The sequence below is a fragment of the Macaca nemestrina genome, chromosome 5 (genome assembly GCF_043159975.1).
Source record: "Macaca nemestrina isolate mMacNem1 chromosome 5, mMacNem.hap1, whole genome shotgun sequence".
Lineage (NCBI taxonomy): Eukaryota > Metazoa > Chordata > Mammalia > Primates > Cercopithecidae > Macaca > Macaca nemestrina.
In genome coordinates this window covers 132944793-133016881 of record NC_092129.1, presented here as the reverse complement: position 1 = coordinate 133016881, position 72089 = coordinate 132944793, and the positions used below count along the sequence as shown (strand labels likewise).

At 36.3% G+C, this 72089-nt stretch overlaps 2 protein-coding genes and 1 long non-coding RNA gene across 5 annotated transcripts in view; 1 reads left to right on the top strand and 2 right to left on the bottom strand.

Annotated features, from left to right (window-relative positions):
* The window catches only part of LOC105490891 (cysteine rich secretory protein 3), a 17381-nt gene extending 14702 nt beyond the window's left edge, over positions 1 to 2679 (bottom strand). Inside the window, exon 1 of the mRNA XM_024795768.2 lies at positions 2605 to 2679. The gene's annotated coding sequence lies outside the window, so the exon portion shown is untranslated. The remainder of the gene's footprint in view (positions 1 to 2604) is intronic.
* Positions 2680 to 43544: 40865 nt separating this feature from the next.
* LOC105490890 (phosphoglycerate kinase 2) lies at positions 43545 to 45208 on the bottom strand. The gene has a single exon (XM_011756860.2). It carries the CDS (start codon positions 45070 to 45072, stop codon positions 43819 to 43821), a length of 1254 nt encoding a protein of 417 aa, XP_011755162.2. The 5' UTR covers positions 45073 to 45208; the 3' UTR covers positions 43545 to 43818.
* A 64-nt stretch (positions 45209 to 45272) lies between these two features.
* Positions 45273 to 70872, top strand: LOC105490889 (uncharacterized). Of its 3 annotated transcripts, none has more exons than XR_011623669.1 (4): positions 45273 to 45331; positions 64629 to 64786; positions 68832 to 68941; positions 70708 to 70872. It is a non-coding gene; the product is annotated as an uncharacterized lncRNA (long non-coding RNA). The 3 variants fall into 3 exon arrangements; XR_011623667.1 differs by having other exon boundaries at positions 68792 to 68941; XR_011623668.1 differs by lacking the exon at positions 45273 to 45331 and adding an exon at positions 55200 to 55544 and having other exon boundaries at positions 68792 to 68941.
* Positions 70873 to 72089: the final 1217 nt, after the last annotated feature.

Below are 72089 nucleotides of genomic sequence, written 5' to 3'. Positions count from 1 at the left end.
TTATATAATATATATTTATATTTGTATAAATATATTATACATTTATATTTATAAATAAATATTTTATTTATTTAAATAATTATATAATATATATTTATTACACATAATATATAAATATTAATATATAAATATTTTTATATATTAATTTTAAAAATAATTAATTTATATATTAATTTTAAAAATAATTAATTTATATATTAATTTTTAAAATAATTAATTTATATATTTATTTATATGTAATATTTGTAACCTTTGTAAGGGAAGAGGTAAAATTGTTATTGTTTTCAAATGATACGATCATCTATCTGGAGAACACACCAAAATAAACAATTTTGCTAGATGCACTATCAACTTACAAAAATGCCATTTCTATTACTGGAAATACTCAACTAGAATATAAGATTTAAGAAACACTCATAACAGTTAAAAAAATTATACAGTATCTGGGAAACAACAAAAAATTAAAAATTCTTTTTGGCGAAAATTTTAAAACTTTAATAAAGAACATAGTAGAAGTTCTGAATAAATTGAGAGTTTTGTAACGCTTTTAAATGGTACATGTTAAGGTTAAGATATCAATCCTAAACTAACCTAATTGTTTATTTTAATTCCAATACAAATTTTAAGTGGCTTATGAATAACTAAGTAAACCTTTAAAAGAAGAATTGGCTGGGCGCAGTGGCTCACGCCTGTAATCCTAGCACATTGGGAGGCCGAGGCGGGTGAGTTGCCTGAGCTCAGGAGTTCGAGACCACCCTGTGCAATATGGTGAAACCCCGTCTCTACTAAAAATACAAAAGTTAGCCGGCATGGTGGTGGTGCATGCCTGTAATCCCAGTTACTGGGGAGGCTGAGGCACGAGAATCGCTTGAAACCGGGAGGTGGAGGTTACAGCGAGCCGAGATTGTGCCACTGCACTCCAGCCTGGGAGACAGAGTGAGACTCCATCTCAAATAAATAAATAAACCAATAAAATAAAGAAGAATTAATTGGATTATCTTTTCATATTAGTTATTAAGATAGACTTCAAACCTTTGTTGACAAAATTAATATTACTGTAGGAACAGATAAATCAATCGATGGAGGTAAATACAAAATTTAAGAGACAGACCAAACATCACAGCATTAAAAAACAAAGGAGGGAGAACAGATTATAGAAATATTTTAAAGGATCATGTGGATTAGAAAAGATGTCAAAAGCATTAATACAAGGGAGTATAATGCGTGCACTATAGGTATAAACACATTTATATACTAGTCACAGCACAGAAAAGTATTTGACGCAATATTTTCTTAAAATTTAATAGTTAATCTTTATTCTGATCACTTTCTTTCATCTTATTATGTATCTGTGATACAGAAAGCAGCCTATGCCAATATGCAAAGTTTGCAAAACTGCTATATTTCATCAAGTAAGAAATTTGTAAAGATATCCAAATAAGAATAGCTGTCTTGCATTTCTTGAGAAGCACTTTTTTTTTCAAGGATGAATTCCCTTCCTTTTACTTGAATTCAATAAGTAACATAACTGAAATTCATAGCAATATCAGATTTACATTACTTGAGAATTCTGACGCTCTTCCTTCCAATTCATCCCTGTCTCTTACAAATCAGAAAGCCCAATTTACCTTACAACTCATCAATGTAGGGTAACTCCCACGCTTGAAACTTGTCATCAATTTAATTACTTTTGATCCGCTTTCAGAAGTCTTAGTCATACAGGCAGACACATTCTAGATTTGGTTTTAACTAGCAAAAGAGGCAACACCGGATCTTCTTTGGCTATTGTAAATACTCCGAGAGTTTCCTGGATAGCATTTAGCCACAGGGAAGAAAAGCATTTTACTTTAAAATCTTCTGTCTAGTGGTAAGTAACCCCTTTCATGTTGTCATTAGGTAGTTCTGTGGTCTCCTAATATCTGATTCGTCATAATCACTTCTAATGTGCTACAGAATATAAAACTGTATGTGGAAATTGCTTCCTTAGATGAAATATGCACGATAGATATTATATTTAAATTACCTACATAAACGTGACTGAGTAGATTGACTTTTGACTGGAAAACGTTTATAAGTCTTTTTTTTTTTTGTACTCTGAGTGCATTTCATGAGGTAAACTGTATTTTATGTTGATGGTCTTTAATAAAATACTTTTTGATCTCGAGATCAGTGCTACAATTTTGTTTTAACCAATTTAAAACTTTTGCTATGGCTTCTCATATAGCTGTATGTTTTAATATTAGTAAAAGTTACTGATGTAAAAGTATGCACACACATATATTCATAGTTTATCATTTTTCTATTAAAAATAGTTCTAGTACAATTGTTTCCAAAAGTCATAGACATGGGAATTAATTATATTACTTTAGAATGAAAGGTAAAAATTTATTTAAAAATTAAACTGGATAAAAGTGCTTTTGGAATAATAAAGCTGTCTATATATTAGCTTCTCAGCTTAAAATGAATATGTTAAGATGATTACTCTCATTAAAAGTTATCAATAAACTTTGGAAAATCGTAGATAAAATATACTGAATATATCACTTTATCATTGAGAAGGCATAAATGTGTTGTTCACCTTGAAATAAAGGAGTTATCACTTACCAGTGGTTTCCAGAGCAGGATGAAGTATTTATTTCATCTGCTGATAGAAGGAAGGTGGAGAGAGAGAAGGTTAGAGCCATATATATGAAACACCTATTTCCTGTTTTGGCAAATTCTGGTTGTGCAAGTAACTCTAGATCAACAAGGCCTGAAACAGGATTTGTCATACCAATAGTCTCAGATTTCATTGCTGATTTTCTAATCATGATTTTGAAATTATTTGGTGATTCCTCAAATGCCTTTTAAAAGTAAATTGCTATATCAAGTTTTGTAATTGTGCATTTATTCTTTGAAGCTCATATATTATAATTTATCCATATTTTTGCTAGTCAATAGTTTGAAAATTCTTAGCCAAATTATTATCATCACAATATTAGAGTTTTTAGAATTACTTCTGTTGGATTGAAATTAAGCTCATAATTTTCATGAACTCTAGAGAACACAATGTTTTTTACAGCTATCTAAGATGCTTATTAATAAACTATTGGACATTACTCTTTTGGATAATAATTTTATCTTTAATGTTTGTAAATACAAGGCCACAGTGACTTTCAGAACTCGATGGCCAAACACACCATAACTCATTGGTATTTCCATGTTCAAAGATGTGCTGTAGTTACTTTTACTTTCTGGTTGTATAAAATTAAACATAATATTGGTCTCCATGTTAAATTATCATTATTTGATTCTGTTCATCTATGGAAAATTTCAATCATTCCAGGCTTGTTTCCATAGCACAATAATGAAGTCGGGGGGGACTAACAATTTCAGATTTCCTCTACCTCTAAAATACAATAATCTTAAATACTGAGTTTATATAAATAAAGAAGTATAAATTAATAAATCACAAGTAGCATATACATAGCACACAGACATTTCTGCATACTCATGTTGGCATATAGATTGCACCATGTGGTGCACAATTCAAAAGTTTCTGTTCATTTTCATTTTTATATTTAGATTTATTGATTTATGTAACAAAATATATAATCACAAATCAATGTCTACTCAATAGGCACATTTTAAAATTATGGTTAATTTTAAGTTCAAGAATTAGATACTTCTAAATGTCTGTTATAAGAGAGTTAAGAACTCAGAAAATCAGGTTGGATTTTACCATTAAAAAAAGGTTAACCATTTGCTGCCATGTCTCCAATTAACTCCTAGAATCTATTTACTTTATGAACATGTGAAGTGGAAGCTCTCAATAAACCAAATCAGCTATGTGGAAAAAATCACCTTGGAACTACCTTCTACACAATCCTCTTTCTGTGGTAAAATGTATTTTGTGGGCAAGACCAGACTCAGAAGCATCCACAGCCCATTCTCTTCTCCACTTACTGGCATAGAATGTTGTTAAAAGCTTCATATTTCTGTTCTAATGGAAATGGGCTAAATTTCTGTAACTATGTGTATTGGGAAATTTCTATATTTTATTTTATATCATATTTTATTTGATTTGAGGCAGGGTCTCACTCTGTCATCCAGGCTACAGTGCAGTGGTTAGATCAGAACTCACTGTAGCCTTGAATTTCTGGGCTCAAGGGATTTCCCATTTCAGCCTCCCAAGGAGACCATGGTGTGCACTACTATACGCAGCTAAATTTTTAATTTTTTTTGTAGAGACAGAATCTTGCTATGTTGCCCAGGCTAGTTTCGAACTTCTGGCCTCAAGCAATCCACCTGTCTTGGCCTCCCAAAGTTCTGGAATTATAGGCATGAGCCACTGTACCCACTTTATTAGGAAATTATTATTCTGATTGTAAATTTTCATATTTATCTGTAAATGGGAGTAATCTTATTTTTATTTAATTGTGATACATAATATATGTAAGCTGCCTGCCATGTAGTAAGAATTTCCAGTGTTAATTCTCTCCCACTTTGTGTACTTTTCTTCTGTATCTAGACAAATCTACCCCTAATATTTGTAAGTTGTGAGATTGCACTTGAGTTTTATGACATGGTTTGACTTACTAAGCTATAGGCAGTTCTGTGAGAAATTGCCATAAGTAGACACAAAACAGCATAAAAAGGAAAAATATTTTTGCCTCATTATTCAAACTTGATAGTTTTTCTCTAACTTTTTACTGAGTTATGACTAAATGACCACTAGATGTAGAAGGCATTTTGCTTGTCAAATGTTGGTACATTTATTATAAAGCTAAATAAGTACATGTGGCCTATTTGGGTCACAAAATACCATACACACGTTGGACTGACAGACTGACTTCAATCTGACCTTAAGGGTCCAAAATGGCTGTTTCTAGTCACATTTGTTCTCTCATTTTCCAAGATTAGTTTGTCTTTTCTGTATTTACATGTCCCCAAGGTCATTGTTGGTCCTTCATGACCCATGTCTCCCAATTTTAGCAGTGAGTGTCTTCCAGCTCTTATTTGGATATCCAAGTTCCATCTTAAAAGAGCAAATGGTTTGTCCTGTATATACATTTTAATCTATTCCCACTACTCTATGGAAACTTATCAATGAGTCTCTTAGTGACTGTTGCTATTAATCATTACATTTTGTTTTAGGAATGCTCCTTTTCTTACTCTTTAAAATTATTCTTCTATTTCTGCCCTTTGACTAGTACAATGTAACCAGATTGGCTATAACATGAATAAATAAAGCACAGCTTCCATCTCTTCCTAGCCAGCCCTTCTCTCATCTTAGATACAACAACATCTGGATGCTGCCTTCCTGCGATTTCTATGCTGACCACCCGAAACTGATTAGTTACTACAAGAGCAACTAGGATCGCTGCCTTACAGCTGAACTCCAGATCCAGCTTTTTATGACTTTTACTTCCCCATTATTACCAACTACCTATAGTTTACTGATTACAGTCTTTGGAAATTGCCAGGTCTGAGAAATCCTGTCTGAGCTTCAGTTTTCCCTTCTCTGAAATGTGAATTTTCATATCATAGGTTGGTTTTAGTGACTGAAAAGCATAATTTGTGTATAAAATGTACCGAATACATAAGTAAACTATTAGTGCGACGCTTGGCATGTGACACTCAATAAATTGAATTATTAACATTTTTATTATTATCCCTTCCAAAGCCTGGTATTTTCTGAGTACATAAAATGCCTCCACGAATGCATTTTGTTTGATTGAACTGCCAATTCAGGAGTCTTTATAAGAAGTCTTTCTTGTTTTATGCATTTTAGGAAACAACCATAGTTTAACCAGAAATTCAACTGTTTAAGGTGCAGTTCTATCAAAGCCTGCCAGGATGACTTTAAAAAAATAATTGAGCATCTCTCATTTTCTGTATCCTCATCAATAAATTAAGGAGAACAGACTCAGGTGCATTTTAGAATTAGAATTAATTTTACTATCCTCTCATTAATAAATAGTAGGTTTATAAATCAGTTGCTGTTTTGTTGAATTATCCTTTAATGTAATGGCTTAATTTAGTGACTTATTAATTTCCAAGAAAGGTATAGTCTGTGTGTCAATTTATCTGCATTGTTCTCTTGCTTCCTCAGTCCCTTTGGTTCATATCCTGATTCCTTTTTGTCAGTCATATGCCTAATTATATGACTGAAATATCAGAATTGTAAATTATTTATGTGTTTACCATTCAGTGTATTATCTATTACACACATGCAAACACACATGCACACACCCATATAAGATCACACGATCTTAGGTCAGGTTTCCAAGAAACACGCTGAGACACAAATTACATTGCCTCTGATTTATTGAGGAAGTACATTGCAGCAGAAAGGAAGACAGTGAAGCAGAACAGGGAAGGACAAAGAGCTAAGGAACAATGTGTTCTCAGGTAAAATCTAGTCTTCCCTGATTAACAGAGGCAGTGCTCCAGACAGCCTTTTAAAACTATGATCAGTCAGTCGTCAGTAGCAGTGGGGAGATGACAAGGTGGTTCTCATCTGCCAAAGGCAATTCTCTTGAGAGGGGGCAGATGTGGGCACAGTAACTAATTCTCACAGCATCTGGGGGACAGAGGCATTTCCTCTGGGATGAGATTTCTGTGCAATACCTAATACCATATGTGTGCATCTACCATAATATGGGATATTTGCATTATTACAATAGTTGCATATTATAAAGATGATGTAAAAAATAGTGAAGGCGCTTATCTTCTACATGATTCAACTATCTCATCTGAAAAATGAAGGGACAGACAAAATAACTTAAAAAGTTGTTCCATATTTAAAATTATGTATGTATCTGTTTAAGGAAAAGAGAAAACAAGGCTCTGTCTTGCTTCTCTCACTAATTGGATGTATTTGTTTGCTAAGTCCTTGACTCTTGCTAGTCTTGGGTTTAATCCAATTCTGTTTTCTTGCCTGTAAAATAGAGACAAAAATAATACCTAGTGTTGTGAGGATCAAAATATTTGTGTGTAGAAAACATTTTTTAACTGTACTAACCTGAGTGCTAAGATAACTGAAAAATTCTGTCCCTGAGTTGCTGAAGCAATAAGACTAGCATGTGAAAAAAAACTGTAGAACAACATATGGATCCACATGATTGGTGATAATATATGTACTGGCCGTCGTAATGGCTGTAAGAATTCAAGTAGAGGAATACACTTTGTGGGTAAATAAAAGATGTATATATACCAAAAATTGGAGATGAGTTGGTATTAATTTGAACAAACTTTGGGCTCTAATGAAGTTAACAAATCCAACTTTGATTTTTTTCAAATGCACTTATTTATTTTTAAAATTGACATACAAAATCGTATGTATTTATTAGGAATAACATGTTTTGTAGTACAGTACTTCCTCATATAACATCATAAATAGGTCCTGGAAAATGATATATAAAAACAGCATTTTTTTCTCCTTTATATTATAATGAAATGATGTTGAACAAAACAAGGTTATTAAAAGATGTGCTGTATGTTGTTTCACTTAAAGTCTTGGTTTCCAAAAATGTATTGACTGTGTTAAAGGAGGGCTTACTGTATAAATACATTGTGGAATGGCTAAATCTAGATAACTGACAAATGTATTACTTTTCTTGGTTTTTATTTTCGTGGTGAGAACACTTACCATCCACTCTTCAAGCATTTTTTCAAGAATATAATATATTGCCATTAACTATAATTGCTATGCTGTAAAATAGATCTCTTGAACTTACTCCTCCAAACTGTAAATGTGTGTTCTTTAACCAACATCTCAACACGCCTTCTTACGTACCACCCATAAGCTCTAGTGCCCACCATTCTACTGTTTTCTTGACTTGAAGTTTTTTAGATTCCACATATGAGTTAGATCATACAGCATTTGTCCTTTTGTGTCTAGCTTATTTCACTTAACATAATGTCCTCCAGATTCACTCATGTTGTCACAAATGGCAGGATTTTCTTATTTTTATGACCAAATAGTATTCCATTGTGTGTGTATGTGTGTGTGTGTATATATATGTGTGTGAGATACATATATCACATATAAAATATGATATATATATCACATAAAAAATGTTATAGATATGTATATCTCCCATTTTCTTTATCCATATCCATAAGGTTGCTTCCTTATCATGGCTATTGTGAATAGTGCTTCAATAAACATGGGAGTGCAGATATCTCTTCAACATACTAATTTCACTTCCTTTGGATATAGATCCAATAGTGGCATTATCAGATAATAGGGTAGTTCTATTTTTAATTTTTATAGGAATCTCTATAATGTTTTTCATAATAGCTGTACTAATTTAAATTCCTACCAACCAACCCAACTTGGTTGGTAGTAATAGATTCCTAGAGAGGAGTCTATTATTTACAGAAAGGTCCCTCTTTGTTTTCAGTTTCCTTACAGTTATACTTGGAAGACAGATGGTCTCTGGTACATGGAGGTTTATATTAGATATTTGCTAATGATAAGTCAGTTAAGATGAAAAAATGTAGCCGGGCGCGGTGGCTCAAGCCTGTAATCCCAGCACTTTGGGAGGCCGAGACGGGTGGATCACGAGGTCAGGAGATCGAGACCATCCTGGCTAACACGGTGAAACCCCGTCTCTACTAAAAAAATGCAAAAAACTAGCCGGGCGAGGTGGCGGGCGCCTGTAGTCCCAGCTACTTGGGAGGCTGAGGCAGGAGAATGGCGTAAACCTGGGAGGCGGAGCTTGCAGTGAGCTGAGATCCGGCCACTGCACTCCAGCCTGGGCGACAGAGCGAGACTCCGTCTCAAAAAAAAAAAAAAAAAAGATGAAAAAATGTGGCATTGCATACATAATTAATTCCAATGTATCTTAAGCTAGTAAAAACATCATATCTCTTGGCTTATACTCTATTTTAAATAATTCTGTTTATATATTTATTTGATATAATCAACCAGTCTGTGACAATTTTCCTCTTCAATAAAATGATTTTTAAAGTTTTATTTTAGGTTCAGAGGTACATGTGCTTTTGGTGTCTTCATCATGAAATCTCTACCAGTTCCTATGTCCAGACTGGTATTGCCTAGGTTGTCTTCCAGGGTTTTTGTAGATTTGCGTTTTCCATTTAAGTCTTTAATCTGTCCTGAATTGATTTGTTATATATGTTGTAAGGAAGGGGTCTGGTTTCAATCATCTGTCTATGGCTAACCAGTTATCCCAGCACCATTTATTAAATGAGGAGTCCTTTCCCCATTGCTTGTTTGGTCAGCTTTGTTGATCATCAGATGGTGGTAGGTGTGGCCTTGCTTTTGGATTCTCTATTCTGTTCCATTGATCTAGGTATCTGTTTTTGTTCCAGTGTCATGGTGTTTTGGTTACTGTAGCCCTGTAGTATGGTTTAAAATCGGGTAGTGTGATGCTTCTAGCTTTGTTCTTTTTGACTAGGATTCCCTTGGCTATTTGGACTCTCTTCTGGTTCCGCATAAATTTTATAATAGTTTTTTTCTAGTTCTGTGAATAATGTCATTGGTAGTTTGATAGGAATAGCACTGAATCTGTAAATTGTTTTATTTTTTTATTTCTTTTTTTTTGCAGTAAGCTATTTTTGCTATATTGATTCTTTCCACCCGTGAGCGTGGAATGTTTATCCATTTGTTTGTATCTCTCTGATTTCTTTGAACAATGTTTTGTAATCATCCTTGTACAGATCTTTCAACTTCCTGGTTAGCTATAATCCTAAATATTTTGTTCTTTCTATGGTGATTTTGAATAGGGTTGTGTTTCTGATTTGGTTCTCAGCTTGACTATTGTTTGTATATAGTAATGCTAGTGATTTTTGTACATTGATTTTTGTATCCTGAAACTTTCCTGAAGTTGCTTATCAGCAGAAAGAGCATTTGGGCCAAGCCTATGGGGTTCTCTAGATATAGAATCACATCATCTGCAAAGAGGGACAGTTTGACTTCCTCTCTTGCTATTTGGATGCACTTTATTTCTTTCTCTTGCTTGATTGCTCTGGCCAAGATTTCCAATACTACCTCGTATAAGAGTGTTGAGAGAGGGTATCCTTGTCTTATTTTGGTTTCCAAGGGAATGCTTCCAGATTTTGCCCATTCAGTATAATTCTGGCTGTGGATTTATTATAGATGAGCTCTTATTATTTTTAGGTATTTTCCTTCAATACCTAGTTTACTGAGAGTTTTTAACATGAAGAGATATTGAATTTTATAAAGAAAAAATCTTTTCTGTGTCTATTGAGATAATCATGTTTTCTGTCTTTAGTTCTGTTGATGTGATGAATCACATTTATTTATTTGCATATGTTGAGCCCATCTTGCATCCCAGTGATAAAGCATACTTGATTGTAATGGATTAGCTTTTTGACGTGCCACTGGATTCAGTTTGGAAGTATTTTATTTATTGTTTTTTAATTTTTTAAAAAATTTTTTGAATGTCTTACTCTGTCACCCAGACTGGAGGGCAGTGGTGTGATCTCAGCTCATTGCAACCTCCACCTTCCAGGTTCAAGCAATTCTCCTGCCTTAGCCTCCTGAGTAGCTGGGATTACAGGTGTGCACCACCACACCTGGCTAATTTTTGTACTTTTAGTAGACATGGGGTTTCACCATGTTGGTCAGACTGGTCTCAAACTCCTGACCTTGTGATCTGCCTGCCTTGGCCTCCCAAAGTGTTGGGATTACAGGTATGAGCCACCGCGCCTGGCCACAAGGATTTCATTGAGGATTTTTGCATCAATATTCATCATAGATTGAATATTATTTTCTTTGCTGGGTCTCTGCCAGGTTTTGATATCAGGATGATGCTGGCCTCATATAATGAGTTGAAGAGGTGTCCCTTCTCTTTACTTTTTTGGAATAGTTTCAGCAGAAATGCTACCAGTTCTTCTTTGTAAATCTGTTTAAGTCAGCTATGAATCTGTCTGGTCCTGGGTTTTTTTCTTATCATTGGTAGGCTATTTTTAACTGATTCAATTTCAGAGCTCATTACTGGTCTGTTCAGGGAATCAGTTTATTCCTGGATCAGTCTTGGGAGGGTGTATTTGTCTAGGAATTTATCCATCCCTTTAAGATTTCCTGGCGTGTGCATAGAGATGTTCATATTAGTCTCTGATGGTTATTTGTATTTCTGTGGGGTCAGTGTTAACATCCATTTTGTCATCTCTAATGGCGCTTATTTGGATCTTCCTTCTTTTTTCTTTATTAGTCTAACTAGAAGCCTATTTACTTTATTAATTTTTTCAAAAACCCAACTTCTGGATTTGTTGATCTTTTGAATGGTTTTCTGTGCCTCAATCTCATTCAGTTCAACTCTGGTTTTGGTTATTTCTTGTCTTCTAGTAGCTGGGTGTTGGTTTGCTCTTGATTCTGTGGTTCTTTTGGTTGTCATGTTAGGTTTTTAAATTGATTTATTTCTAACGTTTTGATATGGACATTTAGTGTTATAAATATCCCTCCTAATACTTCCTTGGGGTGTGTCCCAGAGATTCTAGTATGTTGTATCTTTGTTCTCATTGTTTTCAAGGAACTTCTTGATTTGTGCCTTAATTTCATTATTCATCCAAGAGTAATTCAAGAGCAGGTTATTTAATTTCCATGTAATTGCATCTTGTTCCGTGATTTTTCTTAGTCTTGATTTCTGTTTTTATTGTACTGTGGTCTAAGAGTCTTTGGTATAATTTTGATTGTTTTGTATTTGCTGAGGATTGTTTTATGTATTATTAGGTGGTGAATTTTAGAGTACGTGCATTGTGGTGATGAGAAAAATGTATATTCTGTTGTTTTGGGGTGGAGTGTTCTGTAAAGGTTCAGCAGTTTCATTTGGTCCAATGTTGAGTTCAGGTCCTGAATATTGTCATTAATTTTCTGCCTCAATTATCTATCTAATACTGTCTGTGTGGTGTTAATATCTTCCACCATTACTGTGTGGAAGTCAGTCTCTTTTTAAGTCTTCAGAAACTTGCTTTATGAGTTTGGGTCCTCCTGCGTTGATGCATATACATTTTGGATAGTTAGCTCTTCTTGTTCAATTGAACACTTTACCATGATATAATGCCTTTTTTGTCTTTTTAAATCTTTTTTGGTTTAAAGTATGTATTGCCTGAAATTAGGATTGCAACTCTTGCTTTTTTTCTGATTTTCGTTTGCTTGGTAGATTTTCCTCCATCTCTTTATTTTGAGATGACCGTCATTGCAGGTGAGATGGGTCTCTTGAAAACAGCACATCATTAGGTCCTGCTTTTTTTTTCAATCCAGCTTCCATTCTGTGCCTTTTAAATGGAAAAACTTAGCCTGTTTACGTTCCATGTTAGTATTGATATGTGTACATTTGATCTTGTCATTGTGTTGTTAGTTCATTATTATGCCAGCTTGTTTGTGTGGCTGTTTTATAGTGTCACTGATCTAAGTACTTGAGTGTGTTTTTGTTTTGACTAGTAACCATATTTCTTTTCCATATTTAGTGCTTTTTTCAACATACCTTGTAAGGAAGGTCTGGTGGCAACAAACTCCCTCAGTGTTTGCTTATCTGAAAAGGATCATTTCTCCTTTGTTTAGGAGGCATAATTTGGCTAGATAGAAAATTCTTGGTTAAAAATTTTTTCTTTAAGAATGTTGAGGCTGGGAATGGTGGCTCATGCCTGTAATCCCAGCACTTTGGGAGGCCAAGGTGGGCAGACCACAAGGTCAAGAGATCAAGACCATTCTGGCCAACATGGTGAAACCCTGTCTCTACTAAAAATACAAAAAATAGGTGGGTGTGGTGGTGTGCATCTACTGTAGTCCCAGCTACCTGGGATGGTGAGACAGGAGAGTTGCTTGAACCCAGGAGGTGGAGGTTGTGGTGAGCCGAGATTGCACCACTGCACTCCAGCCTTGCGAGAGATTGAGACGCCATCTAAAAAATCAAAAAATGAAGAATGTTGAATATATGCCCATAATCTCTACTGTCTTATAGGGTTTCTACTGAGAGGTCTGCTGTTAACCTGGTTGGGCTCCCTTTGCTGGTGACCTGCCCTTTCTCTCTAGCTGCCTTTAACATCCCTTCTTTCATTTTGACCTTGGAGACTCTGAGGATTATGTGTCTTGGGGATAATTTTCTTGTGTAGTATCTTGCAGGAGTCCTCTGTTATTTCCTGAATTTGACTGTTGCCTCTATTAAAGTTGGGGAAGTTATCAAGGACAAGGTCCTGAAATACATTTTGCAAGTTGTTTGCTTTCTCCCTGCTCCTTTCAGAGATGCCAGTGATTCATATATTTTGCCTCTTTACATAATATTATACTTCTCAGAGGTTTTGTTTATTGCTTTTCATTTTTTTTTCTTTATTTTTATCTGACTGTCGTATTTCAGAGAGCCTGTCTTCATGTTTCAAGATTCTTTCCTCAGCTTGGTCTATTCAGCTGTTACAATTGTGAGGGCATTGTGAAATTCTTCTAGTGTGTTTTTCACATGCCAGGCTGGTCTCAAACTCCTGACCTCAGGTGATCCGCCTGCTTCAACCTCCCAAAGTGCTGGGATTACAGGCATAAGCCACCACGCTTAGCCCTTAGTTTGCTTTTATTGGATTTTGCAGTTCTCCTGAGTCTTGGTGATCTTCACTTCTATCCATATTCTAAATTTTATTTCTGTCCTTTCAGCCAACTCAGTCTGGTTAAGAACCCTTGATGGAGAACTAGTGTGATAGTTTGGAGGACATAAGATACTCTGGCCTGGCTGGGGGTGGTGGCTCATGCCTGCAATCCCAGCACTTTGGGAGGCAGAGGTGGGTGGATCACCTGGGGTCAGGAGTTCGAGACCAGCCTGACCAACATGGTGAAACCCCTTCTCTACTGAAAATACAAAAATTAGCCAGATGTGCTGGCACATGCCTGTAGTCCTAGCTACTAGGGAGGCTGAGACAGAATTGCTTGAACCCAGAAGGCAGAGGTTGCAGTGAGCCAAGATTGTGCCACTGCACTCCAGCCTGGAGGATGGAGGGAAACTCCATCTCAAAAATAAATAAATAAAAATAACTATTTTGGTATTAAACAACTAAGATTATCCCCAAGACACATAATCATCAGAGTATATATAAACATATATATATAGTATGTATGTATGTGTGTGTATACACATATATATACATATACATATATATACATGTACATATACACATACATATGTGTGTATATATGTATATACATATATATATGTACACACACACACACACACACACACAGAGTCTGGTCTTTTGAGTTGCCAGAGTTCTTGCATTGGTTCTTTCTCATATCTGTGTATGGGTGTTCCTTTAGTTGTGGTGTAGATTGAGTGCAGTCTATAGACTCCTTTGCTGGATGTTTTCACGGGGCTAAGGATTTGTACAGGGTTTTTTTTTATTTGTAGTTGACTTCTTTCTTGTCTTTGGTTTCACAGGGGTTTATGTTAGCAGGTATTTTTGGTATTGAAGCTTTGGATGTGATCCGGTAGGTGGTTCTTAGGCATATTGGTCAGAAGGCAGGCTCTTGCTCAGTCATGTGACTGTCCTATATTTTCTCACAGTTGCAACTCACTCTCAGTACTCAATAGGCTGAAAGTGTGGACTCTTCTTTCACTTGAGTGTTGGTTGTAGATCATGGCTTGGCACTCCCAGACTGCCCACCACAGCTCTGGGGAGATCTCAGGATTTATGTTTCCTCCCTAACTTGAAGGCAGCAGCGCAAGTGACCTTAGCAGTGGTTGTAGACAAAGTCTCTTACTTGTCTTCTAGGAGACTCCCCTGGCTTCTGTCATGTTACTCCTGGGTGGGAGATATCCTGCCATTCTTTTCTCCATTCTTTGTGGGTTGAATTGTTTTTCTGATGAACCCTAATGAGTGTACCTGCATGTTTCCATTGAAGGTGCCGTATTTACTCACCCCTTTATTTCTCTCTATGGGAGTGGACCACACTAGCTGCTTCCAGTCTGCCATCTGTTAAAGACTAACTTGCTGTGGTTTGTTTTGTATAGGGTCATATGTGACACTATCATTTCATAAATTTTCATAATTAGAGTTATGTTTTTGCTCAGCACTTTAGATAAAAGTTTTAAAATCTAAGCACTGAACCATTGCTGGAAATAATAAGGTCTTGGGAATGAAGCATCTGAAGGACAATCCAAAACTGAAGTCCTGATTTCTGACAAATAAGAATCAATTTTCTCTGTTTTTCTGTAAACTTTGACCTGTGTGACAGGACTGTGTCCATAATCTGAGTATGGATATAAGCATCACTAGAATTAATTGTTCAACAAATAGTTAGATACACAGAAATTAATACCATCCACTGTATTATCTTCAAATATCCAGGACAATTGTGTGTGTGTGTGCACGTGCACGCACGTGTGCATGTGTGTGCATAATTGGCAGAGATGATATCTTTATTGTTGCTGAAAAATTAGAAAGAAGGAAGACATATTTTGCTATTTGAGGAGGAAGTGTGAGAATCCTGTGGGCAGTGGCATAATTTATCCTGTGAGTGTATTGATGATATATTTTGCTCCTGGGAAATAAACAGAGCAGTGTCTACACATGAATACAACATAAAAAAAAAAACAGAAATAAATGGTGAATAATTTGCAAATAATATTTTTGGTAGCGTTTTCTTAACTTTGGCAATATTTTTCTATGAAGAGGATTGTAACTGGACAGCCAACTTGTACAGGTATTATATTATTGCTATTCACTTTAAGGCCAGGTTTAGAAGTATGAATGTAGTCTTTGATTAATGTTACCTAACAAGAAGTGCTCAGTATCCTTGACCACAAAAAAGCATTGTATCTTCCAAATGATAACAACTCTCACTTTAATGATGAGAATTAAATAACTTTCGCTTTCTGTTCTAATTCTTCTTTGCTTCCTTATTTAACATGTTAAGGAAAAGACATTTATCATAAAAATAAATTACTATTTTCCATTTTTGTATTTGTAGCATACATTTAACTTCTGTCTAGTTGATTTATATAAATTGAAATTGATGTAATTATCAGTACTATCTTTTATGTATCCAATGAGAGTTATACCTGTAAATTAAACTATTTGACAAAAAGCACTTAGGTATATGCCGTCTGTCATTTCACACATCCTGATCGCTCATGATTAGTTCCTAAAAAATTCAAATGTCAAATTAAAAGGGTCATTATTATACTGAAAATGTTGAGAACTTTTTGAACAATAATATACTATTGCATTTTTAAAAAACCAATCAGATTATAAGTCTTTAAATATTAGTGGTGGCATTACAAATGGGAATAATTTGTTTTAGGCAGTAAACCTTGGTGACATAAGCTTATATTTCTTTATTGAGAGCAATTGTAAAAAGCCAAATTGTTTCCTAACATGAAAGATAAACACATCTCAGGCAAGACTATATTTTCTTTATAGCTCAATTAATTGCTTTAAATTTTTTATCTCCACAATTTCTTTCTGATCCCTAAGCCGCAATTATACTCTAGCTCTTGGTTGCTCAGGTATATTTCTTTTACTTTACCTCCTTAATGCTTTCATCTTAAAGTTTTATTGGGATCAATATGAAGATAATTGATGCTGAAAAAGAACTTTGGTTATATCTCCATGTATGAATGCACAAATATAAGTGCTATCAGAACATTTGTTTCTCCAAATAGTATCATTTTCTTTTATTAATAGTTATGTTCAAAACATATCATCAAAGTAGGCCTCAGTAGAAATGTGGTGATGTAATTATTGTTATTAATTTGCTCACTTGAAGGCACATAATTTCTCCAGCTCTAGCTAGGAAACTGCTCTTGATATCTAGCTCATAAATAAAGACTAGAAACCAGATAAGTTATTTCTTTGTTTTCCGTGTGTTTTAAATAAACACAAATTAGGTATTTTGCTACACATTTTCATTTGGGCTGAGGTCAGCAGTGATGGCTTCTCTTTGCTGTATATGAGTATCCCTTGGCAGCTTGACTAGGGCTGGAGGATCTACTCCCAATATGGTTCACCACATGGCTGACTGGCTAATGCCAGCCTATATCACAAGACCTGGGCCTGGAAATCAGAATAGCATCACTTCTATCATATTCTATTGGTCAAGCAGTCACAGACCCCAGATTCAAGGAAAGAAGACATAGACCTTGCCTCTCAATTGGTAGAGTGTCAAAGAATTCTGAGGTTGTGTTTTAAAAGCTTCATATTAACTGTAAAAGGTTGGTTTCTTTTATTTTTTATCATTTATTTATTTATTTGTTTGTATTTATTATTTTTTTTTACCAACTTGCTTCCTGCCTCTGGTGTCAGTGGCCCATACAATTCACTCCTCTCTGGCTTCTTTCCAGAAACTCTAGAAACAGTCTCACTTTATAATACAGAGCATTTCAGCTCCCTCCAGTATTGTATCCAAATGCTTTGTGCTAACTTAGCCACTCATGATCCCGATAACGGGCCCATGCACAGGCCAGAGAGAAGCTTGGAAGCGTCTGGCTTTCCCTTCCCCTTCCACTACAATGCCTGAGAAGCGAAGAGTAAAACAAAGCATTTTACTTCTCTCCAATATGAACTATCTTATTTTATCTAGAAGCAACTTTGGTCATTTTTGGTCAAATAGACTTTTCACCTTATTTCCTTTGCACAAGTACATTGTTCCCTGTCTTCCGTGGACTCATTGTAGCTGGCCTCCTTCTCCTCCTCCCTGGGATTTGCCTTCCCCTGGGCCTCCATGACTTGACTCTGTAAATCCTTTTCCTCAATCTCCTGCTACCACATTCCCATGACAGTTGAGAGTCATGAGACTGTAAAATTAAAAATAAGTTATTTACTTTCAGAATATAATGGTTGTACAGGCACTGGGTAAACATTCTCACTCTAAAAGGGAGAAATCAGCCAAAAGAAAGGATTTCTTGCAAGTTCAAAACCAAGCAGGGCAGACATTAAGTCTGAAAGCTCCAAAACAATCTCTTTTTACTTTATGTTCTTCATCCTGGGCACACAGGTGAGCTCCCAAAGTCTTGCTCAGTCCCATCTCATGGCTTTTCTGGTGTGCAGCCCATGTGTTGAAGTTGAATTCATGTGGCTTTTTCAGGATGAAGTGCATACTGTCAGTTGCTCCACTCTTTTGGGGTCCAGACAGTGGCTCCACTTCTGCAGCCTTACTAGGCATTGCCCAGAATGGAACACTTTGTGGTGGCTATGGTCCTATGTCATACGTCTGCTTGAGTACCCAGGCTTTCCTATACATCCTCTGAAAACTTTGCTGCTTAGAAATTTCTTCTGCCAGATAGCCTAAGTCATTACTCTTAAGTTTAGCAGTCTACAAAGCCATAGGCAATGGACACAATGCAGTCAAGTTCTTTCCTATGATGTAATAAGGGTGACTTTTGCTCCACTTCCCAGGAAATTCTCATTTACATCTGAGACCTCCTTAGAATGGTCTTTACTGTTTAGGTTTCTGTCATTGTTTTGTTCATAATCATTTAAACAATTTTTAAGATGTTCCAAACTTTCTCTGTTTTTTTGTTTCTCTTTTTCTTTTTCTTTTTTTAAACGGATCTAACTCTTCCAACGTCTGCTCATTGCCCAGTTCCAAAGCTGCTTCCGCATTTTCATTTATCTTTATAGCAACAGCTCACTTCTTGGTACCAATTCCCTTAGTTCATATAATGTGATTATTACAAAATATCAGAAGCTGGGCAATTTATGAAGAATAAAAAGATTATTTGGCTCACAATGGTGATGACTGGAAAGTTTAAGATTAGACATCTATACCAGGTGAGGGTTCCAGGCTGCTTTCACTCATGGCAGAAGGTGAAGGGGAGCTGGCATGTGTAGAGATTACACAGCAAGAGAACAAGGTGGTAGGAAGTGCTGGGCTTTTCTTAACAACAGACTCTCTCGGGAACTAATAGAATGAAAACTCACTCACCTCCAAAGGAGTGATTTAATCTGTTGGTGAGGGATCCACTCTCATAACCCAAACATCTCCCATTAGGCCCCACTTATAATATTGAGGCTCAAATTTCAACATGAAGTTCAGTGGGAACAAACTTCCAAATCATTGCATATGCCCAGCCTATCTAACATGATAGTTTAGCCTGGCCTACGTTAAACATGCTCAGAACACTTACATTAGCCTACAGTTGGGCAAAACCATCTAACACAAAGCCTATTTTATAATAAAATGTTGATTAACTCATGTAGTTTATTGAATACGGTACTGAGAATGAAAAACAGATTGGTTGTTTACCCCTGTGATTGCCTGGCTGACCACGAGCTGTGGCTCACCTCCACTGTCTAGCATCACAAGGGAGTATCCTACCACATATTGCTAGCCTGAGAAAACATCAAAACTCAAAATTTGAAGAATGGTTTCTACTGAATGTCTATCATTTTTTCACCATCCTAGAAAAACCTGAAAAACCCAGGTTGAATCATCATAAGTTGGGGATCATCTGCATAAGCCACATGGCATTTGCTAAGCACTTGGTATGTGTAATTTATTCTGACTTTTGTGTAGAGAAGAGGGAGTTTGCAGCTCATTTGGATAGATTAATGCAGTGCTCCTAAAAGTAAATAAAAAACAGCAAGGTGCTTACCCTTTTTTTTTTTAAGCATGTGGATTTTTGTCTTGCTTTATGTTGTTTTGTTTTGTTTTATACTAAACCTACTGACTCAGAATCTCTGGAAGTGGAGTTTAGACTTTGACATTTTCAGTAACCTTCCCAAATGATTCTTATATTCGGGGAACTCTTTTGAAGGCCAAACATGCGTTGAGCGACTTGAAACTTTTTCAAAGCTGGTTAGAATGACCATCTAATCATGGTACTTTAAAAGTGAAAGAAGACACTATTAAAAAATAGTCGCAGAACTCTCTCTCTCTAAATATATATATATATATGTGTGTGTGTGTATATATACACACATACACACACACCAGGGACTTCTCAGAAAACCAAGAAATACTTTCATTTTAGTGAGAATGGAATACTAGGATACATGTCTTAAATACAAAATCCAGGACAGACAAAACGTTTTGGATGTATACTAGACTGTTAGCTCCAAATTATCCCTATTCCTTTCAAGTTAGAACGCAAATTGTTGATCCAAGTTATTGCTAGTAACAGCTCATCTTTTACAATTGAAGCACCACAGTCCTAGATTGGGCCAGGCCCTCAGTTATTCTCCAGATTATACCCTTATTGTAGTTCTTACTCTTTCCAGTTTTTGTCTTTCTTCCATTCTTTCTTCCTTTTGATGCCAGAGCAATGATGCATAAATGATCATTCTATCATGTTTAAAATTGATTGTTTCCCCTTGATTTCAACTCTAACAAGGAACAGGAAACACCACAAAAATATATAGTATTAATATGAATAATAAAATATATAATGATGAAAATAACAGAGTTCTTATTTAACCAGTGTATACCAGACACCATTTGACAAATTATTGCTCTCCTTACCCCTTCAACTTCTCCTTGCCCTCCTCTGGAACCAGCCTGACTTCTGCTTTCAGAACCCAAATGAACTGTCCCACAATCTAGCAACGACTAAGTCTCAAATTGGCCCAGAAGTGTCCTGCTGGACCCTGCTCCAGCGCTATGACTTGAAGATGTTTTGCTAGATCAGTGTTTATGTTCTACTCATTATGGTTCATTTTTAAATATCCACTCTGAAAATATATAATCTGCTTTTCAGAGTATTACAAAATACTTCATGATTTGGCTCCTTTATATCTCATCTGCTGTGTGATTTGACCCCTCCTACTCTATGCTTCATTGCTGCAGAGAATGATATCTTCCCTTCCTATGTCTCCATGCTTTTGCACCTGCTTTCCAGACCACTCCTTTTTCCTACTTTTCTTTCCCCTAAACTTTGACTTACTGCTTGTAACTCAACTTGATTAACATTTTTTTTTTCATAAAGGTCTTTCCTAGCTCCTCAAGGCATATTTGAATGCTTTTCCTATACTCACATTTTATTCTGTATATATCTCCAACTCAGTTTTTAAAATATGGCTATTTATTTGTACGTTCATCTTCCTTCTCAACAGTGATATTCTTGACTTCTGGGTTCATGTGTTTTCATGTGTATTCATCTCCAGTCCTTTGTACTTTTCCTGCATATATATTGATCGAATGAATAGATAATGCTAACTTGAAAGAACACACAGTTTTAAAAATGTTGGTTAAGATTAGTTAGATAGGGATTCATGAACATGATAAATTTTCAGCTGTACTTTGAAAGAAATAATGAACATGTTGGAATAGAGAGGAAGTTGATTTACACTGTCAACAACAGCAATATCAAAAAGAAAAACGCAGAAAATAAATTAATACAAAGGTATTTGGAGAATGTAATTTGGGTTAGTAATTGAATGAGAGAGAAGAAAGAGAATTGTTCTTGCAGCATTTATTCTTTCATGCCAGGTTGAGGAATTTAGAGCTACACTACTGGAACAAGTACATCCAAAGCTTTACTTCCACACAATAACCTTGGGTTTGTAACAATTGGAAAGTTTGTTCTTTCCTGGGCTTGGGTCCAACTCTGTACAATATCACCATCTGTGTCCCCAGAATGATTCAAATCCATGGTGAGCACTACTATACTCCTGTGCATTTGCCTTCTTTGAGCTCATCTTGTTTTTCTCTCAAAGGTCAACTGATGGTTGCTTTGTCTTGCTCATTCATTGTCCCTTAAGCGTGTAATGTTGTTTGCCAAATGTTAATTCCTTTTAAATTAAGGCTCAAGGAATAAAGAAATCCATTTAGTGATTTATCTGGGTGTTTCTCCAGTTGGCTCCGAGTTTTTGTTCTTTGATATGTGACCTTTTTATGTTTGCTTTAATACTTCACTGGTGTCCAAAGTTTATGATTCAATCCTTGGGGCTGTAAAACTATTTCTTGTCCCTCATTGAAGAAAGACCTCATCCGTCTTTAAAATGAAGCTTGTAGATTAGCTAACGTTGTTTATCACTACCTTTTAAAGGCTATTATTATTATCTAGGATACTCACGAAGTGAGAACAATTCAACCATCAGGTTAAATAACTTCTAGCGTGAGATTTTACTGTTTCTTCCAAGTTACACAAAAATAAAAGTGACCCATATCAATTTCAATGTAATCTTAAGCAAAAGGAAAAGATTTTACAACCTGCCTGGGTTTACAAAACAAATTATAACTATAGATTTTTTTACATGTGAATAACAAGTACTGACGCTTTCATATAGTGTCAGATCATGTTATTTACTCAAGTGATACTGGCCTTGGAAAGTCTCTTTCTTACATGGATTAATTACATTTTTCTTCTGCCTGCTGGAGAATTTTTTGGATTTAATTACCGTGTGCTGTTTTCCAGGTTTCAAAACATTTTTCTATCTTGGGTTGGGTCTCCAGACATTCTTGATAGTTTAAGTGCCTATTTCTTCTACTGCTTGAAAGGTACCTCTTGGCCTAGGGAAACTCATGAAAAGGGATTACTATATTTATATGCATGGTTCTCAAGATTTGTTATGAGCCAGCTTTCAACGGAACCATTGTTCCACTTCATTTTATTGTTTAATTTGTTTTTCAGACTTTCCCTCTCGGAACTCCACGCTCCAGAAGGGTTGCTTTCCACAAATTGCACTTTGTGTTTCTCAAACAAATCACATTCCTCCTCCCTATTGATGTTGCAACAACACTGGATTTCCTAACATTTCTCACTAAAAGCTTCTTCCCACTCCAGGGACTTTGTACTTTCTGGACTCTCCACCTAGGTTGCTCTGTCCCTCACTCTCTCTCCTTGTAGCTTCATGGCTAGCTTCCTCATATCAAGTTTGGCTACCTCTAATTCCTTCAGATTTAAACTCAAATAATATTTTATTCAGAAAAGTCTTTTCTGATTCCCTTAGATTATGTTACATATATTGGCCATTAATACAAATGTACTGAATAAATGACTGGGTGGGTCCAATATTATACATGCCATATTTGAGGAAATGAAGAGATGCTGAAAGTACTGGAAGTGTATAGATGAAATGAGAAGGCCAGAAATAGATCCTATTAACATTTGCTTAACACTTTACAGTTTACAAAGCGCCTTTGCCTATGTTATATCACTTGAATTTTTAATATCTGTTAGAGAAAACTGTTACTATCTCCATTCTATAGGCTTAGAAAAGTAAAAAGACCTCAAGATCACATAGCTAATGAATAGAAGTTGGAACTATATTCTTATCTCCAAATTTAGTATATTGTCCTCTATGACATGCTGAAATCCCCTGTCTTAAGTCTGAGGTTTATGAGAATAGATGTTCCAGGCAAAATGCCAGAAACATGAAGTGTACAAAAATCATCAGAAGTTAATTTCTTTCATGGACATTCAAACGCCTTCTTTGCTGTAGGAACAAAGGGAAAACCTTATCCACAGTCCCATGTGTTATCTCTGGCTGAGCCTCTTCCTAATTATATTACCAATGGCTAACTGTCTGCTTTAATTTTCTCTGTTATACATGAGGATAATTATAGTTTTAGATTTGTGCAAAATTAATTGCGGTTTTTGGCCTTGAAAGTAATGGCAAAAAATGCAATTTCTTTTGCACCAATCTAATACAGATTTTATAAAGGATTGTGAGAATTAAATTAGTTTATTTATAAAAAAGAGGCTGTAAGTATCTGAGCATTTCATTATGTTTTCTGGTGTAGCTGTGGAACAAAAATTTTGAATTAAAGTATATGTAACTTGTGAATTACTTTCATTTACTTTCTCTGTTAAATTATATATTATATTATTAACATTAATCTTTTAAAAATGTTCAGTACTGTTCTTGGTATTATGTTATTTAATAACATAATACATAATGTTATATAGCATTGTAATAACACAATATATGTAATATATAATGTTATATATTGTGTTATTAACATCAATTTACCAATTGTTCTTGACTAGGTACATTAGCATCTGCCAGTAGACTCTAATATTCTGATAGGAGATCCCTATATCCAAAACATAATTGGCATGTAAGTCCATGCCCGTTTTCAGTAACCATGGAGAGTTTAGAAATTTCCTGCTTTGAAATTATTTGATAGTGTATGTGTGTGCTTTAACTCTTCAAGACTTGTTTTAGTGGGGATGTGTTTACTCTCTTCACATTGTTCCAAAGTAGATCTTGCTCATAGATTTTACTTATATGCCAATTATGGTAAATTTCTAGGATTTGGTTCCCTTTGCAAGGGAGTTGCTAGGATTCTTGATATGAAGAGAAGAGCAGTGATAATGTTCTCCCTAAAGACTTTATGCTCAGAAACTTCCTTCCTATTCTATGATATCTTCTGCAATCTTTGATAAGATTGCAGTAAAAAGAAGTAATGTCTCCTTATAATTAGTCTGATATAGTGGTTCTCAACCCTATCAGATCCAGTGCTTTCTTCTTATAGTAAATTTTAAATACCACCCCCTGACAGACACTATTTTGGAAATAAATTCAGGGATAATATACCCTTGATTTGTAGAGTGTGCAAAGCCCTGAGAATATAGTTTCTGTGGTGCCTCTTTTTAGTTAAACTACTTGACTTACCTAAAATCAGCAAGTAAGCATAGTCCTAGAGGCCCAATATTATTTAATCCTGTTAAAACACACACACACACACACACACACACACACACACACACACACACACACACATGCAATTAGGAGTGATCCACTGACAGGCAGCCTACTTGGAACTGAGGCCTGGCCACAGAAGCTGAGATAACCTATAGATTCAATCATGATGCCTTTGGGGGCAACTAGACCCCACGTATGGAGCAGAGACTTAGACAGCAGCTCAAAGGCAGGGAAATGGAGACTAAGAGCCACTCAAGTCCTAGACGTGGCTTCTAGGACAGCACCACTGGCCCCAGCTTATCCCAGCCACAGAAGGGAGGCTTAGGTATTTTCAAGAAAGTTACTTTAAATAAAAGCCGTCCCCTGAGATTCAGATATAGGGGCAGGGGTCCTGCTAGCTAAACATTTTTTTAGGATTGATGTTAATAACATAATATATAACATTATATATTATATGTAGTGTTATTATAATGTTATAAAACATTATATATTATGTTATTAAATAACATAATACTGAGAACAGTACTGAACATTTTTTAAAAGATTGATGTTAATAATATAATATATAATTTAACAGAGAAATTAAATGAAAGTAATTCATAAGTTACATATACTTTAATTCAAAAATTTTGTTCCACAGCTACACCAGAAAACATAATGAAATTCTCAGATATTTACAGCCTCTTTTTTTATGAATAGATTTGTATTTAATAAAATAAGAACATCACAAGCCTTTCTTTACAGGAAGTATAGAAAATAAAAGAACAGAAGTATAGACAGACACCAGAAAATATAGGATTAGAATAGTTAGAGACCAGACATATTTATATATGATAACAGAAAGAGGGAAATAACCTTAAATGAATTTGCGATTACATGACAAAGCAAATTAAAGATCGACGAATTGAAAAAATAAGGAAGTAAGAATTTCTTGTAAATGAGCTCAATGTTATCTATAAACGCACTGATAAAATAATTCCTTGGACTGTAATTTGGGTCTCGGAGGATTATTGTACTTTGGAATGATTCCCTTGAAAATTTCTAAGTCCTCTTCTTGTGGCTGAGACCAACTGGGTCTACAGCGACATGCAGGAAATGTTGCCCATGCCAAGATAGGTACCTACATGGGCTCCAGTACCCATTTCTCCTCTTTAGATTGCTCTTTCAATCCTGTATATATGGGGTGAAATTGGTGAAGCCTCACAAAAATTATATCTGCTATATTGAATTTCTAGCACATATTCAGGCATACTTTTAGTTTCTCTCATTTAAAATAAACTTGGAGACCATATTCTTCAAGAGGCAGTAAGGAATATAGGACAAATTTAAAAAATAGTGATTTGAGAGATTGTAGAGGAATTATGTAATATGCTGCCGAGGAGAGTATTGAAAATGATTGAAGACTGAAAGTGGTCCTTGACTCCAGAAAGACTTCTTGTATTGTGTGGTAACAAAGTTGGAAGGTATTGATGACTTCCAAAAGGAGGTAATGTAGTGCGAAGTTAAAAATATCTCCCTACTTCCTCACTTAATCTGTCCCTATGTGGATGGTAGAATCAGAGATTCAGTGGAAGGGTGTCTGGCAGTCTACTAAACCATTTTCACATTTTGCTTTCAAACTCTGGGCTTTCCTGGGAATTGTTTAATCACTCGCATGCTGTAACTCTGTAGTACTCACTGCACATTTGAAAATAGTGTGGATTATATTTATCATCAGATAAAAACCGTTTTTGCTTACATAATTTGTTTTTACACAAATGAAAATATTTGAAGAACCAGAGGAAACAAAAAAGAGAAATCAAATTTGTCTTCAGAATATAATTAATTTCGTACATTTATTACCCTACTTATTGAATAATTATAATTTCTAGTGATTAAAAATTCTGTGAGGAAATAAAAAATAGGTTAGTTTTTGCATGTCAATCATATATTTGCTGGCTTCTTTTTTTTTCAGTTGAACATGGTTTTAATCTTATTGTCCCACTTGTTGATAATATTCTTCAATCTGAAAGTCTGATAATTCTTTGGACCACAATCATAAATCATAATTATTTTTAAAGTTAGATTTGCCTTTTCTACTTTAAATTTTTAAATTTTTAATTATTGTGGATGACAAATGCATAATAATTGTGCATATTTATGAGGTACCTGTGATATGTCAATACAAAGCATACAATGCGTAATGATGAAATCAGGGTAATTGGCATATTCATTGTCTCAAGCATCTATCATTTCTTTGTGTTAGGAACATTTCAATTGCAATCTTTTGGTTATTTTGGGTATCATACTAAATGGGGAAAAACTAAACCCCTTTCTTTTAAAATCTTGAACAAGACAAGGATCCCCATTTTCATTACTTTTATTCAACATAGTACTGGAAGTCCTAGCCAGAGCAATTAGATAAGAGAAAGAAATAAAGTTCATCCAAATGGGAAAGAAAGAAGTCAAATTATCTTTGTTTATAGAGGATATGATCTTTTATATTTAGAAAAAGCTGAAGTCTCCACCAAAAAATTCTTCATTGAATTGATAAACAACTTCAATGAAGTTGAAGAATACAAAATCAGCACACATAAATCAGTAGTGTGTCTATATGCCAACAGCAAACAATCTGAAAAAGAAACCAAGTAAGTAATCTTATTTACAATAGCTGCAAATAAAGTAGAATACATAGGAATAAACGTAAAGAAAGAAGTGAAAGCTCTGTACAATACAATATTATAACACATTGATGAAAGAAATTGAAGAGGACACACACAAAAGATGGAAAGATATTTCATGTTCATGAATTGGAAGAATTAATATTGTTAAAATGCCCATACTACTCAAAACAAACTACAGATTCAATGTAGTCCCTATCATGAATTATTGACCATGCACAGCAGTTTGTCATATTCTTACAGAAAATTCAATTTTATAAATCCTTCTGGCTCTTCCCATTTGTTAGTACATCTGGAGGAACATTACAGACTGATCAAGTTTTACATGCCCACTCTACATAATTATAGGACTTCTGTAGATTATTTTGTTTCTTTTGAGATAGGAACAAGGAACGTTCAAATATCTATAATTGCCAGTATGCTGCATTTCTGCAGACAGAAATATTGGTTGAAACTATGGAATTGACATTATGCCATCTTGTTCTTTCCAGCCTTGCATATATAATACAAATTATACTGAAAGCGGAAAGGAGGTGTAAATGCCATTTCCTTGGTTAGTATAATCATGTTTCTGGATTTGGGTAATATTGTGGTCCTGCAAAATCATTGGGCAAGTAGTTATACAGTGTGGTTGATTCAGGAAGGAACACAATGTTTTCTTCAGTTAGTTCCACTTGGATTGTGCTTCTGAAACGTATCTTATTTCCACACCTCAGAAACAGGATGAAATAACACCAGTAATAATGATCTTGTAACTATGTAGTACTGTCATTATACACAATAGATATGTATGTCTTCAAGAGTTTGTAATACAAGTGCGATAGCAACTGCTTATATTATAGGCTCCCAAACACCACTGGTGCCTCATAGACATTCACAACTCAAATATTAAATAGTTAGGAACAAATGCTCTGACTTCATTATTAGCCAAATGATTCAAATTTCCTATATATTTTGTGTGTTGTTTCCACGGACACCTTTGCTCTATCTACAGTATCCCAGTATATCCCGTGAAGTTTGGTTCAGCTGCTCAGCTTGACCATCCTCCCTCAGCAGAGTAAGGGGTGAATATGGATTTTTGTTTGGAATATTTATGTAACACAATAATTCTAGGTCATATTTCTTCAAGTTATTTCTGTCTCATTATCAATAATTTCTCCCAAAGAGAGAGAAATCTGTCTGAAACCTAAGTCTGTCCTTTAGAATTGAATTCTTAGTCCTCTTAAAGCTCCAATCAAGCGTTCATCAGCACTAGTGTTCTCTTCTACCTAGGTAACCTAAATCACAATAAAATTCCAAGATGACAGGAGAGTACTTATAGGAGAAAACTAATTATTTACATTGGGCATTTCAGAACTCTTCAAAAATTTAAGTAGTAATAGTTTGTGTCAAAATTAATAAGACGTAGTTCTCCTCCAAAAGTATAGGGTGGGATATATGCATAGCCAGATAAAAGTAGAGCAAGTGCATTGCTTGACACCACTGAAGCAGCTATCTAGTGAACAAAAGTAGTCTTTATTCCCATGGCTACAAAATAATGAAAGATACAATATTCCCTCAAATTAACATGTAAAAGAGAAATAAAAGAATGTGTTTGTCAAAATTTCAGTACTAGTATGGTGACCTTTATAATCACTGAGAAAAAGGATGCATTAAAACTTTAATTGTCAAAGCAGGCTTTAAATACCAAGAAAAATGACTGGAGATCAAGGAGAGTATGTTTCCCTATATTTCAGAACATAGCTCACCCAAACTCTCCAAGGACACTGAAAGACTGCAGTTGAACAAAGAACTTGACAGGTATTTTGTAAGACTGACCTGACAGTTTATAAAAATGGTTTCCTGTAAATATTTCTTCTTTCCAAGGAAACTCTCATCTTATGAAAATGTTTTTAATCCATTTAACCCTGAATAGTTGCACAGAGTAAACCATTTTCTTATTATTACTAATATAAATGCATACCTATTTTTGAACTTTCTTTCAAACACTGTGGTAAGCACTTTACAAATATTGTATCACTTGGTTTTGTTAAAGAAACACTTTGGACAAATTAAATTTAACAGAGTTCATTTGAGCCAAGAACAATTCATAAATCAGGTAGCAGTCAGAATCAGAAGAGTCTCAGAGAGCTCCACCCAGCAGTGTGAGCAGTGAGATTTTATAGGATAGCCACAGAAGCAGAGTTGAGAAATCACCTGATTGGCTACAACTAGGCATCTGTTTTATGTGGGCATGGAGTGATCAGTTGGCTACCTGTAATTGCCTGAAACATGGCTGCTTGTGATTGGCTGAAACTAGACTCTTCCTTGTACTCCTAATTTAGGTTTGAGACTATTTGCATATTAACTTAGGTTGTAATTTGCTTTGTAGGGACTCAGGGTATGGAGACAACCTCAGGCTAATGGCCTCCTGCTTATTTATCAGTCTTCACACACACAGACACACACACAAACACACGCACCCAACTAATATATCTTAATATCATTTCCATTTTACAGATAAAAAACAAATAAGAATGCTTATGTGCCTCACTTTAAAAAAACTAGGTTTGATCAACAGTATGTCTTTAAGATAAGGACATAACATCTTGAATTTAGAGAACTGTTTTTCTTCTTGGCTGATGATTGCAAAACAACATTCTCAGTCTTTCTACTGTTTGTTTAGAATTCTTCTATTCGAAGGATTAATATTATCATGAATTAACTCGATAAACAATTTCACCATTAAGTAGTATATCTGCTTGCTTCAGAGTCAAAATAATCCTACTGGTTCTAGTTTTTGATAGACTATGAGAAATTAAATACGATTGATTACTTGAATATTGATAATTTTAAATTGGCTTATTGGTAGAATGGTTAAACTAATAAATATAAGAGTGTTATGGAAAGGTAATAGTCAGGCATTTTCACCTTTGCATCATTTTTATACAATACGACAATATATAATGCTTGGAAGTATTCAGATAATTTGCATATTGTATGACTGAATTAGAGATGTCTCCATATTTTGCAACTTGCTAAGTTACAGCTGAGTGTTTGGAGTGCAACATTCTTTTAAAGGTCACGAAATAACTGTAATTTGCTCAGGGAAGTGTTACAGGCTAGACATTGTTCACCCCTCCACATCGACACTCAGTCTCTCTTTACCAAGTTTCAGCTACTGGAGTCTGATTCCTCAGAAGTTCTCTTGTTTTCTGGCTTTCTGTTTGACAGAAAACAAGATTCTGCCAGTGAGAGATATCATCAGGAAATCTAAATGTGAAGAAAAGAGGTTAGGCATTTAGTTCCACCTTCCTCTCTAGCCCGCACCTCAAGCTGAAATTTGGCTCTGTACCTCCTATGCAACAGCTTCTCTCTCCAGCTACAGCTTTCACTAGTCTCTGATAACAGCTCCTTCTCCTTAGAAATTTCTGGTCTAGGGCATCCCCAGTTGCGGGCCCTCAGGTACTTCATCTTAATTCTTAACCCTACCCATACTTAAATAGTTCCTTCAGTAAACTGCTTTGAATTAAGTATTTCAGTGTGCTTCCTAGGGTGACCAACTATTCTGGTTTGCATGACACTCATGATTTTATTTTAGCACGAAAATCAGATGCCCTTGCTACACACGAGGACAGTTGGTTACCCTCAGCTTCCTGACAGAGCCTTGTCTGATCTAGATGTCTAAGATAGTAAGGGTCTGGTAAAAATATAGGCTATATGGTTGAAACAGAGAGAGATATTTTATTTGGAAAGAGAGAATGTTAAGTTTTGCTTCAAGATAGTTGGCTTATTTTATACTAAAGAGTGTAGAAAGTTTAGAGAGGGGTCAGAAGAAACCATGTGTAAGGTGAGGATATAAAGTGTCTAGCACTGTGGTAGGTGATTTTTATAATATTATATATATCTCACCATACCATAAATGTTTTTGAGTAAAGGAGGGTCTGTAAATAGTACACTTTACCAACTCAGTAGACAAGAAAATTGGTTGCAGTCATTATATAAACTTAATCAATCTAAAAATTAATCTACAGTTACCTTAGAATATCTGTCAGAATTTTATTTTATTTATTTATTTATTTATTTATTTATTTTTATTATTATTATACTTTAAGTTCTAGGGTACATGTGCATAACATGCAGGTTTGTTACATATGTATACTTGTGCCATGTTGCTGTGCTGCACCCATCAACTCGTCAGCACCCATCAACTCGTCATTTACATCAGGTATAACTCCTAATGCAATCCCTCCCCCCTCCCCCCTCCCCCCTTCCCCCTCCCCATGATAGGCCCCGGTGTGTGATGTTCCCCTTCCTGAGTCCAAGTGATCTCATTGTTCAGTTCCCACCTATGAGTGAGAACATGCGGTGTTTGGTTTTCTGTTCTTGTGATAGTTTGCTAAGAATGATGGTTTCCAGCTGCATCCATGTCCCTACAAAGGACACAAACTCATCCTTTTTTATGGCTGCATAGTATTCCATGGTGTATATGTGCCAATTTTCTTAATCCAGTCTGTCACTGATGGACATTTGGGTTGATTCCAAGTCTCTGCTATTGTGAATAGTGCCGCAATAAACATACGTGTGCATGTGTCTTTACAGCAGCATGATTTAAAAGGCAAACCGGATTCAGCAGCACATCAAAAAGCTTATCCACCATGATCAAGTGGGCTTCATCCCTGGGATGCAAGGCTGGTTCAACATTCGCAAATCAATAAACATAATCCAGCATATAAACAGAACCAAAGACAAGAACCACATGATTATCTCAATAGATGCAGAAAAGGCTTTTGACAAAATTCAACAGCCCTTCATGCTAAAAACGCTCAATAAATTCGGTATTGATGGAACGTACCTCAAAATAATAAGAGCTATTTATGACAAACCCACAGCCAATATCATACTGAATGGGCAAAAACTGGAAAAATTCCCTTTGAAAACTGGCACAAGACAGTGATGCCCTCTCTCACCACTCCTATTCAACATAGTGTTGGAAGTTCTGACTAGGGCAATCAGGCAAGAGAAAGAAATCAAGGGTATTCAGTTAGGAAAAGAAGAAGTCAAATTGTCCCTCTTTGCAGATGACATGATTGTATATTTAGAAAATCCCATTGTCTCAGACCAAAATCTCCTTAAGCTGATAAGCAACTTCAGCAAAGTCTGAAAATTAATGTGCAAAAATCACAAGCATTCTTATACACCAGTAACAGACAAACAGAGGGCCAAATCATGAATGAACTTCCATTCATAATTGCTTCAAAGAGAATAAAATACCTAGGAATCCAACTTACAAGGGATGTAAAGGACCTCTTCAAGGAGAACTACAAACCACTGCTCAGTGAAATAAAAGAGGACACAAACAAATGGAAGAATATACCATGCTCATGGATAGGAAGAATCAATATCGTGAAAATGGCCATACTGCCCAAGGTAATTTATAGATTCAATGCCATCCCCTTCAAGCTACCAATGAGTTTCTTCACAGAATTGGAAAAAACTGCTTTAAAGTTCATATGGAACCAAAAAAGAGCCTGCATCTCCAAGACAATCCTAAGTCAAAAGAACAAAGCTGGAGGCATCACGCTACCTGACTTCAAACTCTACTACAAGGCTACAGTAACCAAAACAGCATGGTACTGGTACCAAAACAGAGATATAGACCAATGGAACAGAACAGAGTCCTCAGAAATAATACCACACATCTACAGCCATCTGATCTTTGACAAACCTGAGAGAAACAAGAAATGGGGAAAGGATTCCCTATTTAATAAATGGTGCTGGGAAAATTGGCTAGCCATAAGTAGAAAGCTGAAACTGGATCCTTTCCTTACTCCTTATACGAAAATTAATTCAAGGTGGATTAGAGACTTAAATGTTAAACCTAATACCATAAAAACCCTAGAGGAAAACCTAGGTAGTACCATTCAGGACATAGGCATGGGCAAAGACTTCATGTCTAAAACACCAAAAGCAACAGCAGCAAAAGCCAAAATTGACAAATGGGATCTAATTAAACTAAAGAGCTTCTGCACAGCCAGAGAAACTACCATGAGAGTGAACAGGCAACCTACAGAATGGGAGAAAATTTTTGCAATCTACTCATCTGACAAAGGGCTAATATCTAGAACCTACAAAGAACTCAAACAAATTTACAAGAAAAAAACAAACAGCCCCATCAAAAAGTGGGCAAAGGATATGAACAGACATTTCTCAAAAGAAGACATTCATACAGCCAACAGACACATGAGAAAATGCTCATCATCACTGGCCATCAGAGAAATGCAAATCAAAACCACAATGAGATACCATCTCACACCAGTTAGAATGGCGATCATTAAAATGTCAGGAAACAACAGGTGCTGGAGAGGATGTGGAGAAATAGGAACACTTTAACACTGTTGGTGGGATTGTAAACTAGTTCAACCATTATGGAAAACAGTATGGTGAGTCCTCAAGGATCTAGAACTAGATGTACCATATGATCCAGCCATCCCATTACTGGGTATATACCCAAAGGATTATCTGTCAGAATTTTATATCTCTGAAATTAATAGAGAATTTCTAAATAAACAATGAATGAATGTGAGTTTCAACTACCTCTGTACCATTTACTTAGGTATAATTATATAAATAACTTAAAAATAATAGGTAGCAAGTAGAGTTTTGATATAAATTTCAATTTTTTCTCTGCTAAGGAAATAATTAGTTTTTGCTGATGAAATAGTCAAACAATTCACTCTCCATATCTCATCACAGTCACTGGTTCCTTTCCCTTCATCATTCTTCCTGCTGGTATAGTATGCAGAACTAACTTTTTGTGCCTTTCATTAATGACTTCTCATTACTTATATAGGAATTCAACTCTTTTTTTCTCTAATGATTGATTATCCTGTATCCTGGTTAGCTCACTTTCTTTACTGTAGCATGCTGTGATAAGTGGAACATTCCATTTCCTTTAACAAGAAAAAAAAATTCTTGATTGTGAAAATGAGGTTCCTGTTATGTAGCAACATGGACATTGTTACATTTTTGCTCTCATTGTACAATTTGTATTTTCCACATATCTCTCAATATTACTTTCAATTTACAAAACAACAGCATCACCAACAATAAGAAATCAATAGCTGCAAATCTTCTATATGCCAAATGCTGTGCTAGACCCTGAAGTAGAGAGTTGAATAAGATGTAGTCTCTGACCTTCAAAAATTGAGAGAGGGATATGTCAACAAAACATTCCAATAATATTAAAGAGTAAAACAACAGGTTTGCACAAAGAACAAAATACCCCAAAAGTGTGATTCATTCATCTGGAAGTGTGGATTGGGCAGGAAATGTTGGGTTAAGACATTTTGCAGAGGTCATATCTGAGCTTATCCAGTTAAGTCCATTTCCTTCTCAATTGTAAATGACTTGTCCCGATGAAAAGATGATTAATGCACTAATTATACTGTATTAAGAGTGCATACAATGAAAACTAAGCCTCTTTCTCACTCTACATTTTTTTTTGCTATCTATGCAAGCAACCAAATCACAACTTTAAACAACCAACAAGAATAAGCAAATGCAAAATCAAATACTTAAATGTGCTGGTGTTGTATTAACTATCAATTTTCTCCTACAGAAACCAATTTCAGACATTTTGTGAATACCCACTTTTTCTCACCTGGGGAGTTCTTCACCTTCTTTTTATCTAAATAGCTCTATTAAGACAAAGAGTAGTTGAATCCATTTCACTGTTTTATATTTCTTTAAGTTCTTAGACACTGTAGTTTGGGGGATGTAGCCTTCATATATAGAAAGTAAATGTCAAGTTGCAAAAGGAATGTATAGTTGGAGAGCCAAGGTTCTGATTTTTTTTTCTTCATCTACAATTTAGACCTCCATGTACAATGTCCTTTAGCTTCTAGGTCATTCTTTTCTTTTTGTAAAGAGTCTTAGTAGATAAAAATTACAGCCAACAGTCTCAAGGATACCAACCAGGGTTTCAGAGCCATATAATTTAAAAACTAGAAAGAACCTCAGATAACATATAAATAAATATATGCTTTTTCAGCTAAAGAAGCTCAGAGAAGTGAAATGATTTGCCTCAGTTAAAACAAGTAGGTAGTGGCATGACTGTCACTAGAACTAATTCCTGTTTCCTTTTAAACTGGTCTTTACCCTAATACGAAAGCTGAAATAGAAACACTGGAGAGCTGATTACAGTACATATTACTGGATCTCATCACCAGAGTTTGTAATTCGGTAGGTATAATGGAGGCCCAGTAATCTGCATTTCTAACAAGTTGCTGGCTGCTGCTGCTGCCTTAGTAAGAACACATGGAGAAACCTGCTCTACAGCATGCATCTTGAGGCCTTACGTAAGTATTCTTAAACCCAAGCCTGTAATAACTTAGTAGAAAGAAGTTCTGACTCTAAAGTGAATATTTCCTTTTCCTTCCTAATAAGACACTTCATCTGTCTGTAGTACACTTAAAGGTTTGATCTAGAACCTGAAGATTTTCTCTTCATAATTATTTATTTAATTTAAAGCCAGTTAATGTATGCATGCTTCTTAAAATATGAAATAACATTTTTACTGTATGACTTACACCTTTTTCATTAATCGAAAGTACCTTCATCAACATTCATGATTATTGATTTACACATCGTGAATTTACCTATCCAATATTTACCCATCTTGTCAAATTAGTCAACAATGACTATAAATTATTCTGTCACAAACTTGCAATCCCCTGCTAACCCTTTACCTCTCTGCCTCCATCTTCCTTTCCCTCCCCATTCACTACCTGAGCTCATGTGGTCATGTCAGAAATATATCATTAAACTGCAATGATTATACTTTTGCTTTTCTTTGCTCCACAGACACACACTGACAAAAATCATTCTTCTTTCAAAGAAATCACAGTGTCTAAATAATTCCAAGGTTTTATAAATATATTAAGAAAACAAATGCATTGAGCAAATATAACTGCCATATTAAAAGATATTTTTAATATCACTAGACTATTTTTGCTTTTCTAAAAGTATAATTTTCTACTAGGTCAGCTATACACGTTTAATTTGTATGCTCATTGCTTTCTATTAAAGCAATTATGTATATTTTCTGGAAAAAAAATCCTAACTTTTAATAGACAGAATTTAACTAGGGTTTTTGACAGAGATATTCTCAATCAACTAGCTATTCTTCTCGCTTTGGATGGTCATGAAGGCAGTCATAGAAAATGAAGGTTTATAATGAGACACTATAGTACCCTACCATGGGGACAATGATTGACATCATGTTCTCGTTAATCTCTCTTTTCTTCTTTTTTTTTTTTGGTAAAAAATAAAAAAGCCATATGAACATATAAACATTTTTCAGGGCAAGCATGGAGCCATTATGAAAGCTAAAATTGATTTTCTTCTTGAACATCTAAACATACACACATGTGGAGGACATATTTGGGTAGTGATTGTTTCTCAATGACATTCTTTTGGAGAAGGATGGGAGGTCATATCTTTTGAAGAATTTTATGAGCCTTAATTTTTCAGAAAGTCTTAGGTCTTCTTTATTATTCTAAAGAGTTAGAGAAACCTGTGGTAATCCAAAGAGTGAAACTAAAGACCCCTGTTAGTCTCCTTAACTCTGGGTTTAGTTGAGAAACCTTCAGCAGGATTAGCTACATAATTGTAGGGGGAGGATGTCCAGTACAAAGCATGGCTTGACTTCATGTTAAAAATTCTTAACAATTTCAAGATGGCAACTGTAGAGCATTAAACCAAATGTAGGGCTCTTCTGAGAGCAGGGCCCTGTGTGCCTGCGCAGGCCACAAGCTCACAAAGCTGACTCTACCTCCAATGTCTCCATGGATCTATTTGTGTATTGTGAAATTTTCATAGTATTTTTTTTAATGTTGTCTTAAATTCACCCTTTGTTATTCTTCCTTTTAGCAGCAGTTTTAATGGGGCCCATGATGACACAGTCAAAGAATATTATTGCCCAGGTTCCCTATCACCTAGATGTGATCATATTGCTAAGTTCAGGCTGAGGGGATGTAAACAAAATTGATGGGTGTGACTTCCAGTGCTCCTCCTTAAAGCTGACTCTACCTTCATGTTTCCTTCCAGAATGCAAAGCTCAATTCATCTGCAGAGAAAGAAGCTGGGGATTCAGAACAGAAACTATGAAGAAAAAAAAGAGTTGCATGTATTTGTACCTTTTGGTAAATGAAACATGTTAAATGATACAAATGAAAAGTACCCTACTAAAAAAATTCCCAGGTGAAAGAGAAGGCAGGAGAACTTGAGGTACAGTTTGTTGGGCTCTGAGGTGAGGAGATGCCAGCTAAAACATTGCTTTTTTAATATGTAAGTTCATACGCCCTCTGATTTGTCATTTTCCAAATTTTTCTCTGTTACTTTTTATGAGATCTCCTCCTCTTTCTAGGTTTATCATTAATATACTTTGCTTTAGAGAATGGTAACTGAGTCACAACATCTAGGAGACTTCTAATAAATAAATAAGATTTGAAATTAAGGTAAAGTTTAAAGCATAAGGACATAAAAATGGCACCTACTTTTATTTTCTAGCATTTAGTTTATCACAGCTTTACTAACTAATGTTCCTTGAAATAAGCTATATCAATTTACAGATATTATTAAAAATGCACAGAAAATAAATGAATACTAATATCTAAGCATGTGAATTAAATAACTCAAATTGAAACCTTGGCAATACCACCATTTTATGGTAACATTTTAAGGTTTTTAAAAATATGATATTAATACATAGCAAAGTATTTTTAATGGACACAATTATAATATATAACTACAAAATTCTTATAACTATCCCAAATATTACATTAAATATATACATATATCATATATGCACATATATGATAGAGGTATGTGTATGTATTTATATACAGTCATACACACATTGTTTAACAACTGGGATATGTGTACTTACACAAATCTAAATGATATAGCCTACTACACACCTGAGCTATACGGAGTAGCCTATTGCTCCTAGGTGACAAACTCATATGGCATGTTACTGTACTGAACAATATAGGCAGTTGTAATGCAATGGCAAGTATTTGTATGTTTAAATATATTTAAACATAGAAAAGGTACAGTAAAAACACTGTATAAAAGGCAAAAATGGCAAACCTATGTAGGGCACTTATCATGAATGGAGCTTGTAGGACTGAGAATTACTCTGGGTGAGTGAGTAGAGGCCTGGAACATTACTGTGTACTACTGCAGACTTTAGGATTTATTTATTTATTTATTTATTTATTTATTTATTTATTTATATCTTGAGACAGAGTCTCGCTCTGTTGCCCAGGCTGGAGTGCCATGGCGCAATCTCAGCTCACTGTATTCTCCACCCCATGAGTTCAAGCAATTCTCCTGCCTCAGCCTCCTAAGTAGCTGGGATTACAGGCGTGCGCCACCATGCCCAGCTGATTTTTGTATTTTTAGTAGAGACGGGGATTCACCATGTTGGGCAGGCTGGTCTCAAACTCCTGACCTTGTGATCCACCCGCCTTGGCCTCCCAAAATGTTAGTATTACAGATGTGAGCCACCACGCCCTGCCTACTAGTGCAGACTTTAGAAACACTGTACATGTAGGCCACACTAAATTTATTACAAATATTTTTTTCTTTAATAATAAATTGACTATCTTGCTGTAAGTTTTTACTTTATAAACGTTTCGTTTTTAACATTTTTTTACTCCTGCTTTTTGAAAACTTTTGTAACAAAACAAAGTACAAAGACATTGTACAGCTGTACAAAATTTTTTATTTCTTTACATTCTTATTCTATAAGCCTTTTTCTATTTTTAAAATATTTTTTAACTTTTTCAACTTTCTTGTTAAAAACTAAGACACACGCGCACACCTTAGCCTAGGCCTACAGAGGGTCAGGATCATAGAGGTATCACTAGGTAATAGAAATTTTCCAACTCAAACCTGACCATATGGGTCCACTGTTGTACACACAGCCTGTTGTTGAGTGAAACATTGTTACTGGTCACATGACTATATGTAGCTCCACAAACATCTCTTTCTAAAACTTCATTGTATTGTTATTTTTCCAATATGCTAATTCACTGATTTTTTCCCCCCTGCCCTTTCAAGTCTTTTATTTCTACACCATTTAATATCTTGTACTGGCAGTACTCGAATTTGTCATGTATTTTTATAATCATTGTCAGTTTATTTTCTATCTCATGTGATTATCTTCTATATTCAGTTTTCTTCCTTCATAATTTTTTAAATGAAGTGTGCTTGTTCTCTCAATGGTCTCCTTTCTCTTAAAGTAAATCATCTATGAAAGCATTTTCTCCATGGGTCTTCCTAGTGTCTTGTGAAATTTTCATAGGTTTTTCTTTTTGATGTTGTCTTAAATTCACCCTTTGTTATTCTTCCTTTTAGTAACAGTTTTAATGGGGCCCATGATGACTCAGTTAAAGAACATTATTGTCCAGGTTCCCTGTCACCTAGATGTGATCATATTATGAAGTGCAGGCTGAGGGGATGTAAACAAAATTAATGTGTGTGACTTCCAGTGCTTTTCCCTAAGAATAGGATGTTTTCCCTGAATTCCCTTTCCCTGCACAGTAGGTTGGAAAATGTCAACAACCGAATTAACCATCGTGCTCCTAGAGATGAAAATCAAATACAGCAAATGACAGAGACTTTATTAGGTCCTTGGATGAGCTCAAGAAGTGTCTACTTAGCTGTAACCCCTTGGAAAGTTACCTTAAGAAAGTAAAATTGCTATGTTGTTTGAGAAGTTATATTTTTAAGTATTGTTATTATGGTAGTTTCTAGATCAAGATTTCTCAACTTAATATGATTGACATTTGGGGCTGAATGTGTTTTTGTACTAAAAAGCTGTCCTGTGTATTTTAGGGTGTTTAGTAGCATCCTTAGCCACTACCACTAGACGCCTACGGCATTCTTCTGGTCGTGACTAGCAAAAATGTCTCTGAACTTTGGCAAATGTCCCCTGTGGAACAATTGTGTTTCTGCTTGAGAACCACTAGTCTACAGATTAACAAATGTAGACATTGTTCCCTGTAGTAATGCTGCCTTAATAAAACTTATAAAATCTTGCTTTCACTTAGGAGTCGGTGAGAAGAAGTGACAAGGCATTGAAGCCTGCAAGGTGGTGATAATTCACCTGCTGCAGCATTGGATAAAACTGTTAACTGTGGAAAGTACTAGGCAGAACGTATTCCTGTGGAGATTAAAGCTGCTAGAGAAGTGCTTAGAAAGGCAGAATGTCAGTATATTTTGATTGCTATACGCAGTTTTTAGTAAAATATTATAACAAAAAATGAGCACAGCTAGGAAAAAATGAACAGCTGAAATTAGAAATAGAGGTGACAGAACTTTTTAAGGGAGATAACCTAAAATTGGCTAATAAACTAGAAAAGTGAGATTTCTCAGAGTTGAAAAAACTAACTCCCTCAGTACTTCAAACAATGGGAAAAAGAGTGTCACTCATGGCTTTTTTTAGAGTCCCCCCATTTGGACTTTTCAGCCAAAAGTATGAAAAAGTCACATGCAAAGATTAGATTATAAATATCGCCTTCATACCACTATGAACTTTTTCATATGACCACGTTAGTCATCTTTAAAATAAAGAAAAGTGGGCCCAGGGCCAAGCTTACGCCTTTAATCCCAGCATTTTGGGAGGCCGAGAGGGTGGATAACCTGAGGTCAGGAGTTGGAGACCAGCCTGGCCAACACAGTGAAACCCTGTCTCTACTAACAGTATAAAATTTAACCAAGTGTGATGGCATGTGCCTATAATTCCAGCTACTTGGGAGGCTGAGGCAGGGGAATTCCTTGAACCCGGGAGGCGGAGGTTGCAGTAAGCAGAGATCGCACCACTGCACACCAGCCTGGGCGACAAAGTGAGACTCCGTCTCAAAAAAAAAAATAAATAAATAAAAAATAAGAATAAAAAAAGGCCAAGCAAAGAAGCCAATTAATTAAAAACAAGAATCAGAAGGTAAAGAGGTGTAACTAGAAGAGATTTTTGGTGAAGTTCTTCCAAATGAAACTAAATAGACCAGAAACTTTAATTCTTGAGAAAGTTGAAAAACCACTAGCTCAGCATTGAAAGGCTTTTAATGGTGTGATACAAAAAGATATCCTGGGTTTATTAAACCAGAACCAGCTGCTTGTCATGGTGGCTCACACCTGTAATCCCAGTACTTTGGGAGGCTAAGGCGGGAAGATCATTTGAAGCCAGGAGTTCAAGACCAGCCTGGTCAACATGGTGAAACCCCATCTCCACTAAAACCACAAAAATTAACCAGATGTGGTGGTACACACCTTAATCCCAGCTACTTGGGAGGCTGAATCATGAGAATCTCTTGAACCCAGGAGGTAGAGGCTGCAGTGAGCCAAGATCATGCCACCTTACCCCAGCCTGAGTGACAGAGACAGATTCTGTCTCGGAAAAATCAAACAAACAAAACTGTACCAGCAAAAAGAGGCTAGGAAATCTGTGCAGTGGCCTGATATGGCCTGATGAAGCATACCACCTGCTTCAGAATATGCCATGGAAGTTAAGGAAACAAAGAGAATTTCTCAATTGGTCAAATGACCAACCAGAAAAGAACAATGGATAAGTTCCTCCCAAAGACCAGAACCAGTGTAACCAAGGAAATTCTGCTGCTGCCAGGTCAGGGAGTTCTCAAAATTCTGATCCAGAGTGATTTATTTCATAATTTTAATGAGCCAGTGACTTTTTCTAGGTAAGTATTTTTGTTGCAGTTGTCCTATTTCTTTTTCACCATTGTATATTGGCTAGGTATGGAGTGGGGGACTGGGAGGTATGAGAAAAATGACTGTGTTTCTGAGTTCATCACTGTTGGGCCCCCACTGGATCACACAGAAAGAATTGTGTGTAATTCAGAGATACTCAATTTTGAGTAGGATGCAGTAACTGGACAAGTCATTTGATTGTATAGTATCTCTTGGAGAACAGATGTTTTCTTTTTGGAAAGCAAAACAGAACAAAACAAAACATGAATACTTGTACATGGATACTTGGGAGGCCAGTATGGAAGTCTGTCAGAAACCATTAATTTTCCTCAGTGTTTTTCCCCTCCTTACTTCCTTTCAACAATAGAATCTATTGACCTTTTAGCTGGGCACAAGGTATGCAGCTAGAGAGAATACATCCCCAATCCTCCCTTGCAAAATAGGCCTTATCTCACAACTAATGCCAGTAGGATAAGTGAAAACAAATTTCTAAACTTTTTGAATCATGTATTGAAAAGAAAACTAATTGCCTTTCAAGAACTTCCCCCTGCAGGTTGGCAATCAAGTAGCAAAAACTTGAACAGTGGCATCATACCATACACAGACTGAACCCCCTCACTGGGAGTAACAGATCTGTTTCACCAGTTTGGTTCCCTAGATGACCTCATAAAGGAAAGCCCATGTTATTTGCCCTGGGTTCTCAGGTGAGAGAGTGATATGTTTTAATCTTGTTTCAACTACAACTACTGAAGTTTTGATTCCATTAATCCTAACTCCTACATCTTTCCTGGGATTATTATGATATTAACATTCTGCTTAAAATATGTTGAAGTTTCAGATGTATTAAGATTTATATTTGAAGCTCAATTATTCAGGATATTGAATATACACAATTGATCTGGGGTTTCAGGACATGAGACATTATAGCTGGGAAAGGTTAATCTGCATTTTTATTCTTAATTACTATTGTTATTAATAGCATTGCTCTGAACTACCTCTTTGTCTACAGAATAAAGCAAAATATTTTCCAATAAGTGTTTTTTTTGATTGTTTTTTCTACATTTCCTATCATTTTATCTTCTGTTTTCTAAGAGAATTATCTCTATTTTCCCATTATTAAACTATGTATATATATTTTATTTATCTCAAAAACCAAGTTTTATAACGTACCAGTTATGTTATCTATTTATTAAAGAATGCCTGCCTTAAAAATAAAACAATTACTTATTTACAACTTGGGTTTAACTTGTAGCTCTTTTTCTAGCTGGCATTTGTGTGTATTCTTGTGCATTGATATGCACACAAACATAATTCTTGAGTTTAATTTCTTTTCTTTTTAAAAATTCCTTGGGTTTAATAAAGATCTTTCATTTCTCTTTCTTTTTCCAATTTAGTATAACGTATCCTCTTAGCAGAACTTTAATGGTACCCATGAGTTCTTATACTTAATTATTTTTCTCAGTTTGAGCATATTTATTGTTTGTTTGTGAACTTTCATTCCACCCTTTCCCAACAACTTAAGTTTTGACTTTTGGGTTTCAAATTGTGAAACAATAGCAAAGTTGGACTAAAGTAAAAAGATTCAGCTTCTTCAGCTCACCTTCTTTAATAGGCAACTTAAGAATATGTCCTCCCTACAATGCACAATGGTGAAGTTCAAATGAGAACTTGAATAGGCAAATACACGACCAAACTAAAATGAACTGCTGTGCTGATATTAAGAGTTCCTGGTGGCCCATTACTTGTCCATTACATAGGTCTTGATCTAGGAGTAGATTTTAACAAAAGTCACATCGAAATGTAAAAGCACTAAGCTGACTTAAAGGCTGTGGACAGAAAACAGAAGGAAGTAACACTATGTTAACTACATGTTGCTGAGGGCCTCTACGCCAGGAAGGATTTTACCTTCCAGAAGCTCTAGACTGGCACCACCTCCAGTGCTGACATGGCTGACTTTATCCTCAGTGTTCCATTTGGCACAGCAAGTAGCAGTGTCTCCACCCCCTATAATAGTGATGCAGCCCTTGGAAGTGGCTTTCACAATTTCATCCATGAGGGCTTTGGTTCCCTTAGCAAAGGCATCCCATTCAAATACTCCTAACGGCCCATTCCAAACAATTAGCCTTGCTTGAGCCACAACTTGAGCATGATTCTTGTTGCTCTCAGGACCACAGTCCAAACCCATCCAGCCGGGAGGTATGCCAGATGCTACAGTGGCTTTTCCAACCTGAGCATTCTCATCAAACTTGTCAGCAGTAACAAAGTCAACAGGAAAAGTAATCCTTACACCATTCTTTTGTGCTTTGGTCATGATATCTTTGACAATCTTGGCTCCCTCTTCATCAAACAGAGAAGCACCAATCTCCATGTTGTTGAGTACCTTAAGGAAGGTGTAAGCCATTCCACCACCAATAATCATCTCATTGACTTTGTCCAGCATATTTTTGATAAGTTGGATCTTGTCTGCCACTTTGGCTCCACCAAGTATAGCCAGAAAGGGTCTCACTGGGTTTTCCAAGGCTTTAGCAAAGTAATCTAGTTCCTTCTTCATCAAGAATCCAGATGCTTTATGGGGCAGATTCACTCCCACCATGGAACTATGAGCCCGGTGCGCAGTGCCAAAAGCATCATTGACATAGACGTCCCCTAGCTTAGAAAGCGATGCTCGGAAGCCTTCTATTTTATCTGGCTCAGCTTTAATCTTCTTTCCAGAAGGATCTTGGCCCTTCCCTTCTTCCTCCACATGAAAGCGCAAGTTCTCCAGCAGGATGACTGAACCAGGAGCTGGGTTGGCACAGGCATTCTCCACTTCTGCGCCTACACAGTCCTTCAGGAACAGAACATCCTTGCCCAGCAAGGATTTAAGCTCAGCAGCAACAGGCTGTAAGGAATATTTGTCAGGCATGGGAACACCATCAGGCCGACCTAGATGACTCATAAGAACTACTGCCTTGGCTCCATTGTCTAGGCAGTACTTGATGCTTGGGATGGAAGCCTTGATCCTCTGGTTGTTTGTAATCTGGTTCTTCTTCATGGGAACATTGAAGTCTACTCTCATGATTACTCGCTTCCCTCTAACATCCAGTTTGTCTAAAGTCAACTTCTTAGAAAGAGACATCTTGACAATATAAAAACATAGGCTGACACCTGGATCTTAATGCTGAAGAACCAACTTGCTGTTGGGAGGCTGAGTCGGTGGTGATTTTTAACGTCCTTGCGCCTTGCCCCACCCCTTTCTTTTCCACACTGTCTCCAGCACAACAGCCACTGTTAGACTGGAAAGGAAATCTAGCTTTGTGATTGGCTCATGGTCCTGTCAATCTGGATCTGAAATGTGTTGCTAGGTGAAGATTCCAACTGCCTGGACAGAGGGCCAGGTAGGGGATTAGAGGTACCTGGCTTTGGGTGAGACTTGAGTAGGTGCAGAAATCCCAGAATAAGAATGGTTCTAAAAAACAACAAGAATGGTCCTGAGGTCTGCGACTCCTTCTGGCTCTTTTTGCCCCCACCCCACAGCTCGGTTAACAGTTGCTCTTATTATTAAAAACAAAACAAAAAGAACTCCACCCCCACACCCGCAAACCTACATACACCACATTCACTTTAAATCTTAACATTTTGATATATAAAAACCTCTGTAGTGCCAAATCAAATAAATATTTGAAATAATGATTTTCATATGAAACCTTGCTTATTCCAGTCAGCATAGTATAGTTCTGTTTTTTCCTTGTCTTGATAAATATTTCTGTTGAGGATGCGGCTTGTTGTTAGCCTTCATCTTTAGATATATTCTAGGATGGGATGGTAATGCTGTCATATTTTCACTACTTTGCTTCTTCCATTTTACTACCATGGAAGAATTTCAGACTACCATGAAAGAATGGTCACTTCTGCAGGAGAATCCCATAAAATCATAGCAAAAAGAGTGTCAGTAACAAGTGCTGAAAGTAATGGTGACATTTCTTTCAGACTACAATGTTACGATGAGGTTCTTTATTTTTTCTCTCCTCTCTGTTTGCTTTCCTACCTATACAACTTAGAAAATGAGCTGAGAAAAGTGCATGGTTTTCATAAGGATGAAAACATCTATTAGAATTGAAAGTGAGTGAGATATTCCATTTTTGGAGAAAGCAAATGTATGTGGCTAGTTGGTTTAGTAATGAAAATTGGCTTTACAATTTTTTTCATTCAACTCTATAAGCTGAGTGAACTAAATATGTAAAATGAAGTCTTTGACAGAAATATATTTGAGGCATCACCTACTGAGATAGCTAAAATAAAAAATAAAAACAAGTGTTGCGAAAGACATGGACAAATTGGAATCCTCATTTGTTGCTGATAGGAATGTCTAATGGTGCAGCCACTTCAGAAAACAGTGTATCAGTTCCTCAATGTTGAAAATTAAGTCAACAGTATTTAAAAGCAACCTTAAATGGTGTTAAAAATATATAGTAACAGAAACTCTCATTTATTGCTCCCAGGAATGAAATATGCTACAGCCATTTTGGGAAACAGCTTGGCAGTTTCTTACAAACATGCATAGACTTACCATACAAGTCATCAATCCTATTTCTAGATATTCATCCAAGGACATCAAAAACCTGTATTCTCTCAAAATTCTGTAAACAAATGTTTAGAGTAGTTTTCTTAATAATTACCAAAAATTGTATATTCTTCAAGTAATAAATAAATAAACTGTGATATATCCATGCGATGGAATATTACTTTAAAAAAAGAAAAGAAACAAGCTATTTACTTACACAAAAGCCCTGGATAAAACTTAAATGTGTCTTACTAGCTGAAGAAAGCCAGGCAAAATAATTATGTAGAGATTGTACAATTCCATTTGTATGATATTTGAAAAAAGGCAAGACTATAGGGATGGAAAACATACCAGTGGTTGCTACATGTTAGGAGAAGACAGCGTGGTCAACTATAATGGGGATACGCAGAAGGATTTTTAGTGTGGTAAACTTTTCTATGAGTTACTGGAGTGGTGGATACAACATTCTATGCACTTGTCAAAATTCATAGAATTGTACATTGTAGAGAGTGAACTTTAATGAATGCAAATAAAAAAATATGATCTAGAGTGTTAGGGAATCTTATTATGTAATGTAGCCTCTGACAAATAAGCCTAACTGTATTGTAATATATAGGAAATTTTACTACAGTTGATGTGGAAATTTTACTACAGGTCATGTGGGGAAAAAAAGGGGATGACTTAAGTAACTTTGCAAAAGAGGTATTCAGTTTGTAAAATTCAAGACGAAAACAACTGTCCATAAATATAATACTCTAGTTGGTAAGTTTGAATATCACACACTTATAGATGAATAATTCTTAAACTATGTGTATTATTAGAGATAAGCAAATAATGGAAGATAATATAAAGTTTCTCACTGTCAGGAAAATAAGTTACAAATAAGCAAGAGCAGAATGAACTCTGTGGTGCTAGACTAAGAGTCTGAGATATCAGTATGAACTCATATTAAGTTCAATATACACATAGGTTGATATGGAAATAATTACAGATATGTATATAATATGTGTTTATTTTCTATTGCTACTGTAACAAATTGTCACAAATTTAGCTACTTGAAATAACACAATTTTGTGTTCAAAAACAATCCTGTATGTCAGAAATTCAGGTTGGCTCTCCTGGTTTCTTGCTCTGGATTTTATAAAGTTTTTTTGGCTGGGTTTTCATTACAAGGCTCTAGGAAGAATTTACTTCTAATCTTGTTTAGGCTTTTGGCAGGATTCAGTTCCTCGAAATTATAGGACTGAGCTACCTGCTTTTGGCTAGCTGTTAACAAACCCCTGAAGGTCCTCTCAGGTTTGTAGATTCCTACATCTGAGAGCCAGCAATGATGCATTGAATTCTTAGAGTTGGAATCTCTCTGATTTTCATTTCTACTCCATCTGTTTTCCGCTTTCAGCCAGAGAAAATTCTCTGCTGTTAAGGACTCATTTGATTAAGTTGGGCCAAACTAGATAATACAGGATAAACTCCCTAATTAAATACTGTGATATAATTATATCTGCAAAGTCTCTTTTGCCATGTAGCACCAGTATTTACAAGTTCTGGGGAATAGGATATGGACATCTTTGGTGGGCCATTATTCTGCCTACTCAAACAGGATTTGGATACACACAAATATTTTCAAGCTCTGTTCATAAGAGGGCAGAGAAGCAGTGACTTATAAATAAATAAGTGGGGGTGGGGGAAAGGACAAAATTTGTAGAGGAATTCCAAATAATGTGTGTAGATACATTCCTCTACTAGAAGTGGAGCTTAATTGACTGTTTGAATGTAGTGATAAATAGATTCTGAGTATTCAAATTATTATTCACCATGATTTAGAAATATCAGATTTGAAAGACCCAAAAGGAAAATATGCTCTTCTGTTTTGACACCTTTCTGTAAAGAAGATTTGCAGTGTGTTCTGCACTGACCTAAACCACAAGGGCATTTTGTCACCACTTCCCCAAGATCTGTCTTCATGTAACAGCATCAAGCTCTGAGGACCTTGTCTTTCAAAATTAAAATCCTGATACCATGTATCACCCCACATAGAGGCTGAAATGTCTTCTTGACTAAATCAAGTTTTCATCTATATTCACAGTATCAGTGTCTCTACGTCCTGCTGTTCTTGGACAGGTTTTTCAGGTTTTGTTTATGCAAATGTCCTCTGTTTCTCTCCAGGACTTTTAAGGCCTGCTTACTTAGCTACTAGTATTTGCTCATGGTGGTGACTGATTAAAATCTATGGTGGAAAGATTTCATTACAGGTTTTCAATATTCTTTGAAAATTGGAACATGTTATGGATATACTCTATTATTATTTCTATTAGGAAGCCTTTGAAATATTTGGAGCAGTTTAACTTCAATTCACCTTTCTGTTGACAATGATTGTAAAATATGCAACTACATATTCCCTATGTTATGCAGAGTTCTGGGTGCTGAAATGACCAATAATCTATAGTTACATATATTCTCATGTACATATCGTGTCATTTTAGTCACTAATTTTTAATATTTCAAAATATACCAATCCTTCTTTTAAAAATTTAAAAATAATTTTTAAATTGCTTAGGAATTTGTAAATGTCCCTATTAATAATAGCAGCAAATTACAATTTATGCATTTGAAAATATTTCCATGAGTTCTTGGGATCATTGTAAAAGGTAGGCTAAGGTCTGTGTGGTGCTATTTCCCACTTTCAATGGTGAAAACCGCTACTCTTGTATCAACCTAATAGATAACTTCTTACATAGTGCAGAACTAGTTTGAAAACAACAGAATAATTCACACAATAACATTACGTATGAATTAGCTGATGCATTTGTTTTAAAGTATGCCTTTTTTGCATTTGTTCCTCCATCTACTTATCTATTCTTCTAACATAGTTCTGTTGCATAAATTTTAAGTAAATTTTACTCTTTTTATATTTTGTTTCTATAATTTAATTTTTTAGAAGATAAAAGGACATATGGAGATATGGCCAAAATTAAATAGCTAAGTTACCCAATCACAAATAGGTAAATTTTAGGACTTTTGTGTATTAAATTCCTACAGATCTCTGTTATTGATTATTAATTGATGTAGGCACTGAATAGGCCACACTCAATGTGAAGACTAAGGTAAGAATTTTAATGTTATTGCAATAAAGTTAGTGCGATATAAGTTCTATAAATATTATAGTATATAATACAAATCATTACCAGTTGAAACTAATCCTAGGGGAGGATTGATGTATGGCTGAGATTAGGTTTTATTTTCCTTAAGGAGTCCAAATTAGATCAGTGGATGTAATCATCCTTAATAAGAAAATTGTCTTCTTAAAGTTATAATTGAAAAGCGTGTTTCAAGAGGGAACATTTTAATTAAAATTTTAATAAAAGAAATTGGAAGCTACAGAGTTTAATTCACAGTAATAAGTTATTCTAGAGTTATTTTAAACTAATAAGTAACTTGGGATTATTTTTCTAAAGACGTTCCAAAAACTTTTGTCAATTTAGCTTTAAATATATTTTATTATTCTACAATAAAATAATGAATTAATTCATTAAAACTAAAACAATGGTAAGTATCAGCTTGTCTTCTAATACTGAAACTCAGGACATTCCCATTACTATATGATTTTTCTATTACTCCCAAGCTAAAAAGTTTCAATAGAAAATAGAAGTATGGGATACCTCCTGAGAAACAAATGGTCCACTGAATTTTAATAAAATACATCTTTATTTATTAAGGCTACTACTTAATCCTCATTATGATGTATCTAATTGTGGCTTGCATTATGCAAAACATATTTATAATTTAAACAATTATATTAGTTGATTAACTTTTGATACAGTCAAAATATTTGCCTGATACTATTTCTTGGCATTTCATCTGTTATAGCATGTTGAGGATAACACTGCAATAGAGAAAGGGCATAGATGGGAAAGGAGACAGCTGTAGTTTGCATAAGCTCTAAGCTAAAAGAAACACAGATTATGAAAATGTGTCTTTGTATATCCAACATTAACTAGGGGAATTGGGACAGTTATTGGATAAATTCACTACAGGTGACAAGAATAATTGACCAACTAGTTTAATCGAAATATATGGAAGACTATATACATTCCAAAAATACGGCCCAACATCACTGATTTCTGTATAAGATGAAGACCTGTAAAATAGATTCTAGTTCTCAGTCTCTTACCTAGTTTTGGAAATTCCAGTGTGAGACAGGGAATGATATGGAGCTCCTTTTAGTAACAACCAAAACCTATGCGAGGCCCATGGGAGCCTAAGGTTTTTGAATTCTTGCATTTCCTGGGAGGCAGAAAGTGGCCTTCAGTGGAAGTCCAAAAACCAAGAAGAGAGATTGAGTTGCTGTAGGGGATATTTGTTGCACTGTTTCTCCCTCCATTGTATGCAGTTGAAATCAAGCCTATTCATGAGTGTGATCAGGATGGACTTAACTGGAGCAGCAGTTGGAAAGGGTATGCCTTGTAAACTGTGATGGACTAAGTCCTGGGCAGTATTGAAATGTTGATGTTATAATTCAGTGAAATAAAGTGTCAAGAAAAAAAGAAAAAAAGTGAAAAGACAAAAGAGAAGAAAGGAAAACTAAAAAAGTGAAAAGATCAATAAAATAAGAGAGGAAAGAGAAAGAAACTTGAAATGTCATTTCGATCTCTCTTACTTTGTCACTTCAAAATCTCCTTCTTTTATTGTTCCAGTTGTAGAGTTCTATCGAGGTGATACTGGAGCCAGGCTGGAGTGAAAACCCAAGAACAATAATTATGCTTAAGTCTGGTAGGCTCTAGCTCTCAGCTGATAATCTAGGAAATAAGCTATTGAAGTACATGTACTATCATGTTCCCTAGAGGACAGACAATATCTATGCTGTAAATGGGAATAGGGAGCAGGAAATCATGCACTATATTGTCGGAGGCTCTTCCAATGTATATTTTCCTCCAATTTCAACACACACACATAAAGGAAGTTAGTACTTCAGGCTTGGCTCACCCCGCAGATTGGTAGTAATGACAATAAAGATATTTATAACGAGAAAAATTCAACATGTCTGAGGAGTTTCAGTATTATGAGTGAAAGCTAGCAGATAGCAAAATATATCTAGGGAAGCCAAATTCATAGCTTAACACAAGATTTAAACAAATGGAAAAAGTCTTACAGAAATAATTACAATGGAAATACGAAGGACAATGAAGCCATTATAAAGCATAGCCACTTCAATATATTAGATACAAAAAAAAAGTTGAAATATGTAACTCAAAGGGATAGATTGCATCATAAAATAAAAGCTTTAAAATAATGAATGAGTGATCAGATAATTTGTGGAGGAATTCTTGCATAAGACACCAGAAGAGGGCCAAGAGGAAATGAGTGAGGACAAAGTTAAGGTGTGAGGAAATTAAAATCTGTAACGATACTAATATCTATCACAGAGAAGTCATAAAAGGAGAAAAAATATAAAATGAAGATGATTAAGGTTTTAACAAATTACATCCTATAATAGAATAAAAAATCAGATCTCAGGTTCAAAGTGTTCATAACATGATATGCAGAATAGCCAATATTTGAAACAAATTCACACTCTAGAAGCACTACAATGAATTTTAGGAACATTAACACCAAGAACATATATTTTTCTTAAGTTTCCAGGGTAGAAAAGCAGATCACTGCAAGGGAAAAGATTCAGATTGAGATCCCACAACAGGGTGACTATAGTCAATAACTTAATTTTACATTTTAGAATAACCATTATAAAAGACTATGATTGTATTGTTCATAACACAAATGATAAATGCTTGAGACTATGACACTCTATTCTCCATGATGTGATTATTTCACATTGCATACCTGTATCAAAACATTCAAAACATCACATGTACCCCACAAATATACACACTTACTATATACTCACAAAAATTAAAAATTAAAAAAATTAAATTAAATACAAAAATGTCCACAATTAGCAAAAACAATTTTTAACCTAAACTTTTATATCTAGATAATGTATAATTTAAATGGGAGAGTTAATTAAAAGTATTTTCAATCATAAAGAATATGAGAATTTTTGTCTCACTGAGACATAGAAGAAGTTTCTTAAAAAAATAAATAAAAACAAAGACCAACTCTGGGTGACTTTATTCAAATAGGAGGAAATTGAAGTGCAGAACAAATCAATAAGTTTAGAAAACGAAGCATGACTAAAAATTCTAGTAGAATTAATTGTCCAAATAAGTAATCATCACAATTTTTAGGGTATTCATTGTTGTTTTAAATCATAATTTGATTTTTATAATATTGTCTTATAGTTTTGTCAATATATAAAAGCACTGTTTATGTTGATAGGTTGATCTTAAATATGTCTTCCTTGCTGAGGTTTCCTACGAATGTAAGAAGAATCTTGAAATAATGAATGTACAAATGACTTAAGTAATTGCTTAATGTCAAAATAATTAGATTTCTCTTTCCTTCTTATCTTTGTACTTATTGTCATATATCTTAATTTGAATTGTTTTGGACAAGGAATCAACAATATTTCAAACACTTGAAGTGATATTAGGCATTGATATGGTTTGGCTCTCCCAAATTCTGGGAATTGTATCTCCCAGAATTCCCATGTGTTATGGGAGGGACCCAGGGGGAGGTAATTGAGTCATGGGCGCCAGTGTTTTCTGTGCTGTTCTCATGATGGTGAGTAAGTCTCATGAGATCTGATGGGTTTATCGGGGGTTTCCGCTTTTGCTTCTTCTTCATTTTCTGTTGCTGCCATGATGTAAGAAGCACCTTTCACCTCCCACCATAATTCTGAGGACTCCCCAGCCCTGTGGAACTTTATGTCCAATTAAACCTCTTTTTATTCCCAGTCTTGGGTGCGTTCTTTATCAGCAGGGTGAAAATGGACTAATACAATAAACTGGTACCAGAAGTGGGGCATTGCGGAAAAGATACCTGAAAATGTGGAAGAAGCTTTGGAACTGGGTAACAGGCAAAGGTTGGAACAGTTTGGAGGGTTCAGGAGAAGACAGGAAAATGTGGGAAAGTTTGGGACTTCTTAGAGACTTGCTGAATGGCTTTGACCAAAATGCTGATAGCAATATGGACAATAAGGTCCAGTCTGAGATGGTCTCAGATGGAGATGAGGAACTAGTTTGGAACTGGAGTAAAGGTGACTCTTGTTATGTTTTAGCAAAGAAACTAGTGGCATTTTGCCCCTGCTCTAGAGGTCTGTGGAACTTTGAACTTAAGAGAGATGATTTAGGATATCTGGTAGAAGAATGCTTTACTAAGCAGTAAAGCATTCAAGATGTGACTTGTGTACTGCTGAAGGAATTCAGTTTTAAAAGGGAAATGAACCAAAAAAGTTCAGAAATTTCCATCCTGACAATGCAATAGAAAAGAAAAAAACATTTTCTTGGAAGAAATTCAAGTCAGCTGCAAAAATTTGCATATGTAGCAAGGAGACTAATGTTAATCCCCAAGACCATGGGGAAAATGTCAATAGGCCACCTCAGAGAGCTTCATAGCAGCACTCCCCATTACAGGCCCAGAGACCCAGGAGGAAAAAGTGGTCCAGGCCCAGGGTCCCCATGCTGTGTGCAGCTTAGGGACTTGGCACCCTGTGTCCCAGCTGCTCCAAGTTTGGCTGAAAGGGGCCAACATACAGTTCAGGCTGTGGCTTCAGAGGATGGAAGCTCCAAGCCTTGGCAACTTCCATGTGGTGTTGAGACTGCGGGTGCACAGAAATCAAGAATTGAGGTTTGGGAACCTCCGCCAAGATTTCAGAAGATGTATGAAAACGCCTGGATGACTAGACGAAAGTTTGCTGCAGGGGCAGGGCCCTCATGAAGAACCTCTGCTAGCACAGTGCAGAAGGGAAATGTGGGGTCGGATCCCCCACACAGCGTTCCCAGTGGCGTGCTGCCTAGTGGAACTGTGAGAAGAGGGCCATCATCCTCCAGACCCCAGAATGGTAGATCCACCAACAGCATGAACCATGTGCTTAGAAAAGTCACAGACACTCAATGACAGCCTGTGAAAGCAGCCAGGTGGGTGGCTGTATGTACCCTGCAAAACCACAGGGCAGAGCTCCCCAAGACCATGGGAACCCACCTCTTGCATCAGAGTAACCTAGATATGAGACCTGGAGTAAAAGGAGATCATTTTGGAGCTTTAAAGTTTGACTGCCCCGCTGGATTTCGAACTTGCATGGGCCCTGTAATCCCTTTGTTTTGGTCAGTTCCTTCCATTTGGAATGGTTGTATTTACCCAATAACTGGACCCCCATTGTATCTAGGAAAGAACTAGCTTGCTTTTGATTTTACAGGCTCTTAGGCAGAAGGGACTTGCCTTGTCTCAGTTGAGACTTTGGACTGTGGACTTGTGGGTTATGCTAAAATGAGTTAAGACTGTGGGCTGGGTGCAGTGGCTCACGCCTGTAATCCCAGCACTTTGGGAGGCCTAGGCGAGTGGATCTCCTGAGCTTAGGAGCTCAAGACCAGCCTGGGGAACAGGGTGAAACCCCATCTCTGCTAAAATACAAATAGCCAAGTGTGGCAGCATGCTCCTGTAGTCCCAGCTTCTCGAGAGGCCGAGGCAGGAGAATTGCTTGAACACAGGAGGCAGAGTTGCAGTGAGCCAAGATCATGGCACTGCACTCCAGCCTGGGCAACAGAGCAAGACTCTGCCTCCAAAAAAAAAAAAAAAAAAGACTGGGGGACTATTGGGAAGGCATGGTTGGTTTTGAAATGTGAGGACATGAGATTTGGAGGGGCCGGGGGTGGAGTGATATGGTTTGGCTGTGTCTCCACCAAATCTCAACTTGAATTGTATTTCCCAGAATTCCTACCTGTTGTCAGGGGGACCCACGGGGAGGTAGCTGAATCATGGGGGCTGTTCTTTCCGATGCTATTCTCACAATAGTAAATAAGTCTTATGGGATCTGATGGATTTATCAAGGATTTCCACTTTTGCTTCTTCCTCATTTTCTCTTGCTGCTGACACATAAGATGTGTCCTTCGCCTCCCACTGTGATTCTGAGGCCTCCCCAGCCATGTGGAACTGTAAGTCCAATTAAACCACTTTTTCTTCCCAATCTTGGGTATGTCTTTATCAGCAGCATGAAAATGGACTAGTACAGGCTTATTTCAGACGCACTTTGTTTTTTCCAAATTTTAAGTTCTCTGAAATCAGGATGCTCCTGGCATTGAAGTGAGTTACAGATATGAATAGAATCTACTATTCATTCTAGTAGAAGACAGAAAATTTTGTTCAATTTGTCTTAGTTTCACTTTTCTGTTGGCAGTATATGTAAAATATACCTTTCATTATCCTATGTACAGAATTCTGGGTGCTGAAATGACCAATAATGTATATTAATAAATAAATTTAATCAATTATTTTAGGAACAAAACAGACGAATACTTTAGTAAATATGAATACTTACTTTTTATGAAACAATTAATATCCCATTTAAAGCTATTAATGTAAAGTTCTAAAAAACTTTTGCATCCTAAAAATTTTCTTTTTTTTTTTATTTAGCACCTTAGGATTTATCTTAGATTGCCATTGATAGCTCATTAGTCTTTTTAAAGCATCATTTCTTCCTTGGTTCTGTCTTTTTTTAAGCTTTTATTTTAGGTTCAAGAGTGCATGTGCAGGTTTGTTATACAGGTAAATTGCATGTCATGGGGTTTTGCTGTACAGATTATTTTATCACCGAGGTAATAAGCATAATGCCCAATAGGTGGTTTTTCATTCCTCACCCTCTTCCCACCCTCCACCCTTAAGTAGGCCCCAGTGTTTGTTGTTCCCTTCTTTGTTCCATGAGTACTCAATGTTTAGATCCCACTTCTAAGTGAGAGCCTGCAGTATTTGTTTTTCTGTTCCTGTATTAGTTTGCTTAGGATAATGGCCTCCAGCTCCATCCATGTTGCGATAAAGGCAGCTAGAAAGAAGGGGCAGGTCACCTACACAGGGACTTTATACTAACAGCAGAACCTTCAGCAGAAACCCTACAAGCCAGAAGAGATTGGATGCCTAGTCAGCATTCTTAAAAAAAGAAGTTCCAAGCAAGAATTTCACATCCAGACAAACCAAGCTTCTTAAGCAAAGGAGAAATAAGATCCTTTTCAGGCAAGCAAATATTAAGAAAATTTGTTACCACCATATTTGCCTTACAAGAGGTCCTTAAAAATTGAAAAATAACTTTCTATATGCCTGCATAATTGTCTTGCAATAGACAGGAGTCTTATTTTCCTGTTTGACTTTTTATTCTTACAGAGCTCAAAACTTTCAGTAGGACAGCTGGGTGCAGTGGCTCACACCTGTAATCCCAGGTGGGTGGATCACGAGGTCAGGAGATTGAGACCATCCTGCTAACATGGTGAAACTCCGTTTCTACTAAAAATACAAAAAAAATAGCTGGGCGTGGTGGCGGGCACCTGTAGTCCCAGTTACTGGGGAGGCTGAGGCAGGAGAATGGCATGAACCTGGGAGGCAGAGCTTGTAGTGAGTCGAGATCTTGCCACTGCACTCCAGTCTGGGTGATGGAACGAGACTCCATCTCAAACAAACAAACAAACAAACAAAACAAAACAAAAAAACTGTCAGTAGGACATAAAAGATTATGACTAGGGCAACCAATTACTGAGTTTTCATTAAACAAATCTTTTCATTAGTCTAGGGATAATGTTTAATTACAATTGTTATATATCCAATAGCGGTCTCCCTAATAAAAACCATGTTTTATAATTTTTAATAATTTCATAATGTTTACATGCATAAACATTTTATGTTTTATAATTAGTTATATTTAATTGATTAATTTTCAAGGTCTTTAAAGTTTTGCAGTGTAATCTACCATGTGGTTTATCTATAATAATATGTTGAAAATAACACTGCCACAGAGAAGGGGTAGAGGCTGCAGATGAGAGGGTTGTAGTCTGTTTCTTCCCTCTGACAGTGATCCTGGCATATGCCCTGAGATTCCTGTGCTGCTGAAACACTCCACGATTGAAAGGCTGTGGTCATAAAGAGGGGAGTGGGAAGTATTAGTTTGTCTCACATTTCTGAGATGTGTGAGCTATGTACCATATTAATCACATTTGGATTCTGGTATGGGTTGGCTGTGTCCCCAACCAAATCTCATCTTGAATTATAGCTCCCATAATTCCCATATGTCATGGCAGGGGACCCAGTGGGAGGTAACTGAATCATGGGGATGGTTCTTTCCTGTGTTGTTCTCATGACAGTGAATAAGTCTCACGAGATCTGATGGTTTCACAAAGGGGAGTTCCCCTGCACAGGCTCTTTTTGCCTACCGCCATGCAAGAGGTGACTTTGCTCCTCCTTTGCCTTCCACCATGATTGTGAGGTGTTCTTGGCCATGTGGAACTTTGAGCCATTTAAACCTCTTTCCTTTATAAGTTACCCAGTCTCAGGTATGTTTTTATTAGCAGTGTGAAAACACACTAATACACGTTCTCACAAATTATTTTAATTTTTGAAGCAACTTGAATCTCTTTCTTATAAGGGATATAATTTGTACCCAGATCGATCAAAGAAATCACTGTCTATGGGCAGCTATAGCTTTACAAAATGTATTTCTTAAATAATAAGACTTGAAAATTAAAATTACTCTTTGATCCATGGGTTGCAGAATTGATATTGCGTTAGCAGGCATGAAAATAGTATTAAACTCCTTGGACAACTACATCACAACTCTTGGGTGACCAGTTGCATTGTCAATGACCAGTAACATTTTGAAAGCAATATTATTTTGTCAGCATTTAATCTCAACAGTGGGCATAAAATATTCAGAAAAACATGCTGTAAAAAAATGTTCTGGGCTGGGTGCGATGGTTCATGCCTGTAATCCCAGCACTTTGGGAGGCCAAGACAGGTGAATCATGAGGTCAGGAGTTCCAGACCAGCCTGGCCAACATGGTGAAACCCTGTCTCTACTAAAAATACAAAAATTAGCCAGGCATGGTGACAAGTGCCTGTAATCCCAGCTACTCAGAAGGCTGAGGCAGGAGAATTGTTGGAACCCAGGAGGTGGAAGTTGCAGTGAGCTGAGATCATGCCACTGCACTCCAGCTGGGCGACAGAGCAAAACTGTGTCTCAAAAAAAAAAAAATGTTCCGGAAAATAGCTGATTAGAAGCAGCTGTGGTCTGCAGCTCTCATGGAGAAGAATGAAAATGGCGAGTGAATTCTATACCTTCAACTGAGGTAACCAGGTTAACCAGGTTCTCACTTTGGGACTGACTAGGTGGTCCACATGACCCACAGAGAGTGAGGAAAGGCAGGTGGGGTGATGGCCCAGCTAGGAGTGTCGTGGAATCAGGGGAACCCCCACCCCCAGCTAAGGGAGGTGGTGAGTGATTGTGTGACCTGGGCCAGGAAACCACATGTTTCTCATGGATCTTGCAGCCCGCAGATGAAGAGATCCCCTTGTGAGCCAATACCACCAGGGCATTAGGTTCAAAGCACAGAGCTGTGCAGACTCTTGGAGGTCGCTCAGGCACACACAGAGACCCAGGAATTTTTGCATACTCGGGCCCTGGGAATTCTGGTGAGGCAGATCTGTCCATTCTCCTAGGAAAGGGGCTGAAGTCTGGGAGCCAAGTGGCATTGTTCAGCAGGCTCCCAAGTTAAGACCCACTGGCTTGGAATTCCAGCTGGCCAGAAGCAGCAGGCTGGATACTCTATGAGATGTTCAAGTTCACTGGAGGAGGGTCGGCTGCTATCTCTGCAACCTGAGTTTGCTGTTTTAGTCTGCCGGCTCCAGGGAGTCCGGGTGGTCCAGACCAGGAGCAATTCCCCAGAGCAGAGGACAGCTCTGTGGCAGATCATGGCCAGACTGCTTTTTTTTTTTTTTTTTTTTTAATGGAGTCTCACTCTGTTGCCCAGGCTGGAGTGCAGTGGCACTATTTTGTCTCACTGCAACTTCTGCCTCCCAGGTTCAAGCAATTCTTCTGCTTCAGCCTTCTGAGTAACTGGGACTAAAGGTGTCCTCCACCACACCCAGCTAATTTTTGTATTTTTAATAGAGATGGGGTTTCACCATATTGGCCAGGCTGGTCTTGAACTCCTGACCTTGTGATCCGCCCACCTCAGGCTCCCAAAGTGCTGGGATTACAGGCATGAGCCACAGCATCTGGCCCAGACTGCTTCTTTAAGTGAGACCCCAATCCATCCCTCCTCAATGCACGGGGCCTCCCTTCAAGAATTTTAGTGACTCTCGCCAAGGTTTCATGGACAGAACTCTGGTCTTTCTGGGTGGAGTCCCTCAGGGGAGGGGTGGCCATCATCTTTGCAGTTCAGTGACTTACGCTTTCCTGCCTGCTGGATCTGGAGAGTTCAGGAGGTCTGGAGGAGGGGGCTTTCCCCCCAGTGCAGCATACCTACTCCACCAACGGGCAGCCAGACTGCTTCTTTAAGCGGGTCCCTGATCCCATTCCTCCTGACTGACTGAGACCTCCCAATAGGGATCTCCAGGCACTTCCTGTAATAGCATTTGGGGGCAGCATCAGGTCGGTGCCCTTTGAGATGGAGCTCTAAGAGGAAGGAGCAGGCTGCCATCTCTACTATTTTGCAGCTTCACTGGTAATACCTCCAAGTGCAGGGGGTACCTAGGTGATTAAAAGTCTGGAGTGGACCCCCAGCCAACCACAGCAGCCCTACAGAAGAGGGGTCTGACTGCTGAAAGAAAAACAAACAAATAGAAATCAACAACAATAGCAGCATCAACAAAAAAGACCCCACAAAAACCCCATTCAAAGGTCAGCAACCTTAAAGATCAAAGACAGATAAGATCACAAAGATGAGAAAGAATCAATATAAAAATGCTGAAAATTCAAAAAGCCAGAGCCCCTCTTCTCCTCCAAATGATCACGACACCTCTTCATCAAGGGCACAAAACTAGGCTGAGACTGAGATGGCTGAATTGACAGGAGTAGGCTTCAGAAAGTGGGTAATAATGAACTTCACTGAGCTAAAGGAGCATGTTCTAACCCAATGGAAAGAAGCTAATAATCATGATAAAACGTTACAGGAGATGATAACCAAAATAGCCAGTTTAGAGAGGAATATAAATGACCTGATGGAGCTGAAAAACACAACAAGAAAACTTCACAGTGAAATCACAAGTATCAACAGCCAAATATGCCAGGTGGAGGAAAGAATCTCAGTGCTTGAAGACTATCTTTCTGAAATAAGACAAGCAGAAAAGAATAGAGAAAAAAGAATGAAAAGATATGAACAAAACCTCTGAGAAATATGTGATTATGTGGAAAACAAATGAACAAACAAACAAACAAACCTATGACTGATTGGGGTAACTGAAAGAGACGGGAGAGCAGAACCAAGTTGGAAAACATACTTCAGGATGTCATCCGGGAGGACTTCAACCTAGCAAGACAGGCTAACATTCAAATTCAGGAAATCCAGAGAAGTCCATTAAGATACTCCACGAGATCAACCCCAAGACATCTAATTCTCAGATTCTCCAAGGTTGAAATGAAAGAAAAAATGTTAAGGCAGACAAAAAGAAAGGCTAGGTCACCTACAAATGGAAACCCATCAGACTAACAGCGGACCTCTCAGCAGAAACTCTGTAAGCCAGAAGAGATTGGGGGCCAATATTCAACATTCTTAAATAAAAGAATGTCCAACCCAGAATTTCGTATCTGGCCAAACTAAGCTTCATAGGTGAAGGAGAAATAAGATTGTCTTCAGACAAGCAAATGCTGAGGAAATTCATCACCATCAGGCCTGCCTTTTAAGAGCTCCTGAAGGAATCACTAAATATGGAAAGGAAAACTGTTACCATCCACCACAAAAACACACTGAAGTACAAGCAGTTCTCATGTCTCAGCCTCCCAAGAAGCTGAGATTACAAGTGTGTACCACCATACCTGGATAATTTTTGTATTTTCTATAGAGATGGGGTTTCACCATGTTGTCCAGATTGGTCTTGAACTCCTTGCCTCAAGCAATCTGCCCACCCCAGCCTCCAAAAGTACTGGGATTATAGGTGTGAGCCACCACGGCCTGCCAGCATTAATTATCTTAGATCTGGATAACTTGCTGCAGCTTCTCCATCAACATTTGCTCTTTCACTTTGTACTTTTGCTTTATGAAGATGGCTTCTTTCCTTAAACCTCCTGGAGCAACTTCTGCTAACTTCAAACTTTTCTTCTGCAACTTCCTCCCCTCTCTCAGTCTTCATAAAATCGAAGAGGGTTAGGGCCTTGCTCTGTATTAGGCTTTGCTTAAGGAAATGTGGCTGGTTTGATCTGTCCAGACTACTAAAACTTTTTCCATGTTTTGCTTTTATATTATTCATGTGTTCATTAGAGTAGCACTTTTAATTTTCTTCAATAACTTTTATTTGCATTCACAACTTGATAACCGGCACAAGAGGTTTAACTTTTGACCTGTCTTAGCTGTCAACCTGCCTTCCTCACTAAGCTTACTCAGTTTAGCCTTTTGATATAAAGTGAGAGACTTGCAACTCTTCCTCGCATTTGAATACTTAGAGAACATTGGAGGGTTATGACTTGGCCTAATTTTAATATTGTTCTGTAGAAATAGGGAGGTCCAAGGAGAGGACGACATATAGCAACTGCCTATTGTTGGAGCAGTCAGAACACACACAACATATATTAATTAAATTTGCCATCTTATATGGGTGTGGTCCATGGCACCCCAAAACTATTACAATAGTGACATCAGGGATCACTGGTCACTGTAACAAGTATAATAATAATGAAAAAGTTGAAAATATTTTGAGAATTACAGTATTGTGAGAATGTGGCACAGAGATGTGAAGGGAGCACATACTATTGGGAAATAGTCCTTAGAGACTTATTTGATGCAGGGCTGCCAAAATCTTTAATTTGTAAAAAAAAAAAAAAAAAAAAAAAAATGCAGTATCTGTACAACACAATAAAGTGAAGTGCAGTAAACAAGGTATGCTTGTATTTGTACACTTATGCTCATAGCAGCATAATTTGCAATAGCCAAAGGTAAAAACAACCCAAATGTTCATTGACAGCCGAATGTATAAACCAAACGTGCTATATACACACAGTGGAATATTATTCATCCTTCAAAATAAATGACGTTCCAACACATTACAACATGGATGAACACAGATTGAAGATATTATGTTGAGGGAAATAAGCCCGTTACAAAAGGACAAACACTATATGAGTACACTTATATGAGGTACCTAGAGTATCAAATTGATAGAAACAAAAAGCGAAATGTGGTCTCCAGGAGCTGAGGAAAGGGAAAATGAACAGTTATTGTTTAATTTGCACAGTCTCAGTTGACAAAGATGAAAAAGCTCTGTAGACAGTGAGATGGTTGCAAAATAATATCAATGTACTTTATGTTCCTGATCACTAATGCTACATAATTGAAAAATGATAAATGGTAAATTTTATAGGAATTCCGCTATTGGAAAAGAGGCAGAAGCTGTTGTTTTTATTATTTACATACATTACAAATGTAACTTAAAAATGAGATTGATTTTGTGGCTTCTTGAGAAACCAAATGAAGAAAAATGGAACTAAGGGATGTCAATGATAAACACAGCCAAACATTAGTTAAATTGTTGAGAAAATACTTGAGTCAGTAATGACTATTGCAGTACGGAAAAGAATCCAGTGTGAACTCAAGTCAACTTAGATTCATACAGAGTGACTGGCATTATAAAGGGAGGATGAGGAAATAGGGAGCGGGTGAGTGGAAGTTCAATAGTGCCAGAGAAAGAAAACAAATTTAAAAGTGGGGAGTTTGTCCATGGAAAACACACCTGGGTTTGCTAACTGGCACTAACTGGCACTTGTGGGAATTAGGCTACACTTTTCCCACAGACACTGTGACACAGGGGCCCTAATCTTCAGGTGTTGGCTGAAACAAACTTTTGATGATCTTGAGTTTTTTCAGGAATGCACTTTAAGAAAGCCTAATATCATCCTACGGATGCAGCCTTAAACTGTTTGAAATGATTGAAGTGTGTTTTCAAGTCTTTATAGGCCAAAATTGGCAGGTATATTTAAGAAATAGGCTCCTCTGAGCCAGGCTAGAGTTTGGTAAAATAGAATCTTTTATAGAGGTTAAGCATCTTCTATAAGTCATATATTAAGGGAATTACACTTCATTGGGATCTGAATTATAAGAGGAATTCAGTAGGTCAAGTGTAAGTTTGTAATAAGCCAGTAGAATGATTACAGTTTTTTCTCATTTTCTTTTTTTGGTCACACATGCTTACAGTCACTTAAAAATACATGTATTTGCCAACACACAGGCTTACCTTTTTATAAAGGTTACCTGCTATATCTTTATCTGAGGATGTCCATTCCCCACTCTGAAAAATTTTAGACTCATTGTACCAACCTTCAAATACATTTGATCATGAGACAGGATAAGATGAAAATTGTATATTTCCTCAACAGACATTTACTCTCTGAAAAAGGGAAACAGGGCTGGGTCACACTCTACAAGAATATTTTTCTCATTTTTATTTTACAAATGCTTCTCTGATCATCTAGGCAACATCTAGAGAGGGTAAACTCCGTTATATCCCTGTTGGCAATCTTCTTTCTTTCTCATTGATAAATGAGTATGTGGTGCCCAGGTTCAGTGATAAGTTGACAGCAGGAGATGATAAACAAGTTTTGAAATCAGATCAACTAACCTTTCAGTCTCTGCCTCTTTCAAGCTAATGGAGATAAGTGAAACCAAATCAGAGAAGCTTAAGAATTGTAACAGGGTCCATGGCTACTCTAAAGCCATTGTATTCATTATGTAAGGACCATGAGATAAGCATCTGTTCTATTTAACCATCCACCACCTATGGTGTGGGCTTTTCATCCAGCATGGTATTCAGGAATGATCCTCCTTTCTCTGGGCCAGGGAAGATTCAAATTGTCAACTTATTGAACCCAGTCCCACACTGTTTCCCAGGGCCACAATTTTTCAGTCCAATACTCACCCACCACTCCACCTCCTCCCACATCTCAAGTACTTTTTGGTAGAGTGGCCATGTCTTCCAGTTCAGAGTGTCCCAAGGTATGTGAAAACTAAATCCAGGAAGTCTACCTAATGATGAACTTGCCTTTCTCTACACAGTATTTGAGTTTCTTCTCTGAAAAACACCCTGCTACTTACACCAAGGAAATTAATGCGGCTAAGGAAAACACACGACAGTGTATTCATCTCCTGTCTTTGCAACAACCACCAACAGTAGCCAATTCAGCTTATAGTGTTGCTTCTCTGTGATAGGCAATGTAAGTATTCAAAAGGCTATTCAGATTTCTGTCCCATTTTAGGAGAATATGAATTTAAGTAATTCAAAAGCCTAACATTCTGTCACAAGGGATTGTGAAGAGAAGACAAGGAAGAGAAAGAAAGTTAAAAAAAAGAACTTTAATTTCCTGCCCTACCTGTTCATCCTCTATCTCTGGTAGTTCCCATCCTCAATGGGGTAGTGAGCTTTAGAAATATCTAGATAGGTATGGGAGCAGCTAGAAAATTGGGAGTACTTGTACGCTTTCCTCAGAGAATAAGGAGTAAGCAAACTTTGAGGGAAGCCTTGAGTTAACGGTTTTACAATGTGTCCTTGGTAAATAAATCAAACTGCTAGAGCCCATGTCCTTTAATATGGCTTGGGTTAATAACTTTTCAGTTACCATAGAAATGGCACACAAAATTGCTAAGGGTGCTCAAGAGTAAACAAGAGGTAGAGAAAATCCAAGAGAACAGTATTTTACTTTAATTTGCAAAAACAAATTTTAAAAAGTATTGTACTACATTAGACCAAATTTGCTACACTGAATTCAAATTTATTTTATTTTTTTCAAAATGTTTTTTCTTCACTATTTAGCAAAAAGACTAGCGAGGAAAGTTAGCTCAATTCACAGAAAATAAACAAATTAATATTTTCCCTACACTTTTCAGTGAAATAGTAGCCATTTGGTGATCTGCAGAATCAGGTTGGTAAGGCTGTGTTGAGCTGTGTCCGCAGTGGAAAGGTTAGCCACCACCACCTATTACTGATGAAAAACACCAGCCAGTCCTCTTAGTTCCTGCACCCAATGTTGCTTTCTAAATTCCTTTAAGAGCTACTTTTACTTGCTGTGTATTTTTAAGGTGGATGTGTGATGAAATAAGGTCATATATGTGTCTATATACAAGTAGTACACTTGAAAAATTAAAAAAAAATTTGATGAGTTACAAATGCTAAAGCATACAGTATGGTGAAATCCTTTTGTCATAAGAGTTTTGGAGAACATCTAAAAGAGCTTAGTTTTATTCAGTTATGCTACTGAAAATTAATTTGTCAATGATATTGCTCAAAAATTACCAATAATCTGTAGATATAGAAGTTCCATTAGTACTTTTTATTATTTTATAATGAAATATTCTTGTCGATACTCTTAATATCTAATAATAAAATACTAATGGCTTTTCTGAAAACTAGCAGTGAACCTAATTTACATGGTTGTTATATTGCCATGAGATGGGCTCACCTTTGATCCCTTAAAAATGTTCTTATGGGTAGATGAGAAGAATTGCATATGGACAATTCCTAAAGCTAAAGAAATCCTAGTGCTAATATACTGTGGGTAGCTGACATAACTGCATTGAGTGGAAACCATCTAAGCATCTAGCTGCCTGTTCAGTCATTATTGCATTGCTCAAATATTCTATAATTTTTAGAGCTTTGATTCCCTTATCCTTGGTGACCTGAATTTGGAATCTATAAATGTGAATATTCAAATTAAATAATAATGATAATTTTTAAAACCCTGTGTATTAGGCCACATTTCATTGTCAAGTATGGGTACAAATGTAAATACAGACTGCATGATGTTACTTACTCTTGCCGTGAAATTAACAACCCCTGGAGAGTTTTGAGCCCAAAGATGGGCCATATATGAACCCACTGCATATCCCTACTTGCAATTTTCCATTCCTGTTCTTTGATCTGTATTAGTTTACACTACTTTGACATCATTCTGGCCTTTTGTGCAGCATCTTTACTCCAGTTCTATAGAGGAAGAGTAAATATCAAACACATGATCTTATTAAAATTTCCATGATGAGTCTAGATTATTTTTTACAATCACATCTAGCAATATCCTCAACTTATAAGCTAAAAATTTAAATAATGAAATTACTCTTGAATATTATGGTAGAAAAAATAAAACCCAGTTCCTTAAATTCACAAATTCAAAAGCTGATAACATTCAGATTAGCCTCTCTTTCTGATGTAGTAAACACTTAAGGAAATGTTTTCAGTAGATCTACCAAGATAGAAATCCATCACATCATTTATTTGTAGTTTTACCTCTGACATGTTATTTTATCTATTGATATCTCAGTTTTTTGACTCATAATTCATATTTAAACATTTGTTCAAAAGGCTTAATGTGATAATCAATGCCATATAATTATTATATGACAAATCCTATACTATGTGCTGAATTAATAAATGGTAACTATAATTGGAAAGAAGTATAGTATTGGGCATCTATATTTAAAATTGTGAATAATAAAAATTGATAGGTAACACAACACACTAGAATCTGTTTCTAATTCTGCAAATAGTGTTTCTTACTTTTTCCTCACAGCAACTCCAAAATGGAGGTACTATTGTTATCTCCATTTACAAATTAGGAAACTGAGGTACAGATATGCTCTCGGGTACTTGTCAGCAGTAGTTGTTCTACAAATAAGGTGAAAAGTAAAACCTCTTTATCATTAGGTATTGGATAAATAATCTCCCTAAGACTGTTTCATCCTCTGATTCTCTACATTGATTTCAAGGACTGCCACTATATTCACATGCAAAACATTAACAAAAAAAGTGTGAACATCGTTTTTTCAATAGGATTTTATGTAAGTTATTTAGCTCCTCATTAGAATAATTTTAGAATGACAACCTAATTTAGAATTTCAGTATTTTCTCTTTTAGTGGAAGAAGTCTTAACTATATGTGTGTGCTGCCATCTGATGATAAATTTCTAGGACTACATTTCATGTTAATGAATTTACTAAACTACAAGATGAGTGAAATAATTCATTAGCCTAACACTGTGTAAAAACATGGTTGTCAGCTTTTATTTTTTTCATGCAAGAAAAGACACACTTGTTACAGCCTGTGTCTAAGGAACAGAGATACAACACCACATTCAGTTTTCCCAGCAGAGGGAATATTATCACACTTACTAATAAAGATAACTTGCCTATTATTGAATACATATACTTAGAACAGGAACTTACCTAGTTAAATCCCAACTGACTGCTTGTTGTGGATGCTGTGCATCATCATTCTGAAGGGCTTATTCGCCCAGCAGCTGGGAGTCCTACCCCAAAGCAGCTCTATTGTCTGCCCTTTCTGAAAATTGCCGTAATCCCTTTGCTGGGCAAGCCCACTTCGAGAGCCGGTAGACATACATTTCAGGCTACCTTTCTCCAGTTCAGGACAACTCAGAAGAACTTTCCTAGTTTTATAGCTTCCCATGGGATTAGCTAAGGCTTGTGTTGTGACTATATCATAGACCAGTTTCTTCTTGTGCTTAACCTTGCTCCTTGACAGGTACATTGTAAAAATAAATCTGTAGATTGCCCCCTAATAAACATTCTGCATGCTAATCTCCATCTCAGAGTATGCTTATTACATCCAGGGTAACCTCCCTGTAACACTAATTATATCCAGTTTGTACTTCAGACCACTTTGAGAAAACTGTCTAGGATATTACCTCTGACTACTGTTGGTAAAATACTTCTGTTTTATGATACATCCAGGAATAAAGTCACAAATGGGTACTCATAGTTGCTGCACCAAAGCTATGAATTCCAGCTTTAACAAGTGATTTTATTTAATCAGGTTGTCACTTTAGGTGATGACTTCTTTTTCTGTTTTCGAAAATCTCTGCAGGCAGTTATGTTTGGCCCTTCATTCTAACTGTAATTCTTTCAGGTTCACCCCACACATCCCATGCATTGGTTATAAAACAGTTTATTCTATATTCTCATATTTTCTTTGAAATGTCAATCAGTTTTAGTGATAAACTTAATTTATAATCTTGTTACTATTTCATAATTTTGTACCTTGGTACTTGAATACATGCATTCTTATAATATTTTCTAATGTCTCCTTTGTGCTCATCTTAACTCCCCAGTAATAAGGTTTCTAAAATCTTATTTTTAGACAAAAAAAGAGAAACCTTACTTTTAAATGAGCTAGTGTAAGGCTATGATTTTTATTTATTCTTCAATCGTTTTAGTACTAACTAGGAACATTCATTTGCTCTTCTGGCAACCAAGGAGTTTGGACCCTTTTTGTCCTAAGGAAGAAAAGTGGCTAAGAGCAGAATACCTGGAGCTGGCCCACTTCCACTGGAATATGGACTCCAGTGCTTATAACTTTGGATAAGGTACTTAATTTTTCTGAATGTCAGTGTCATTATCTGTAAAATGGAGACGGTGGTATTATCTACCTCACAGGATTATTGGAAGAATTGAATGAGTCAATGTAAGAAGGTACTAGAAAATTGCCTGTCAATAAGCACCATATGCATGTTAGCTAAAATCCTTCCAACAGGAGAATGCTTATGATAGCTATTGATTTGTATTGTTTTGTTCAAATGACTTTTTGAATTCTAAGATGACCAAGATTAAAATGTTGTCCTTATGTAATTTGCATGAAGAAGTTGTTCATTAGAATCACCCTGCGGGGCCTGCACTATTTTCTAACCCTTGTTGCTCTAGGCCAGACCAGGGTTCAAGAAGCAGGTTGAGAGTGCTCATAAACCTGAGTGATACTGCTGGCCAATGAATGTGAAACTAATTACCTCATGTGCCTGACTTTCCTAAATTGGTCTTGTGGAAGAACGTAGGTTTAGAGTGCAAAGACAGTTTCTCTCAGCATTTATGGAATGCAATGAAACTAGAGAGTAAATTTACCAACATTTGTTTATCTGACAACATCAACAGGCTAAATATCTGGATATCTTAAATCTCAGATGAGTGTCTTAGCCTCTGGAATACTGCCCAATGAGGAAACCTATGAAATGTATGGATAACTTGTTAATCAATATTTGCCACATGTGCTGGCAGCATCAGTATCAGTTGGGAGCTTATGGTGACCTCCATGTCAGACCTCCTGAATCAGAATATCAGAGAAGGGGGCCCAGGCAAGTGTGCTTTACTAAGTTCTTCAGAAGATTCTTAAAGACACTGAAGTTTGAGAAGCACTGTCTTAGGGTACATAAGCATGAAGCTAGACTAGCAGAAACTCTGTCATTGACTAACTGTATGATGGTGAGAAAGTTGCTTACCTTTTTTTAGCTTCTCCTTCTTTTTCTGTATCATATGTTTGTTGTGAAGATCAAACCTTTAGTACATTGCAAGTGCATGGAACTTAACAAAAACTCAGTAGACATTATTATTATTATTGCCAATATTGATGTTGCTGACTTTTAGGTCTTATCATCTATAGCATGTTGCTGGCTGGTGAAATGACTCCTCTCCTGAGGGTGTAATATGCATTAACAATTTCTTCTTGTACATTTGGTGATTCAATGTTTGTTATTTAAGTGGTGAAATTGTTCACTACATTTATTAAATATTTAAATGGTAAATACTACAACTGCAAGGAAACAATGGATAAAAACTAAAAACACTACATATCAAGGCACCAGTTGAGATTGCTTTTAACGATTTTAGAATCCATGGTAGTAAATATACTGTAAATGTATGTGCAGGTATATAGTTTTCCATAGCTGCACCTTATCTAAGTTATAAACATATACATTTTGCATAAATTCCTTATATATGGTTTTTAAAAGCAAATTAATGAGAGGGCAGAGAGTTGGTGCTCATTACGTCTAACCTCAGAAGCAGGAGACAGATTAATTTACTTAGTCTGTTCCATTTTTAGAAGCAATGAACTTTTTTGAAAAAGTTTAAATAATCAAACTTCAGCTAAATTTTTAGAGTCATCCAGATAAAGGGAGACAAAGGAAGATGAAGACTCGTGAAATCAGCTGGCATTTCTCTTAGGCTGATTTATTTAACATGTAGTTCAACCTCCACAGTATTCTATTTCTTTCAAGTTGATTTACAGAATAATTTTGTGTTTTACAATTAACGGCATCTTCTATTAGATGAAATACTTTAATATATTGATATTCATTCCTAGGTTACCATGCTTCATCTGCCAATGCATTGAAAACTTTGAATATAAATTAATTCAACCACTGTAGAAGATGGTGTGGTGATTCCTCAAAGACCTAGAGGCAGAAATACCATTTGATCCAGCAATCCAATTACTGTGTATACACCCAAAGAAATATAAACCATTCTATTACAAAGATACTTGCGTGCATATGTTCATTGCAGCATTATTCACAATAGCAAAGACATGGAGTCAACCCAAATGCCTATCAATGATAAAGAATATGTGATACATATACACCATGGAATACCATGCACCCATAAAAAGGAACAAGATCATGTTCCTTTGCAGGGACATGGATGGAGCTGGAAGGCATTATCCTAAGCAAAATAACAAAGAAATGGAAAACCAAACACCCCATGTCTTCACTTCTAAGTGGGAGCTAAACAATGAGAACACATGGACACAAGGAAAGGAACAACACACACTGGGGCCTGTTGGGGGTAGGGGGAGAGAGAGCGTTAGGAAAAGCAGCTAATACATGCTGGGCTTAAAGCATAGGTGATGGGTTGATCGGTGCAACAAACCACCATGACACATGTGCACCTATGTAACAAATCTGCACATCTTACACATGTACCCCAGAACTTAAAATAAAAATAAAAATGTAAAAAACCTCAAGAAAAAAAGAAAATGTGATTTCTCATTGTAATATTGGAAATGTAAGTTAATAGATGGTAAATAACAGTATGTTTACATCATTAGAAGCAAGTTTTATGACTGATAAATGTTTGTATGAGACAAAATTCTAGCCAGTCTATGGAGGTTGAGGAGACTTCCCTGCTACTTTCACCAATTTTACCCAGCTTGTCTTTCACAGGTATGAATCTTGATGACACCATATGACCCCACAACTAGGTCAACCTGAAATGTGTGTTTTATTGAAGCAAGTTTTTGCCTATGTTTACTGTAGAGATAATTTTATAGCCTCCTATATCCTGCTGTTGCTCTTGGGCAGGTTTCCCAGGTTTTGTTGGTGAAGATGTCCTCTGATTGATTCTCTAGCAATCCTTTGATGACTGCTAGCTTAGGCCAATTTTCCTAGTGTGATGATTAAACTACAGGTAAGAAGATATCAATACAGACTGTTAAATTCAGAAGAAATTCAAAGCAGTTTGAAATCAACTTTGAAATATGACACAAGTAATAATCTATTATTTATTCTATTAAGAAAATGTTGAGAATTTAATGAAATTCAATTCACCTTTCTCTTGACAATATATGTAAAATATGCATTTTATTAGGCTTGTACAGAGACAAGATGCAAAGATATGCAATCATTTATATTTCTCTAAGCAAATTTAATCACCCGTTTCATGAACAAAACGATGAATTATTCACTCATT

What these genes read in the sequence shown, in the direction of transcription:
- LOC105490890 (XM_011756860.2), bottom strand. Translation starts at nt 45,072, where the DNA reads ATGTCTCTTTCTAAGAAGTTGACTTTAGACAAACTGGATGTTAGAGGG.